This window comes from Pinus tabuliformis, chromosome 2_1, assembly GCF_031772625.1.
Source record: "Pinus tabuliformis cultivar Carrire ecotype Pingquan chromosome 2_1, CPIR1, whole genome shotgun sequence".
NCBI lineage: Eukaryota > Viridiplantae > Streptophyta > Pinopsida > Pinales > Pinaceae > Pinus > Pinus tabuliformis.
The window spans coordinates 244985839-245057927 of record NC_142299.1 but is presented as its reverse complement, the minus strand read 5'-3'; positions in this window follow the sequence as shown (position 1 = coordinate 245057927).

The window sequence follows — 72089 nt, the reverse complement described above, 5'->3', positions numbered from 1 at the left end:
CGATATGCTGATGGCTCGAGTGTGCCCACAGGCACGCAAAACACGGAGTGGGAAGGTGGCTATTCCGACAATGGAGGACATCGTCCTTCGAACCATACTCTTCATGGTGACCCGGGCAGCGAGCTGTTTGGCCAATCACGAGGCCTTGAAGACCCATCTACTATTAGCTCTCGAGTGTTTACAACCCACCATATTCAACTGGGCAGCAACAGTAACAACCAACATGAAAAGACAACTGAGCAACTGTCGACATGGCAAGTCGAAGCAGTTCGGTTATGGGTCGCTTTTACTACTGCTCATGCTGGAGCGGGTACCAGCCTTACAGCTACAGGACATGGTCGTGGATCCACCCAGAGGTCCCCGTGAGATGAGGGCTAGTCGATGGGGCCATGTCATGCCGCGAGGAGGTGGCGGCCGCCCAGTGGCATGGGGTGTATATTTTCGAGAGTGGCTGGATCGACAGGTTCTTTTTGTAGAGGACTGGCCATATGCTGGCATAGACTTCCGCGGTGATCCAGACATGCCACTGCCTGTAGGAGAGCATTGGGACGATGGAGGTAAGCCACTTGACCTTTGTTTAATTTTTTATTTTTTGTAATGTTTTTTAATTTTTCATGTACATGTCTTTATGATGAATGCTATGATATGCAGATGTGGGACCCACGAGACCCCTTGGTCTAGCCCCAGAGGCACGGAGAGAGGCACAAGGTGCTAGGGCCCTGGCCTTGACTCCTCCCGGAGTCGATACGATGGAGACTGTGACACATAACCTCGAGGGCTTACTGGCGGGGGTTCCAGATTACTAGGGGATAGAGGAGGTCCCCATAGCATCTCAGATCCACACAGTGGGGGTGGAACCCAGGATGCACCGCCTTTTGAGGCGGGTGGCCCGGGCAGCTGTATGCTACAGAGAGCATAACCCACCATAGTAGACATCTAGGTCTTATTTCCCACTGATGTTTTTTGAGAGACATGTGTCTCAGATGTACTGAGGACACCGACCTTATCTAGACATATACACTTATTTTTTGAGCGCCTTGGTGCGCCACGTGATATATATATATATATATATATATATATATATATATATATATATATATATATATATATATATACTGATTTTGGATGGATCTTTTACATGTGATGATGTTTTTATATGCTATGCAAATGTCTAACACAAATGTAATCTAATGTATCAGTTGCATAACACACGACCCACATATTTTAATTTTTTATGCAAGCTTAAAAGCACACATGACAACACACATGCAAACTATGCTTGGAAAAGGATTTATTTATATACATATGCTTATTCTATGGTCTTATTATGCTTTCTATGTTTTCTTGTATGATGTTTATCTGTTACGCAAATGTCTGTCTAATACATGGTTTGCCAATGCATCAGTTAATGTGTTTAATTGTCTCGGAATGTGTTGATATGTGATGTAATCAAAATTCCTTTCTAACAATCTTACACGTAGTTACAACCTTAGAATGCGTTGGTCTCTGACGGAATATCACCCGTTGAGTTGATGGACGACAAGTTGAGAGTCCAGGTTCACCACCAATGCACGAATGCCGAGATCAACTGCTTCGGCTAGTAACTCAATTACAACACTGTATTCGGAAACATTGTTAGTGGTACAACCTAAGTACACACCTTGAAGGTCTAGCAACTCTCCGTGAGGATCATAGATCGCCCACGCCGCAGAAGAAAAATTGCAAGTTCTGCGGTAGGCGCCATCAGCGAAACCAACATAAGGTGCACTAGACATCTGCACAAGAAGCAAAAAACACAATAAGAGGCAAACACGCCTTCACACCAAAGCAAAACGTGAAATCATGCACACATAACATACTTGCTAAAAACACATGTATGGTCAAACTAAGTGCACGAGATCATGCATAGTATTTTTTCAAATAAAGCCCATTACAGGGCTTATTGAGAGGATTTCCTTTGTAGTCGATCAGCTAATATGCGCCCTTCTGCAAAACTCTCTTCACGATATAGGGGCCTAGCCACATGGATTCGAGTTTTCCTGCCCCTAGCTTATCCTTATCTTGATCGTAGAGCAATACTAGATCTCCCTCAAAAAAGGAACGAGGTTGAATGGTATTGTCGAAGTGAGCCTTAACTCTCTTCTTCTGTGCTTCGATAGCTAGAGAAGCTAAGCGACGGGTCTCGTCTAGCCGTTCTAAATAAAGAAGCCATTCCTCCACTGGAGTGGTGTTGGGAAGCAACTCGACAGCTAACTTTAACGAAGGAATCTCACATTCAATAGGAAGGGTGGCCTCCAATCCATAAACTAGCTGAAAAGGGGTGAAACCGGTGGCGTCCTTCACAGAGGTCCGGTAGGCCCACAAGGCAGGAAATAGCATCAGATGCCAATTAGACTTGTGTGTTCCAATGGTACGTTGGAGCATTGTGATCAAAAATTTGTTCACAGCTTCAACTTGGCCATTGGATTGAGGGTAGTACGGCGTCGAACTATCTTGACGCAAGCCTAGTTGGGTCTTTAGTTCCGTCATCATGTGATTACAGAAATGCTTTCCGTGATCCGTGACGATAGCCTGAGGGACTCCAAACCGAGTAATGACATGATTAAACAAAAACTACGACGTTGTGTGACCGTCTTCATTCAATGTAGGCATCGCTTTGGCCCATTTGGTGAAATAATCCACGGCAATGATGATATACCCATGCCCTCCAGCCGAACGAGGGTTACAGGATGTAAAATCGATGCCCCATTTGGCAAAAGGACCTACGGTAACAACAGGGTGCAGTGGTGCAGGAGGTGCACGCATTTTTCGGTGGTAGATCTGGCATTCATGGCATGCACGGACGACAAGGATGCAATCCTTGAAGATAGAAGGCCAGAAATAACCAGCACGGAGGATTTTCTGGGCAGTGGCATATCCAGACATATGGCCGCCACAAACACCGGAGTGGCAGTCATTCAACACCTGCTCAGCCTCCTCGAGAGTCAAACATCGGTGGAGAACAAAATCAGCGCCAAAGCGGTACAAGGTATCGCCAATAATGAGATAGGGTTGAGATTGATGACGAATCCTTCATCGAGCGTCTTTCGATACATTGAGATGGAAGGAAGACGTCTGCAAATATACTATGATGTCCCCATACTAAGGGTCAAGGGTACTGATTAGAAATAACATTTCATTCGGGATATGCTCTTCCGAACGAGATGGTGCAGAAGGAGATGACAAAGAACAGAGCAATTCAGCAAAGACCAGAGACTTCTTAGACTTGGCAGCAGTAAATTCCAAGTCAAACTCTTGGAGGATTACGATCCATTTTGAGTATTTGCCCCCCAGCAGTTGACGCGACAAGATGTACGTCATCGGGTTGCAGTCAGAAATCACGGTCGTGGTGCGCAACAGGACATAGTGCCAGAAACGTTGGACGGCGCAAACAACAGCCAATGCCAACTTCTCGACATAAGCGTAATGAGTTTCTGTATACAAGAGGTTGTGACTAAGGTAATAGATAACATGCTCATTGCCGTCGTCATCATTCTACACCAGAACCATGCCGATCGTGGTATCGGCCGCAGCCAGATAGATAGTATAATCACGGTGGTAGTTCAGAGGTCTTAATAGTGGAGCCGAGACAAGGAGGTCCTTGAGTCGCTCGAAAGACTCCTGAGTGATAGCATCCCAACGAAAGGGTGTGTCTCGCTTAAATAACTGTGTGAAACCCTTAGCCACCTCGGCATAATTCGGAATGAATCGTCTAAGAAAATTTGCTTTGCCTTGCAAGCTCTGCAACTGTTGCAAAGAAGCAGGGGGAGGAAGATTCAGGATGGCCTCGACTTTGAGGGGATCCAAACGGATGCCTTCTCGGGAGACAATGAACCCGAGTAGTCGGCCTGATTCCACACATAAGACACACTTATGAGGATTGACCCTAATACGTAGTGTCGACAGCAGAGAAAAATTTCACGAAGATGAGAGGGATGGTCCTGACGCTTGACTGAATGAACCAGGAATTCATCCAGGTACGGCTGTACAATGTGATGAATATCATGAAAGGCATAAGACATTGCACATTGGAATGTAGCGCCGGCATTCTTGAGACTGAAAGGTAGCTTCTTATAGGCAAAAGTGCCCCAAGGACAGATAAAAGCCATCTTATGTTGATCCGCGGGTGCAATGTTGATCTGGTTATAGCCAGAGAAGCCGTCCATAAACTAGTAAATTTCGCTTCCTGCACACTCATCAATAAGCTGATCGATGAAGGGTGTAGGCAAGTTATCCTTCGGACAGGCACGATTGATATCACGGTAATCAACACAGACTCGGATAGTGCCCTGCTTTTTATTCACAGGGACTATATTAGAAACCCAATCCGTAAGTGGAATGGGATAAATGAATCTGGCTTTGAGAAGCTTTTCGACTTCGGCTTTGATGGCTGCGGCCTTTCGGGGCTGCACAGGGCGTAGGCGCTAACGGACATGCTTAGCCCCTGGGTACGTCGGTATTTCGTGCACCACGATACTGGGGTGGATGCTGGGCATTTCTTCGTAGGACCACGCAAATACATCACGGAATTCGCAAAATAGAGCAGTGTAGAGTTGAACCTCCTCTGGAGTACAAGTGACTCCTATGTAAATGTATTCAACAATCCCTGGTTTCACAGAGATTTCGATGGGTTGGGTTTGCGTGATGTTTCCCATATTGCCCTCAGAAGACACTTGGTAAAGATGAATAGGTGTTTGAAGGGGCGGGGATGGGATACAAGAAGCAAACCGCTCGAGACATGCAATCATTTCCGGATGGGGAGGGAGAAACGAAGAGCGGTGGTGATGATCTGACCAAGGGAGCTCTTCGAGAGACATGGTCTCTATGATGGCTTCATCAGAAGGAAATATTTCCTTCAATGGATCCGAAGTAGCCTCATCTCCTAGCCAAGGGAATGAACATATGAATCGGGAACACTGCTCAGAAGAGCAGGTTCAGCAGCGCGAGCCGATGCAGCGATGATTTCAACATAGTTGACCTCGGGAGGACTCAACGGCATCATATCACCCCAAGAGTCTTCCTGATTAGTGGGAGGAAGATCCCACGGATCAGAACGTACAGAGATCATGTTAATAGGGGCGAGATTCAGAGGTGGGAGGGGAAAGACTCCCATTAAAGCGAGATCTTTGAAAAGTCCGGCACCCACGCTCTCGAATGACTTAGAGGTATGCTCCACAAATGGCACATTACCTTCAGAAGAAGAGGCAAAGAAGGAGAGTTGGTCCACCGTGACAATTTTCCCCTAGTGAGGGAAATGAATGACACGGAATAGGGAGGAAGCCACGGCTTGCATGGCGTATGTCCAGCTACGTCCGAGGAGGAGGTTGTAGGTAAGATTGGCGTCAACAACCTCGACCTCCACTTCTATCATCTTGCCTTCCAAAGAGATGGGCAAGTGTTGGAGGATACCGTAAGGACGGGACTCTCTTCCATCGAAGGCTTCTAACATCGTAGGAGACTGACTCAAAGTAGGAGAACCAATAGCCTTCTAGCAAGCAATAGACATGATGCAAGTTGAGGCACCTTCATCAATGACCGTACGATGAATTGTCTTGCCATTGATGATGACATGTATAAGGAAAGCGACTTGGTGAGGCAGTCTCTGTGTAAAGCCCTCGAGATCAAAAGAAATCAAATCTGAATCAGCCGGGTCGATGCCACCAATAGCTAATAGCAAGGACTTCCTCTGGGAGGGGCAGCTCTGGAGGACTTCTAGAGCGGACATAGCAGACGGAGCCTGAGCTAAGTCCTCAACGATGCTATAATGCTGGGTAGCGCGAGCATTAGGGTTGTAAGACGACTTCCAGAGTACACCTTTTGGAGGGGGTCGGGAGATCGTCTCAGTGTTGGGCCTTTCGATGTAGAGAGGACCAAAACTAGACGGAGGAGCGCTGGAGGGGACCTCCGGCTCTTTCCCGACATGAGATGGATATTCTTTTGCTCGAGTAGAAACATGGATGGGAATCGTTCCAGCCATGAACACTTGAGAGCTGAACGAGGAATAGGGTTGAGATGGGTCTACCACCATTTGAGTCTGCTGGGAAGGGAAAGGCTCTTTAAGCACAGCAGGAGGCCCAGGAGCACCTTTCAATAATCGACTAACTTCAGACCGCCTTGGGCAGTCCTTAGTGTAGTGATCCTCATCACAGATGAGACAAGGATACTTAGGTTTTCGTTTAGCTCCTTCCTCGGGTGGAGGCTTAGGGGAATCCTGCTTGGGCTGTCCGGATTTATCTTTAGCTTTCCCTTTCTTTTTCCCTTTTGAGGATTTATCCGCTGCGGTGGACTGAACAGTGTTTACCTCGGAGGTACTCCCAGAATTAGATTGGCCCTGAGAAGTGTTTCCATTAGAAGCGTTCTGTTTTTGCTTCCCAGGGTTCGCGGCCAATTTCTTTGATGACGAGTTTACAGAGCCAATGACTCCGTCAACAGATGGTTTTGGCGGAGCCTTGGACTGTCCAGGCCTCGGGGTGTCTGACAAATAATCATATAAAGTACCCGACTGAGAGTATACTAAGTCGAGGTACTGCGCACGCGCGATAGCTTGCTCTTCAGTTACACAAGCTCCCATAGTGATGTCTCGCGCGATCGCAGGGACAAAGGAAGTCATGAACCAATCGGTCAGGAGTTGATTAGGAATCCAGAATTTGATCAAGCGACGACGCCTTCTCCATTCATGTATATGATCAGATATATGCGTAGCCATGTCCTGTTTGAGAGACGTGAGGAGATGTGTCCCTGTCTTATACCAAATGGGTAACTGAAAATGAGTTAGGAATGCCATAGCCAGCGAGTTGAAATCTTGAAACGTGCCGCGATTTAGCTCAATATACCACTTAGCGGCTGAGCTGGTGAGAGTTATTTGAAAGAGGCGGAGCCAGATAGAGTCATGAAGCCATGAGTTCGATGAACACTAAAGGTGATAGGTCATGACATGGGCTTGAGGGTCTTCACCAGCTTTGCCATCAAATTTTGGGCAATCACCGGGTATTTTAGTCGGAACTGGTGGCCAATACGGATTATGCAGAATGGGATCATTCGTTAACTTGGACACATCTGGAAGTTCCAACGTCACTAAGAAAGGAAACTGAGGGTTAAAGGACATTTGTGGCCGTGGAAGAGAGGCAGTACCAGGGTTCCAACCAGGTGGTGGTTGCCCCGATGGACTTTGCCCAGATGGGCCCGGCCCAAAGGGGCCTGGCCCATAGGGACTTTGCCCGTAGGGGTTCTGTCCATATGGATTATGTCCATACGCAGACAGTTGACCCTGGGTCTACCCCCCAGCACCCCATGGATTAGCAACTTGACTTGCAGGTGCAGCGTACTGATAATTTTGGTAAGGAGCGACCTGCATCTGTTGATAATTTTGATAAGGGATAAACTGGGTTTGCCCCTGGGGTTGCTGGTAGCCATACATTTGTTGAGCTCCATACTGAGCCTGATAAAAAGGCTGCGCTTGGTAAGAAGGTTGGGGCCGTGGCCCGCCTTGCATTTGATAACCCATTTGAGTTTGGGGCCCAGAAAAATGTCCTTGAACAGGTTGGGCTTGGACCATCTAGCCGGAAGGTTGGCCTAGTTGGGTTTGGGATAGACTTGTTTGCCTAGAAGGGCGTACTTGCTGGGTGCCAGGTTGTCCTTGAGCAACCAAGGGTTGTCCTTGCGGAATAGATGGTCGAGCAGGCTGGACGGTCGATTGACCTTGAGGTTGGCCAACCTGTCGAGAAGGATGATTAGGATGGACAGTGGGTTGGCCTTGCTGCGTAGAAAGCTGGCCCATTTGCCCGGAAGGATGCATAGGCTGAGCAGTGGGTTGGCCCTGCTGTACGTAGGGTTGCCCCCCTTGCCCAGAAGGATGACTAGACTGAGCAGTGGGTTGGCCCTGCTGTACGTAAGGTTGCCCCCCTTGCCCAGAAGGATACCCCTGTTGGACTGTCGGTTGACCTTGAGGAATATAAGTTTGCCCAGCTTGTCCAGAGGGATAACCCTACTGGAGACCAGGTTGGCCTTGTTGGATATAAGGTTGTCCTGGTTGTCCAGACGGGTAACCTTGCTGGGTACCAGGTTTCCCTAGATAACCAGAAGGTTGACTCTGATAGGTAAACGATGGACCGCCAGCGGCCGAAGGTTGTCCCTGATAGGGTTGTCCTTGTGGGCCCCCAGATTGTCCTGGGTAAGACTGACCATAAAGTGGCTGGCCTTGGGGGGCTTGCACATAAGGTGGCTGACCTTGATTAGGCAGTCCTTGAAACTGTGCAGGGATTGCTTGGCCCCCATGAAAAGAATGAGTACTAGAGCCCCAAGCAATGGATAACGGTACCGAAACTTCAACAAAAGGTTGAAGAGGCAAGGTTTGGGAGAATTGGAGGTATTGACCAGTAGAACCGTAATAAAAGAGTGGACCTTGCGCGTTCGGATCCTGAATAGCTTGCCCATAGGCATCATATGGCCCCCCTCCTGGAACAGGACCAGAAGAGGATGGAGCACTTTGTGTAGGGTCAACGACTCTAGGCGAGAGTTCCGGCTGGCCACTACTCACTTGACCGTGAGGGGGACCAACACCAGTGTTCGTAGATGAAGACGCTATCACGACACTAACGACCGGAGTCAAGTGTGCTACACAAACAGTTGGATTCATGGGAACCGAGGTAACAGGTGTAGTATGGGGTTGTGAAACAAAGGGTTTCATGGTGGGAATGACATGAGGATCCCACATGGTCGTAGCAGGAGTCCTGGCAGCTACTCTATCCTTCAACGACTGATAACGCGGGGGGAGTGGAGAAGTAGCTGGGATGGGAGTGTCAACATTCGACACCACAGGTGTTTCACTTGCACTGGGGGATGTCTCATCCATGTGGGAGGTAGACATTGGAGACGAAACACCAGGAGGGGTAACAGGAATATCGTCCTCGTCAGGCTCCCAGATAGGGTTCCAATCGTCTTCGTAATCTTCGTCGCCCGGGGCACGTGAGTTGATAGGTTGGATACTCGAGATAACAGGAAGAGTATCGCTTACAACTGGTACCTCAGGAGCAGCGGAAGATGGAGAGCCTTGATCACTTGGAACGGGAGTTGACGGGTCAGCCAGGATGACAAACCCCACACAAGACCTAAAGGAATTTAACGATAAAGGACCCTACTCAAACTAACGCACACTAGATCTAACCAGGTGATGTTAACGTGGCTGAATAAATTTTTAAGACACAGGAACTAAACTTGACCTTTTCATGTTTCAAGAGTCGAGAAAAGGACGAAAAGATGACTCTAGTCTCCTTCGAGTGTTTAATGAGCACGAAGTGACAAGACGCTCACTGGCACCTTTTCTTTTAAGGAGTCCGAAAAGGATCAAAAGTGACTACTCTTGAGATTCTAGGCAAAGGGTTTACCAAACGATCCGTAAAACTTCTTATACACCTTGGCAATCGTATGAGAAGCAAGGACTTTTCGTACTGCAGTCAATCTTCCCGAATGCTGTGTTCGGTGCGTTACGGTTCGCAAGGCGGCAGACTCGGCTTCCTATGGATCAAGGATAAAAACCTAGTGGGGTCTCCCTATATACGCGACGGTACGTGGGAGCACAATCCGTGTTAGACCACTATCGAGTCACAGAAGGAGGAATCACCCAACCGTAATGTGAAACAATAGTGACTATGTTTAAAGACACCAGAACACATCTCTAGCCTATACCTCTAGATGTTTGCGTTAAGTTCCAATGCGTTTTTAGGTTTATTCAAATTATTTTATGGTTGATCTTGAATTAAGTTTCGGTTTCAGGCCCTACCGTGTGATCTCTCACAATTGCCTAAATGAAAACTACATGCCAAAGAATAACATTTCGTTCGATGAAATCTAACTATGAGAGGGTTAAGAGTTTTCAATCAAACAAAATGAACTCAATCAATCAAACAATCTAATGCAGCTAATGGCAAAGAAATGAGACTTTTCTTTTGAGAACACAAACCATTGAAATGCTCTTTTTCCCATTAACTATTGAATGCAAAAGATATTAGTTCGATTTCTTTTTCCAATGGCACAATGCACTTAAAATTAATTTTGAGAGAAAACAACACCGAGTAAAGAGAAATAAAATCACTCAATGAAAAACACAACAAGTGTGAAAAGAACCGGTTGACCCTAGACAACTGTAATCCGTGTCTGGGTAGTGAGAAGTAATCGAAACAATCTGAGGACTGGTTCAATGACAATCACCTAAACAACCAAGGAAAGCAAGCAAAGAGGAAGGTTTTTGCAAAAGCAAAGGCAAGTAGTAACGAATCTTTGTGAACAAGTGATAAAACAAAGCCAATCCAATGAAAACGGGATGATAACACTAAGTCACAGGACACAAAAACAAGATCCGCCCAGCAATACTTCGCAAGAAAATGCTTCAAAGTTCAAACAATAGAAATTAAGTTATAAACCAGGTGGAAAGAGTAGGAGATAGTCAAACCAACAGGCTTAGGAGGAAAAATTGAAACAAATTCATTTCTACAAGATCAGCGCGGGTGGTACACAACAACAAAGCGCTGACCAGAAACCATGCGTAGCAACAAAGCGTTGTTAGCGTGGAAGTACACGGCTTAACCGTACTGGTTCATTTTTCAGAACCCTCGCGACTGTTAAATGTACAAGCGCGATGACCACAAAGTCAAAGAAACAACTATGTGATGTCAGCGCGACTGTTTTGATATAAACCGCACTGAGGCTAAAAAATAGGGACAATCAAGCCAAAGGCTCCCAAACCAAGGCAATAACTCTTTAAACAATCAAGGAACCTCCCATACTGAACCGGGAAGTCTAAAAGCAGAGGACTAATCCCCGATCTTTGAAAAGAGAGTAACAATCAAACTCAAAGCAAGAATGAACAAAAAGAGACAAAGGCCAGCTCCCCAGCGGAGTCGCCAAATTGTTGGAGAGTTAAATCCCCTCTACGGATAGAGGCGATCCCTACTAGCCCGGAATGGGTCTAGCAACAATCTGTCAATGCTACTATGCAAGTTCCTAATTGCAAACAAAAGGTAGGCAATGAACACCTACTCGGATTCCAACGCTGTTGTTTGATGAAGAGATGCCGCTCTCGCTCCTTTTCTTTGGCCGGTCACGATCCTCCACGATCCCCGTGAATAGATACCTGCACACACGAAGAGAAATACAAACACAAGCGTGAAATCTAATAAAGGAAATTATACATCAGTCAGAAAGGACATAACTCACATTAACCATTACAAAGACAAATGAGAGTGGAACCATAATAGTAGTCATCTATTATTAATCAATAACAGAGAAGAGTACAACCAAAGTTCTGACGTTGAATCCTTCTCAAGAGGGTTCAGCCAGCAAGTCTCTTAAGCATTCACCCTTGGAGGTAGATCTCCCTATATAAGAACTCTCTCTCACACAAGCAACACTTCAAAACCTTCCTTAAGCTCTCTAGCAATCCCACATTTATCACACCAACTACCTACTAGCAGCAGCACTCTAAGCACTATCAACTCCACACTATCAAAACTAACGGCTCATGGCCATGGTAGAGGTTTAAATAGGAGAAGGAGTCTCCATGAATGGTGGGAGGATGAGCTTATCTCCAAGGAAGGTGGCTCAAATGGCGAACAGACATGCCATAGAAGGGAGGGCAACATTTACAAGGCCAACAACCAGGTCTGGAGTCATCTGGAAGGCTGGCTGTTAGAACAAACTCGCCCAAACTGGATCAGCGCGGGTGTATAACTGCACTGGAGCACTGACATCGCACCCGAATAAAAGAGAAGGTTATGTCAGCGCGACTCGACATAAACATAGGATGCGCTGGTTTATGAAATTCGACCAGCGCGGAAAACACGTGTGCTTCCACGCTGGCAGCGCATTCGTTGCACTATGAGGCGCCAGTCAGCGCGGTTATTTTAATAACAGTCGCGATGATGGAAAAAACTTTGGCAAAGTGGGTCATTTGGCCAGATTAGAGAGCATGAGCATGATTAATTTGAATTCATGACACAGTAGGGAGACTGACAGGGAGACAGTGACAAATTACTGTGTAACAACCCTCTGTTCTTCATTCTGATCCTGGTCCAAGGATTCTTTAGTGCCCTTTCACCCTGGCTAGAATCATTTCAACATTTTCCCTAAATGTTTTCCTTTTGCTTTGCTAGCCTACCCTGTGAACACTCCCTTTAATGATCTGATCTATTTATGCTATCATTTTGTTGACTCCATAGCCCAATGGCTTAAAGACCTATCTCTATCCATCTGCTCTAAGGATTCCACCACCCAACCTTCGATTCAAAACAAAACCCCATGAACACTAAGAACTAGCCTAAAATCCCATAAAAACAAAGCTAAATTATAAAGAGAGATCCCTCTCTGGACTTAGGTTGGCTAGAGCCTAAGCCTAAAATATTTGTTTGTGGTTATGTCGAATGCTTCCTTCTTTTGATAACTTCTAGGGAAAACTTCTGAGTGATAGAACACCCTACAGGACCGCAAGCTAACCTAGTATATTAAGCACTCCAATGACAACCCAAATGTGGGAATCACAGATATCCAAACAGCTCTAGATAGAGAATTTAGCAGGTCGAAGAAAAAAGCACAATCGATCATTTGGTTAAAAGATATCATGATGCTACCAGGTGAGACTCCTTGTGAGCTGGATTAGAGGATGAAGTGCATGATTCACAAAGCTAACATGACTCTGATAGATGTATAAGACCGCGAATGGTTTGTAGCATCACTATCATCGCATTTGAGGAACGCGCTGTCGCAGCAAAGGTTAAAAACTCAAGTAGAGGCTTTAGAGATCGTGATGAGGCTAAATGAGAGCCTAATGTAGGATCCTAACTTGGGATTTCATCAGATCCATGCACAATTGAAGAAATTATTCCTCGAGATGCACAGTTTGAAATAGGACTAGACTGCATGACCAGAAGTGCGCGAAGAGGTGTGGTGCGTAAAATGCAAGGGTGAGGGCCATGATAAAGATCATTGCCCAGAGTTAGTGAGTTACCTCATGAGAGGAGGACCAATGCCATTAAGGTCGGAAGAACAAGAGGGACCGAGTGCGGTGCTTGCTTTGTGGTGCGTGATTTGTCAAATAGGAGGAAAGCATGCTATGGACAACTACCATTTGTTATAGAAGTACACATAAAATTCGTAGCAATTATTCGGTAACTTTCGTAGGTTAGTGGGACATGATGAGCACAATTATAGGAGTTATGAGTTGATGATGGATAGAACTCCCACTTACAGAGTTCAAGCCGAAATGTGGCCCCTAGGCCAAGGCATAGTGATGGCGCGAACCAGATTCTAGGGGCGTGGATGAGACTGATGTGGAGGAGGACCTAGAAGAGGTCACAAATAACTAATATGCTACAATTGCAGAGGACCAGGACATTATGTCCATGATTGTATGAACCTAATGCATCCATCATGTTTGTATTGTACCTTATTTGATCATGAGATGGAATATTTTCCTACACTGATAGCTAGGATATGCAACAAAGGAGGGCTAACGCCTCCCCCGACTCAAAACTTATAGATGATGAAGTATGATCCGCGCGAGGAATAAACACGATGGGAGACGATAAAGGAAAACAACAAGAAGAAAGTACTTAGGTTCGCAAATCTCCGGCAAGAGAAGTAGAGTTTGATTTGGAGCGTGCTAAGGAAACCTTCTTGGAAGCTAAGAAAAGCTTCGTTGATGCCTCCACTTCATGAGGAAGAAGATAGATAGGAGCCAAAGATGGACCCATCTATGCTTATGACGTTCCTGGAAACATGCATGAAGTTACTACGCGACAGTAAAGAGATTACAAGAACTCTTTAACAGATGCGTGGGGACCGTGCAAGGAGAACCGTGCGTAGTCTGAAAGATTGGAAAACACAAGACAAGAATAGGAAGAGAGATGAGATTAACCACGTAGATTGGAGAATATGAGATGGACCAACTAGTTTTGGATTTAGGATTGGAAGTGAACGTCCTTCCGAAGAAGACATGGGAGAGAATGGGAGGTCTATGCTGCAGTGGTCGCCTATTCAGCTACAAATGGTGAACCAACAAAAGATAATACCCACGAGGCGATTGCAGGGAATCAGTGTGGATGACGAGGGAGCAAGTGCGGTAGCATATTTTGAAGTGATAGAGATTGTTGATGATAGGAATCCCTAACCCATGCTCTTAGGAATTGATTGGGCCATTGACATGAATGGGGTGATTAATCTAAAGAAGCACAAGATGATTTTTGTAAAGAGGTCTCTGCCCGTAGTAATACCGTTGGACCCTGCTGAGGGATCATGCTACACAAAGCCAATGCACTGCATCTACAAGATAACTACATGGGAGAAAGACCAGCTCCTCAAATTGGAACGATAGAATATGGAAAGAACGAGCATGCAGAAGGTTATCCACATGGACGCCTTTAATAAAGTGTGTGAAGCACTAAACAAGGTATGTAATGCATAGTTAAGTGAATGGGACCTATGTGTACCAGCAGTCCTATGGGATTATAGGGTGAAGTGCAAGAAACTGACAAGAGAAATGCCATATAGGCTAGTTTATGAAGCAAACAGTGAAATACCGATCAAATATATCATGTCTAATCCACGCATAGTATTGCTTATGGAAATGATGGATCGTGAAGCCTTGAAAGAAGGGATTGCACAGTTGGAAGAAGAAGAACACTTGGGACCTGATGAAGAGATCTAGTGGGGTAATCTTAGGCTCCAAGAACTCTTGAATGCAAATGTTCGTTTGAGGGAGAAAAGTGCCATGGTGGAAGAAGAAGTCATGAAGCTAGAAGGAGGAATGAACAGGGATTTTCTTGATAAAAGGACTATGGTAATAAAAATTGATGCATAGGATTGCATTCATAAATTTGGAGACTACCACCGAGAGTTAATCAATTTGATGCCTTGGATTGGACCATGTATTACTAAAAGGACCACAAATGGCGGTGTGATGCTTATGGTAAAATGTGCAACACAAGTAGTAGGGTTAAAAGGTGAACTTTTTCAAGGAGAAGTAAATGATGATTGGGTAAAGATGTATACAGGTGGCATGACCACCTGACTAGCCATGGGAATCACAGTCTTAGCACCTTGGGCAGTTGAAAAGAGGCACGGGACTATAAATTACTCTGCCCAAGAGCTTCATGATGTCAGGGCTCCACGCAGAAGCGAAGTGTCACAGGGTCCGCGATGGCACAAGGGTAGCTGCGCTACCGCACGGGTTGGATGGAAAGTGAACATTATAGTCACTATTCATGATGTGATGCTTGATTTGAGACCAAATGGAGTAGGTGGTAGGTAATTAAGGTGGACTTTATGGAAAAGATTTGGGAAAATCTTCCACCAAGGGAGCATTAATGGAGTGAATTTAGGGGGAATAGTCAAATCCAAATTCCAAAGGTGCTATAAATTGCAAAGGGTTGCCCCGCAAACAACATTTGGCCATTCGAGAATTGAGCTATTGTGTGTTTAAATTATTTTGAATCGAGACTTGTTTGACCTATTGAGAGCACTTTTTGAGCACCTAGTTAAGCAATCGAGAGATGTCTGGACAAACAAAATGGGAGCGTATGAAGAAGCCAGGGAAATCAGAGAAATGACCACCGAAGAGGCTGTGCAGGCCATGACAATAGAAGATTCCCCTGAGAGCATCAGGATAGTTGTGGAAATCCCTAAATCACTGTGCACACTAAGACCTAAGAAAGATAAGCTGCCCATGTTTCTGGTTAGCATTTCCCCTCGAAACCTGCTATGAACTAAGTTAACAATAGCAGAAAAGGGGAAAGCATTAATTTTCAAATTGATGAGGAGGAGGAAGACCTTTAGGAAATCCTAACAGAAGAGGACAAGGACAAAGAAATGGAGAGAGAAATCGAGGGTGTGGACCTTCTAACCAGGCTACCTACGTATGTTCCCCGCAGAAGGGGAGGGTGAAGGTTCCCAAAGATATCGATGAGTAAAGGCTCTCTACAAACTCCAATGCTACCCGATGATATCAGTTTTTAAGGAACACACCTAGGACAGGTGCCGAGTTTGAAGTTGGAATATTGGGATCTCATTGACCGTGAGAAGTTCCCTCACTTGGAAACTGCGCAGCTCATGAAGCTAAAGAAAAAAGCATGGCAGGAGTCGTAGAGTTGGAGCCACACAATTGGTTGTGCAGCATCAAAAATGCGGGGTTGTTGAACCTGCTATGGGTGCCATATTATCATCGTTCCCCAGTGACTATATTCATCATCAGGCAGTTGCTCTGCCTGGTGCATGATGGGTGTTTATGGTTGGAGGAGCCCATCCCCATCACAGACCACCTGATCCATAGAATTACTTGACTCCCTTGTAAAGGGGTAGACCCAACAGACATTTTGGAGGGTAAAAGCAGTGATTTGGCCATCGCGGAGGCCATGAAAAAGAAATATAAGCTGGAGAAGAAAAAGAGGGGCTATGAAATCTCCAGTATCAATGACAAGGCATTCAAAGTCGTGACTCAGATACTGGTAGGCAAGGTCATGTGGAAGTGCGGCATGGATGAGGTGCCTGCGTCGATGTTTGCACTTGCTAAATAGTGCACAGAGGGGGTCCAGTTTAACAGGTACAAATACTTGTGCCAGGAGTTCTTGGAGAATTGCTGTGAGGCACAGGAAAATGGGAAAACCTTCCACTATGAATGGCTTCTACTGTCTGTAGTGCCGGTGACTAGGGAATTACCTGAGGACATGCGGTTCCCCCCAATTGTGAGAGATATCCTAGAGGTCGCCAAATACGCTTTGTTGTGGGTCACTAAAGATGCGTGTAGGATATGAGACAGTAAAATATTTTGGGTTTTCATGGACATGAACATCAGAATGGGAATTAACTACAAACTATAGTTATCGCTCACTGTCTATAACATATTACAAAGCTTAGAGGAATATAAGGCGGACTTCCATCACGTCTACATCAGGGTGCATAAGGACCCCACAAATAAGTGGAATGAACTACCATACATGGCCACAGATGATGTTATCTTCAATGTACTTGAGGAATGGTCGCTAGAGTGGTGCACTCCAACCATCTCCGTGGTGGAAGCAGGCAAGTCTGTTGCACAAGAAAATAAGGAGGAGGAAAAACTGCGGGTAGCACAGTTGGCAGAGAAGAGAAGAAAAGAGGCAGTAGCAATAGAAGCATAGAAGGAAACAGAGAAGGAGTGCGAGGGCCGGAAGTTAACTTCACTTGAGAAAGAACAAGAAATGGAGACAAAGAACCCAGAACCAACATTTACACAGTTGAAGTGCCAGTGCCCAAGAGAGAAGATGGAGCAAAGGAAGATGTCAAAAGCCTTCAAGACTTCTTTCAACCCAATCACCCTCACTGAGGGAGATCTACACGATATAGGGGAGATGGTGCGGGAAGTCACGGTGAAGGCCCACCAATAATTGGAGGAGGAGAATCAAATTGTGTTGGGGGCCCTCTGGGCATAGATTGAGGAGTTGCATGTGAAGACTCCTCAGGTTGATACTCTATTGACTAGCCTCGTAGTAGGAATGGCCACGGTGGAGGAAATGTTGCATGCCCACATGACCAACACATTAGTGCTTCCAGAGGGGGCACTGGTTACAGAAAACAAGGCAAATAGGCCTATGGTTAGTGCATTGAAGGGAGTAGGTATCAACATGGTTGTGTTCCCTTGGGAGACACTCTCTGTCCTGTAGGACGAAGTGACTGTAGAACTGCGAGCTAGGGAGGGCCACACATTACAGGTGTTAAGCGAACAAAGAATCAACATGGAGCAATTGAGTTTACAGCACGATGAGGTCATGTCCCATAATAGGAAGATAGTACAGGTACTTGAAGAAGCCTGCCAGATGGTCCCTGAGTTGGCCATCCCAGCAGAGGTGCACATTCAAAGGTTAGCAGCAGGGGTGCATGAGGCACGGGATGAGATGGCCAAGGTTCAGCTGGAGCTGAATCTCTAGATAGTATATTTTTGGTTAAAGGCGTAGCCTTTAACTCCTCCAGAGGTGAGGGAACAATGCACGAGTGCCATCATTACAGGCATAGAAGCGATCAACAGTGCAGTGAGGGACTGCACAAAAATGTTGGAAGAATCGTTTGTGGTTCTCACTGCTCTGTAGGAGGACCCAAACATACAATGCTTTGAGACAGAGGTGCATAAGCTACAACAACAATATGATGACATAAACGGGACTACACAGATGGTGGCCCTTACACAGAGGCTCGCGCGGATGCAACAGGCCAAGGCACTTAAGGAGTAGGTAGACACAGCTCGACACAAAGAATTGGTGTTAAAGGCGTGCATCCAACCATGGATTCATGAAGCCTTCATTATCACAGTATCAATAGAAGACAAGCTCGTGCAGATGCAGGGGACACAGGAGTAGATACAAGGAAGCTATTCAGATACTTCAGTCTTTGAACAATGCATCCAGGAAGCACAACAGATAGTTGCTCAGTGCGCTACTGACCTTGCAGTGGTCCGAGCAAAGTTGGGAGGTCTCCATGCGAAGATCTCCGCACCGACATAATGACTCGAGGGTGAGTCACGGTGTTTATGTTGGGGGCCTGTTGGGCATAGGATCCCCCAAAGAAAGTTTTGGGGCTTAAAACCCAAGTTTAGGCTATGTCTGATGTAAAGACTCTGCGAAGTATGGGCACCGAGTTCAAAGTTGTAATTGAGTCACAGAGTTGTCTACCCTTACTTTTGTAATGTAATGGCAGCTTGAGAGTTCTACCCATGGTCTATGGACCATGGAATTGTATGAATAGAGCGAGGCTCTAAGTTGTAAACAAAGAAGAATTAGATCTAAGAATATAAGTGAAAAGTCAGGTCTTTGGGTCGTAGAGTAGGACGAGACTATACAGCTGAGTGCAAAGGGTGAGTCGAATCTATAATCATTGAAGAAAATAATAAACAAAAGTGTCTTATCACTTTTTTGTATCTTTTTCTGTTTTATGCATTGAAGTATATTGGGTTCGAGTTGCAAGTTTACTGTTTATTTGTTACGTGAACTTATATGAATGTATTGAATAAGTGAATATAGGATACGTATCTATTTACGCGAAGTTAACTAACAGTTATAAGAATATAAGTAAGATCCATAATGTAACTTATGGAAAGAGCATAGATCGTTGCCTTAGTAGTACAAAATCACCTCAACCCCTAATTAGGGTTGCATGAAGGTGATTATAACAGAGAATGAAGGCCTCGCAAGATAGGAGAGTGCGTGAAGTAACCAGCGCGAAGTCATTCCTAGTTGGAGTAAGATGATCCCTCATACATCTCATGGGTGCAGAAACCTAGTTGCAGTGTCCCCCCATACTGCTTCGGGTGAGACCTCAATTCGTGCTCCACAGGCTATTGCTGAAAGGGCCAGTAGTACATGGATTTAATTGGCTAAGTAACTCTTAACTTGGGTCAGGTCCCATCAAGCCAACAACGCCTAACCTTGCTAGAGTCAAATGATTATAAATATTTGTATGGTCTAGTGATTTCAAGTCCAAGTTTTTCCATAACAGTCTTTGGCATAAGATTATGCGATGCACCTGAACCCAACATGGCATTAAGAAGAATTTTGTCATGAATATTAAGGCTAACATAAAATGGGGGAACACCTCCTTCAGGAGGCTTTCTATCAACTTTTGGTCCAAATAGAAGCTCAAACTAGTCATCATTCAAGTTCACCATATCAATGATTTCTCCTATGTTGAGTACCTTTAGGACCTAAGATCTATACACATTTTTGTTTATCAATTCAATGAGAGGAATAGAAATTTTGAGTTTAGAAAGTTCCTTCTCGATACTGAATGGTGTTTGAATTTTAAGAAGATTTGAGAAATCAACTCTTTCAGCCACTAATTTTGTGACAAGTTCACTTTGTTGACTTGTACTAGGAATATCAGTTTGGTCAGTCTTAGTAGAAACATTAATTGTTTTCCTAGTAACATTTTCCATGTTCTTCTTTTCTGAACTGATTACATTTTTATTAGAGCTTTCAGTTGTTTTCTTGAGATTAGGCCCATCATTATTCTTGGCAGGGTGATCAGAATTCTTTTTGTTTGAGTTGTCATCATTTTCCTTACTCCTCGGATTATATTGTCTATGAAACTCTAATATGACATTCTTAAATCCATACTTATAGTCATAAGATACTTCAGATTCCAACTCTGTTTGAGCTAACAAAAAGAGCTCATGTTCCTCTTGTGTAAGGAAAACAAAACTATCTTCATTCATCCCCATTAAATTAATTTGATTTTCGTCAACTTCTTCAACCACACCTACATCTTCATTAGTATAATTTTCTTGAAATGGAGGCCTAATTTGTTGATCTAGCCCTCTTTGTTCTCTTTGTCTGATTGGTGGAGTGTTTCTTCTAGGATTTGGATTTCGGTTCTGGGGAACAGGTTGGTTTTCCCTAGGGACACTTCTCTGATTCAAACGTATTCTCTTCGTCATTCTTTCCATGGTCCTCACTAAGGAATCAATCTTATCATCACGGAATTTGATGTTTCTTCTCTTATCGTGACTCTTCTTTCAGTTTTCATCCTAGCTCTTTTTGCTTGTAAATTAGCCTCTACACTCACGGAATCTCTTTGCATCCCTTCTAATGTTTGCAGATTCCTTTCCCTAACTTGGTAGGACATATCTGCATCGAAGCCATCTAGGAATTTTATCAAGGCTAAATACTATGGTGGTTTAAGATTTACAAGAATTGCGTTATAGGTATTGTTGAATCTAGCACAATAGTCCTGAACACTTTCACCTACTTCCCTCCTAATAGTTTCATATTCTGATAAAATCTGCAGAGGGTTCTTTTTTACTTCCCATCTATTAAGAAAGGTTTGGTGGAATGAAGGGAGATCATTTATACTATTTGTTGGAAAAGATTTAAAACATTTTCAAACTTCTCCTCCTAAAATTTGAGCAAACATTCTGAGCTTAACACTTTCTTCATCTACCTCTTGTAAGTCAAAACAATCGTTCATTTTATCCACGTGTTGTTGGCTGTTAAAGGACCAATCCTGTCGAATAGTGTGATTTTGGACTAATAGTCTTATGGCATATTGGCCAATGTGCTCGCAACACCAAGGGAGTATACATGGCTGCCATGATTGGTGGTGGTGGAAGACTACTGGAAGGAATCTGAACAGTGCATGAGGTTGGATTATCATTAGGTGGAGATGAGAGTAAAGGAATTTGAGTAAAACTATTGTTAGGACTCCATATTGTCTACTTTTGACCTTGTATCTTGTCATTATGTTACCCTATTTAGCCCATAAGTTGAAAGCCTTGATAACATTTTGACCTAATTATTCCAAAGGTATGAAGTAACTCTCCTCATTGCTATATGTTTAATTATTCAACACGTATTCATGTTATATTTATAATTAATCTTTGGAAGTTGACTAAGTTGCTGAAAATTGATGAAACTGTTTAAAGTCTGTAGAATTATAATTCACAGTTGCTGGAACACCAGAAACAGCAACTGTGCAGTTGTTGCAATACCAAAAAAAGAAACTGACTAAAGCGGGTAAAACCTCATTTTGCAATGGCTGTAACATTTGGAACAGAAATTGCCTAGCAGGAGCAGTAACCATCTGAAGTTACCAGAACTATACATTGCAGATGCTCACATAGCATGATCAGCCACTGTCCAAAATTGGCAAAACACAGTCACAGATATTGGAACACCAGGAGCAGCACGAGAACTTCAAGGGAACAGTTGAGATTTACAAAATCGGCAACAATGGTGGAACAGCCAAGGACAGTACGAGGATCTCAAAGAGATGGTTGAGGTTTACTAGCTTTTCAATAGCAAAAGGATCCGATTAACAAACGATGATAAAATTACACACTGTTGTAACAGCATGCTGTAACAGGAATTGATTTCCTATTTTTGTACAAAAGGGTCAACTAAATGAGTAATGAAAATATATTGTAATATATGTCTCCTCTATAAAGAGGAGACATCTACATTAGAAAGGGGGAGAGAACAAGTTGTAACAGGGGCATTGTAGTGCAGAACGAGTCTGAATCCTTATTGTAATTTGACATTTTGGCAGATGAATAAATCACTATTCTGAGCATTTTAACTTAGCATCTGTGTCCTGGGGAATCTTGTGAGAGGGACAGGGCCCACCTTCTTCACAAGATTCACCTATTTCTTTTCTGTTGAGTGTTTGTTTGATTTTTGAGTATTGCTTCTGATATTTTTCCTTTGCTGATACTCTGTTTTCTTAATCAATTGCCGCTGTAAAAGAGTGTGTCATCGGTGATTAGGATTTGCAGTGTGCATTGGCAGATTGGTCATAGGGGCATGTGCTGAACATCCTTACCCTGACGATAGGGTCTTGATCCTCTGTTACAAGACAACCATCATTTCTTTTTACAGATTTGTTACCTTTAGTTAACTGTTTTCATTTCATTTCTGCAATATATCATAACTACTGTAACACAGAGTAAGGTTTTTATAGAAAGTAGATTTGTTTATACTACAACCTTTAATGCTTTTAGAATTAAGTGCATACAATACGAGGTCACCTTTGAAACAAAAGGACTTTCCCGGGTTGACAATTTAATGTGGTACTCGATTGTTTAATTAATAAACAATTCGAGCAGCCAACAACTATGTCAAAGGATAAAAGAATGGGTGGTAATTTTGGAGGTAATAGGAATTTATGACTTAATATGTGTAGATTGAGATGTGATGGAAGAAACTGCTATGTTTAAGGCATTTAATTCTACTGGGTGTTGAAGGTAAGCATCATCAATTTCTGAGGTGAGATCTGTTACTAAATATTCAAGAGTGTCAAAATGTTGTAAGAGTTGAAGGTCTGATTTAGTTTGTGAAGAAAGTTCCCTCATTGGGCTCTTTGGTAAAACTGATGGATCATAGATAATATGATCTTTCCAATTCTCTGGTTTCCTTGTTCAAAGTGTAAATAAAACTAGATATCCTCAAAGGTAACAATGTTTTCAGGGAGAGAGTTCACTCTGTGAAGAAATCTGTTGCTTGTTTAACTCGCAGTTCTAGGAGTTTTTCTTAAGATCTTTTCAGGATTGTCAACTATGGTAGGAGGATTTGGATCTGGGTTGGATCTAGTAGATATTCTTTTGGGAGAGAGTGTTTAGATTTAAAACATAGACAAACTGAATATATATAAGAGTAGAAATGAAACCAATCTTAGGAAATATCTTATCATACAAATATTTTTACTGGGTACTTTGAATTCGAACGAAATGACAAATTTTCAGTAGTCCCCATTATGGTCACCACTATGTTATCGCTCTATGATTTTTAAGATTGGAAAGAAAAAGGATCATAAAGGATACATCAAACCACTTTGGAGTCTAGGATCTAGCCATATTAGGCTCGGAGAGGTCTCTCTCTGTATATTTTGAGATTTGATTTTTCTTTTCAGTGTTTTAATATTTTAGGCTAGCTATATAGATGAAAGATTGAATAATTGATTGATTGATTGATTGGTTGGGATAGATCTTTCTAATAACTTTTCCATTGGGCTATGGAGTCGAATGCTAGACTGTAGCATCAAATTTTTCAGAGCATTCACAAGGCTAGCTAAGTATATCTACTGGATATTAAAGAAAAATAAATAAAGAGATGGCCAAATATTGAACATCAGTAGTGGTTAAAAAGAAATTAAGTATTTCTTAACCAGAACTCAGAGGAAAACACTTATATAGTAAACACACATAGAAATAAGGTGCTCCAACAACATATCTTACTCTAAATTTTTTGTTTTACAATAATATTTGAATGATGCACAATGAAGGAAACAACGAAACATTTAATGCAGAAAGAAAAACATCACCAGATAAAAATAGCTCAGAGACAATGGATTTCGACAGAAAATTCCTAAATTTCTGCCAATCTCTGATATCAACGCGAATGTAATGGCCAAACTGGCACTGATAAGGGGATCGACATGGCTATTTCAAAGGAAAACATGCTAGCAGAATGACTGTAACAGTAAAAAACGGTTTGGCAATCACTCTAGACTCAGCACTCTAAGGTAGAAATCAGTGATTGTGCAGGCCTATATAGGCTCAAACTAATTAAGAACTTGATAGTTGGTCAAAATGATCAAGAGATCAGATGAAAAAAGAGGATGAAGAGGTTATAGCTTCCCCAATAGAGTCACCATTTCATTGTGAAGGTAAATCCCCTCTGTGGAAAAAGGTGATCTCTCTATCCCAATGAGTGGGTCTAGCAACAAACTAAAGAAACTAGCATAGACTTTCCTAGATTATGTTTAATGTAGAGAGAGAGTGGCCTACTGAGAGGGGGAGGGTGAATCAGTAGCGATGGCCTTTATACCAACTTTAAATATTTTTTCACAACCTAAAAAATAAATTCACATTCACAATATTATCTCATCAAAACATCGAAGAAACAATAAACTCAAAAGATAATAACCATGAGAAATATCCACACTAGCATGCACATGTAAGAACAAAAGTATTTCTAGTGGAAACCCTTTTGGGAGAAAATAACCTTAGTGTTGTTTCACTTCTCAATTCTTTTATTATTCTATTGAACATATTGTACATGGATTAGCTTACACCCATAAGTTTTAATACTTGGCTTCCTGTATAGTATGATGGCATGTATCAATTCAAAAATTTGTTTTTCTCACAGATCTATGGAAATCTATCCATTGTAAGCTCCCACGACAAACTATTCTCCCCTAACTACCATTAGACTATCCAACTCATATTGGATGGAGAAAAAATCTTCCTACTACTAAATTCACCAAATAATTGTGTATACTAAAACCTCCACGCCTTCACTTCTGCCATGCAAACCATGTTTCATATATTTTCAGACTGGGTTCTCAATTCACTCAACATGAGCAACTCAACATGAGAAACCCAACATCTCCATCATTTCTCACATAAAAACTAAATAAAAAATATGATCCAGAGGATGGAATTTATTTACTTCTACACACTCCAAGGGTTTCATCCCTATAAAACTAGCTAAGATGTAGATCAATGGAAAAATTCTAATGAGCAGAAAATAATAGTCTCATACAACACATGAAATTTAAGAATAATAATGTGAATCACTAGGCTTAGTAGATACTCTTAGATGAATAAAAGAATCAAATCCTAATGATCCTTTCAGTTGGGTTATTTATGAAAAAATGTAGTTGATGAAATATCCATTTAAAATAGGAATGATTCCCTCCAAGATCTCAAGAATTATGGATCTGGTTCTCCTTTATCTTCATATGGACTTGGAGTCCCTCAATGTCTAGTGAATTCGAGCCATGAGTGAGGATCATGTGATCCTAAGCCGAGTTAGAGAGGTAAGGAGGTGGACTAGCACCCTAGATTCTCTCTTGGTTGTTTCCATCAAGCCCCTACATAGTAAATGCCTCAAAAATGCATATTTTTCTACAATATAATCACATTAGGCCTCACATGTTGGAGTGTTTTCTTTTTGAATTTGTACAAAAAGAAACCACTTTAAACTATGGATGAAAAACAACCCTAACAATACAAATAATTGTTTAACATTGTGGATCTGCAGAAAATTATAGAAACAAAACATGCCAAAGCCCTGATCTATGCAACTGAAATAGTTAAACAACAAAATGGAATAAGAAAATATACACAAGTAACTCCAATAATCCAATGGAAACCAAATATATAAAGAATATATTTTATTAGATGATGCTTGTGAAGGGAAAAAATAATGTTACCAATCCCCCTCTATGGGATAGGTTCTTGGTTATCCTCAATGTATTCAACCTTTGTAGAGTCTCTCTCCACTATGATGTGTAAAACCCAGCAAAAAAAATATTTGGGTTCAATGAGAACCAAAATGGAAAAGAAAATTGTGTGTGAAAATGATAATAAGAAACGTTACATCAGTGAGTGCAACAATGAAAATGATCGAAAGTGAAGAACGAATGTAGAACCCTTCTTTTTATAACAAAATATTTGGTTTTTCTCGAATAATGGGAAATAATAAAATATTACTAACCAAATTATAGAATTAACCATTTGGAATATTTTACTATATTTGGTTGGAGGGAAAAAGTATTTAAATTGGTTAAATACTTTTATTTAGAAATAATAAATAAATAACTGATTTATTTATCATCTCAAGAATTGTGGTTAAGGAATAATAAACAAATAATGATCTATTTAAGTATTCATAGGGGATTTAGTCAAACATGACAAGGAATAATAACTAATTAGTGATTGATTAATTATTCCTAGAAAAAAATAAGATAATTAATTATTTATCTATTTATTTCTCATAAATGGGTCAAATATGACAAGGAATATTAGTTAAACAATAGTTTAATTAATTATTCCTAGAACATAATTAAATAAATAGTGATTTATGTAATTATTCTTCATGGGTTTTATGAGAAATTACTTAACAAATGTTGTTTATTAAGTAATTTCTTACAGTGAAAGCAATTTTACTATGGTAAAATTATCCCTACTATGGTAAAATTATCCCTACATGGTGTACTTCGATCGATCTAGTAAATTATGGCTATATGATCAATTTTTGGTGATAACAGATTGCGCTCGAATGTACAAGCGTTAGGAGAAAAACGTATGATCGAAGTACGTTGTAAGGACACAATCAATAGACACCGAAGGGGAGAGAGAGAGAGAGAGAGAGAGAGACAGAGAGAGAGAGAGAGAGAGAGATCAATGGAGCTAAATCGAAATACAATAGTGACGGAGGGGGCGAGACCAACTAGGTGATGTAAGTCTCCTATTATGATGTGGTACATGATCTCAGTGAGGTGGGGGAAGCATACCTATACTCGCCAAGATAACTCAGTACAAAAAATAATGATGCGCTGAGAAAAATGAGACTGTGCAATAAAGTACATGCTGAATGGTTCATGACATGCTAGAATAAATGAGCCATAAAATAATACAATGTGTCCCATATACATAATTCCACTGGGAATAACATGAGCCAGGACTAAATACAATAACATCTGAGTACATGATACATAATGGCCTTCCCTCAAAAAATGTGTGGGAGGGAGGGTATTACAACCAAACAAGCCCTGCTGAATAGGAAAGGGCTCTAAAAAACTGAATGGATTTTATGAAGGAGACATGCATGCTATGAGCACTGAAAGTTGTAGGAACCAAACCCATAAAAACTATGGAACTACATCTGAGGTTATTTCATAATATGAATTCATTCAGGCATGTGGGGGATACCTAAAGGGTCACCCGGTCATGAGGTCTGAAACATCTCACACACACACCTAGGAACCACTCGTACACTTTGTTGCATCATTGGATGATCAAGTGTATGAATCACAAGCATGAAACAATCAAGTCAAAGGGCAATGATGATTCCCTTTACTTGATTTTAGGCACCAAACAAGAGTGGAAGTTGGAACTAGGATACACTGCCCTCTAGGCCGTTCTTCTGGAATAGATGTGTTGGTGTTGATAGAATAGGGCCCGTCATAGGTGAGGCAATGAGGATCCTCAACTAAGGCCCAGGGGAAAATAGTAATGTGAATTATGGATTGACACCAGGGAAAATGTGGAAAAAGGGAGTGAGGGACAAAGAGACAACGTCCCTTGTCAGAGAATAACATGCATGGTTGACTTGGTAGCAACTGACTTGACTCCAGAGGGGACGGTGGATAGTATGACTAAAGGAAAAAATGGTCAACATGGGATGAATGGTATGCAAAGATGAATGAAATAATGTGACATGATACAATGGGGCACGAAATAGATTCCATGGATGCAAAGGAAAATCATCATGGATGCTCTGAACAAGGGTGACTTGATGATGATGCCCCACATAATAGGCCTGGTGGGGACCATGAAACATGAGCCAACAATGGTTTCTCATGAAAAAATAAAAAAATGTGACAACAAGAACCAAGGGATGATGGTCCCCAAAGTACAAGTGTCACATATGAATAAATTCGATTGATCCAGGTGGATATTGGTGGCCACCTGCCAAGTCCATTGGGACCCCCACCATTGTTTCTCTCAGCATTTTCAGTTTCCTTAATTGTAGCACAACTTACTATTTTTAGCAGTTTTTCGGGTCCTGAACTTCTGGAGCCGTTTTGAGGCCGTAAACGATGTTTTTTGGGAAATCTGGGGGCAACATGGGTCCATACACCAATGTTTCCCTTCCCAAAGTGGTAGTGCTTGGATAGATATTTCTAACGAGCTATTGTACCCGTCAAATGGAGATCATATGCCAAAGTTACGAACCCGGGAAGTTGATGTACCAATTTACCCAAACGGGGCCCATAGTTTGGCGTTTCATCTCCTAGGGTTAGGTTTTGGAATGTTAAGGGTTTTCTATTATTTCTCAACAATAAATAGGCCTTTGAGCCTCATTGTAACATAGTTCAGAGGCATGTAGCCACCACATCTCTTCTCAGAGATAAGCTACCATTGCCCTAGCTGGTTTATTTCCATTTCTGGTTGTAAGCATATTTCAGTATTTTCCATTAATGAAATAAAGTATTATTTCCGTTGCATCTTTGTGTATATGGTTATCTTCTCTGTAATTTGTTGCGTTCCTGTTTAAATCTGGATTAGTGGTATCAGAGTAGTATGCTTTTTCTCTGTTTTTCTTTGCATGTCCCCAACAAGGTCGGGATATAAGAAGTTAGGGCTTGAACTAGTCGAACCTTTGCAAGACCAGCCTCGCAAATCCCGACGGCCTCCCATGGTGGATGAGAAGAAAGATGAGGAGGTAGGAGATCCCATCAAAATCTTGCTCGAAGAAGCCCTCGAGTGACAAAAGAACGCGATGATGGACAGCTTTGCCCAGATCCTTCAGCGGCTACCCAGAAGCGACGCATCGGCTTCCAGCAGCTACTCTGGAAGTGCCACGCCCTTTAAGGTACAAGTTAATTTTGAAATCCCCATATTCGAGGGTCAGATAGACACAGATGACGTAGATAAATAGTTAAATCTGCTAGAGGGTTATTTTTCTATTCATGAATTTTCGAGTCAGGAAAAGATTGTTTTCGCTCTTGTCAAAGCAACCCCCCACGTCAAGGACTAGTGGGAAACCTACTGCGAGCAGAAGGATGAAAGTACTGGCTCTATTTTCAGCCGCACCCACCTAGAATTCATTCCGGGATGCCATCAAGGAGCAGTACTACCCTGTCGGAAGCTGTGAGGATGAATACATAAAGTGGACCACACTGCGGCAGGGAAGGGACCAAGACGTGCTGGAGTTCACCAATCTTTTCCATACCCTTCGCACAAAGTTGGGTATCAAGGAGTCAGAGCAAAATTTGATACTCAAATACCATGGATGCCTGTACAAGTACATCCAGGAAGAAATACAATTCCTGAACATCTCCTCGCTCGGCGCAGCATACCGATATGCCGTCAAGGTCAAGCAAAAGTTTAAACAAAATAAGCGAGACTTTGGATCTGCGAATCCAAAGAAGGGGAAAGGTGCCCCTAAACCACAGAACAAAGGACAAATCCAAGGTGGGACAGCCCAAGACAACCCGCCAAAGCTGCAAGCAAAGAACAGTGCCGCGAAGCCGAAAAAGGACACTGGAAAATGGTGTGAGTTCCATAAGAGCTCCACTCACAACAGAAGTGAGTGTCGGGGCAAGCAGTCACTGGCGGCTGAGCTAAAGGTTTCAGAATCAGATGCATGTTTCGACTTTGAGTCAGAACCCGGTAAGGGGAATGAAAAAGGGAAGCAGATCATTGATGCGGATCCCAACGCCACTGTTGCTACTGCCAAGATACAGAAAAATGAACCCGAAGATCCAGAGGAGGAGGAGCATCTCTTCCACTCCCAGATGTGGGTAAAGGGCTCCCCGATATAGTTCATTGTTGATAGCAGGAGTCAAAAGAACCTCATTTCGGTAGAGGTCGTGAAGCGGTTGGGCTTACCGACCATAGCACATCCACAACCATACACCATTGGGTGGCTTCACCAAGGACGAGATCTTCGCGTGAGCCAGGAGTGTCGCCTTCCGTACAACATCAAGCCCTTAACGGATAAGGTATTGTGTGACATTGCTCCCCTTGGAGTTTGTGATGTATTATTAGGATAGCCATACTTGTGGAAGCGACATGCTGTGTATGAATCAAGGCCCCGTGATGTTATTATTACATTGGGAAATAAGTTGTACAGGATACCAGAGGTAGCACCACCTACCGCCATCTCTTTGATTACTGCAAAACAATGCAGTAAGATCATTTCCAAAACCAGGAAATTTGTTTTCCTGATGATATGCCCTCAAGGAAAGAAGAAGATGGTGGCCACGGCCTCTAGACGGGGTCCCTTTGCACGACAACTTTAGATGGACAAGGTTGTGGAGGAGTATGAGGACATCTTCACCTCCCCTGTAGGGGTTCCTCTGCACTGTCAGGTTAAGCACTCCATCGATCTGAACCCAGGTGCACCACTACCCAATGGACCAATTTATCGGTGCTCCGTTCTAGAGAACAATGAAATCAAGAGGCAGATTCAGGAGCTCCTGCAGAAAGGTCACATATGTCCGAGTTCATCCCCTTGTGGGAGCCCGATCGTGTTGGTACAGAAGAAGGATGGGACGTGGAGACTCTGTGTTGACTATCGGGCACTAAACAAGATCACTGTCCATAATAGGTACCTGATCCCGTGGATTGATGACCTCCTGGACCAACTAAAGGTGGTGAAATATTTCAGCAAGATCGATCTGAGGTCAGGATATCACCAGGTACCAATCGAACCCTCTGATGTGTGGAAGACTGCCTTCAAATCCAAGGAGGGCCTTTTCGAATGGTTGGTTATGCCTTTCGGATTGACGAATGCTCCTGCAACCTTCATGAGGCTAATGGATGACATCTTGTGGCTATTCACCAACTCCTTTGTAGTAGTATACTTGGATGACATTCTGATCTTCAGCCAGACTTGGGAAGAGCACCTCCACCACATTCGACAGGTTCTCTAAACACTGTGGCAACACAAGCTATGTGCCAATTTGGAGAAATGCACTTTTGGCATGACCCAGGTTCAGTATCTGGGATACATCATTGATGAACAGGGGGTGCATGTCGATTTATCCAAGATCCAAGTCATTCGCGATTGGCCATCTCCAGCCACTCTAATAGAGCTCTGTAGCTTTCTAGGTCTTGCCAACTTCTACCGCAGGTTCGTGTTGGGGTTTTCTCATATTACTTAGCCCTTGAGTCAAGTCACCAAGGGAGGGGCGAAAGCAAAATTCTTTTGGTCTGAATCTCAACAGAAGGCATTCATGGAGTTGAAGGATCGCCTTTGCACGACACCAGTGCTCGCATTACCAGATTTACAACAACCATTTGAGGTCGAGACAGATGCCTCTGACTATGCTATTGGGGTAGTCCTTACTCAACATGGTCATCCAATGGCATATCACAGTGAAACACTTTCAGAAACAGTCCGGAAGTACCCCACTTATGATAAAGAGATGTATTCCATTGTATATGCCTGCCGACAATGGAAGCATTACATTTTGGGGAAGGAAACAGTCATCCACACAGACCACCGACCCCTGCAGTTCATACAGACCCAAGGGAAATTACAGAATGATCGCCATCAGAAGTGGTCTACATACGTGCAACAGTTCCACTTGAATATCAAGTATAAGAAGGGTAGCACCAACAATGTTGCAGATTTCCTCAGTCGACCACCGATCATGGCGTTAACCACCGTGCTCAACTCTTGTGGGCACGAGACTTCTGATTGGCCACTTCTCTACAAAAGCAACCCAGAATTCGGCCACACATACCAAACACTCTTGGAGGGTCGGCATGTTCCAGATTTTCACCTACAGGATGCCCTGTTATGCCACCTAGGTCACCTTTATGTTCCTTCAAGCGAGCGTGCCAAGATGATTTGGGAAGCACACTACAGTCGGGTTGCTGGGCATTTCGGGGTCAAGAAAACAGTGGCAGTACTGCAAAATTATTTCTATTGGCCGAATCTTCGACATGATGTTGGGAAGTATATCAGATCATGTATTGCCTGTGCCATTGCCAAACCGACCATTAAGAAGCACGGCCTCTATACCCCATTGCCTACCCCTAGTCGACCTTGGGAATCCATCTCCATGGATTACATGTCAGGCCTTCCTTCCACTAAGCATGGAAATGACTGTGTTTTTGTGGTCGTCCACAGGTTCTCGAAGATGGCCATTATGGCAGCCTGCAAGAAGAATATCACAGCAGAAGCCACTGTTAAACTCTTCTTTGAACGAGTGTGGGTACACTTTGGGATCCCACAGTCTATCATCTCAGATCGGGATAGTCGGTTTCTTAGCACATTTTGGTCCAGTCTCTGGTCAATGTTGGACACCAAACTCACGAAGTCCACAGCCTTCCATCCTCAAACTGATGGCCAGACAGAGGTTGTCAATAGATGATTGTGCACATTCTGCGCATGTATAACTCAAAGCATCCATGCACATGGGATGAGAGCCTCCCCTATGTTCAACACAGCTACAATCGAACTCTTCACAGCTCCACTAGCCATAGCCCTTTTCAGGTGGGTTTGGGATTCTAGCCACTATGCCCCATTGATGTGGCCATGCCACTTGCAACTACTCTTTGAGCACATCCAACATATTCGCCAGCAGGTCCATGACATTCTTGAGAAGTCAAATGCCAAGTACAAGTAGCAACATGATCAACATCGGGTGCCACACAAGTTTCAGGTGGGCGAAAAAGTCTGGTTACATTTGCAAAAGGAACGCCTTACTGGAGCCTATCAAAAATTGAGACCACTATGATATGGTCCTTACACCATTACTAAGGCTATGGGAGACAATTCATTTGAGCTCAACATTCCCCCATTCCTTGGCCTACACCCAGTGTTCAATGTGGACCGCCTTCGGCCATACTTTCCCCCATTGGTAGACACATCCGACGTTGCAGAACAGCTCAAACCCACATAATTAAATCCAGATTGCATGGAACAAGCTGCAACTAATCGGATCGTGGACACACAGATCAAGAACACTCGCCAACAGAATATCCAACTGTATCGAGTTGTCAAAGCAGGCCAACTCTGGCAAATGGCTCACCAGGGAACAAGTTCAGCAAAAGTTTCCTCATGGAGGAACTCAATGCAATGGGGACCATTGCTTCTTAAGTGGGGAGGAATGATCCAGGTAGATATTGGTGGCCACCTGCCAAGTCCACCTGGACCCCCACCATTGTTTCTCTCAGCATTTTTAGTTTCCTTAATTGTAGCACAACTTACTATTTTTAGCAGTTTTTCGGGTCCTGAACTTCTGGAGCCGTTTTGAGGCCCTAAACGACGTTTTTTGGGAAATCTGGTGGAAACATGGGTCCATGGACGGATGTTGCCCTTCCCAAAGTGGTAGTGTTTGGATAGATCTTTCTAACGAGCTATTGTACGCATCAAATGGAGATCGTATGCCAAAGTTACGACCCCGGGAAGTTGATGTACCAATTTACCCAAATGGGGCCCACAGTTTGGTGTTTCATCTCCTAGGGTTAGCTTTTGGAATGTTAAGGGTTTTCCATTGTTTCTCAACAATAAATAGGCCTTCGAGCCTCATTGTAACACAATTCAGAGGCATGTAGCCACCACATCTCTTCTCAGAGATAAGCTTACATCGCCCTAGTTGGTTTATTTCCATTTCTGGTTGTAAGCATATTTCAGTATTTTCCATTAATGAAATGAAGTATTATTTCCACTACATATTTGTGTATATGGTTATCTCTATAATTTGTTGCGTTCCTGTTTAAATCCGGATCATCGATTTTGAGACGCGTCGAAGTGGCCCTTCTTGGAAAAATGGCTTCCTGGTGAAGTGCCAAATCACCAAAAATGAAGAGACACCCATTATATTGCTCGATGAGAGATTTCCAACAATGCTAATGGTTTATCAAAATGAGCTATGGTTTGGTCACAATGGGAGATAGAAAAATTGTGGGTTTTTCTATAAATGGAATTTTCCCTCCAATTTGAATTCATTTTCTAAGTGAGCTTTGGTGAATTTGGAGAGGAGGAAAAGGCCCTAAATCTTGTGGAGATCATAGTAGACAAAATGACCATGAAAATAAAGATGTGCAACTTTTAGGTAGGTGGCCTTACTCATCTCTTCAGTTCAGTGGTTTGTCTTCTGATTTTGGTGCCTCACAGCTCCCTGGGAGACCCCTGCTCATCTTCGTGGCCAAATCACAACTTCTGGGCCCAGAACTACACTTTGGGTCATAGGAAAGAGGGGAAAACCTATGAGTTCACAGGTTTTGGGTAGAAACTATGATTTGGAGCTGAGAAGGAGAGTGGTCTGCTGGCCTGGTTAGGGCTATAGGTTGAATAGTCAAGGCCGGTGTTTTCTTCTCTAAACTACCAAGACATGTGTTGTTTTGTAGGTATGGAAAAGTTGAAAATAAAATGGTGTGAACAAGATTTGGACACCCTTCAATCCAAGATTCAGAGAGATAAGGGGGTTCGAGGGGTGCTAGCTCACTGCAATTTTCTCAAGTTGTTAGATAACCGATTGATGAAGGAAGGTGAGCCCTTGTTGTCAAGGATCATCAGCTATTGGGATCCTGAGTAGGAGGCCTTTGTGGTGCAGGGGCATAGGGTCGAGTTCACATTATAGGATATTTATTATTTGACCGTACTCCCCCCATTATGTGTGTTGGGGTATATATGCCTGGTATTGTCTCGTTGGAGGAACATTGCAAAGTTTCTGGATCACCATTGTCCATGGGGTATTCGTGTGAAGAGCACAATCATCCCGATCGATGATCTAGATAGGCTAGAGACATGGCCTATTGTTGCAGTAGTACTATAGATTCTGTTGGAATTATGGCTATGAACATATGTTAAACTCGATGGCAACCCTCTCTTAGATGGTCATTTCTCTTATATACACCATGATGGGGACAAGAAGAGCCAAGAGGAGAGAAGAAAAGCCATATATGCATGCATTATATCCCCTTTCGGCGGTTACATGAATACTATAATTGCGGCATCGAAGTTTCGGCATATCGCATATCAACTATATATATCTATATCTATCTATCTATATATATATATATATATATATATATATATATATATATATATATATATATATATATATATATATATATATATATATATATATGTTTCGGCATATTGGCGCAATGGTGTTTCGGCTGTGTGACCGGGAAGCATATCACAATGGATCCGATGAAAGAATTAAAAGCATTTCATATTAAATTGCATCCGCGATGTTCGCCCATAAGCCTCCCACTTCAAATCACCGATAGCGATGAAAGGAGCGGATCCGATATATTAATAAAGGCTGGTTAATGGGGCATATCGCATCCGATCCATCGGATCGGACGTCGGGCATGTATTGTTAGCAATGAGAGCAACCCGATATATTAATAAAGGCTGGTTAATGGGGCATATCGCATCCGATCCATCGGATCGGACGCGGGGCATGTATTGTTAGCGATGAGGAGCGGACCCGATATATAAATAAAGGTTGGTTAATGGGGCATGTCGCATCCGATCCACCGGATCAGACATGAGATGGGCAGGCGCCGATAGCAATAAGGATTGGACCCCAATATATTATTAGTTTGGATGCATTAAGTTAAAAGACCGCCTTTTGTGGTTTTGGAGCGCTATCATAGTTTTCGCACTTAAGCCTTCTCTTCAGAGAATTGGTCAAAACAGTTGCGCCTCAGGTTTCGGATCCTTTGGTTTCGATTCATGGTATTATCAAAAGCATGGCTATATAAAGAAAAAGAGGATCCGGTGGCAAGTATGGATAATGAATTGAAGTTCTTAAGGGAGAATAGATCGGCATTCTTATGATCTGTCTAGGAGCAATCTACTGAACCGAATTCAAGAAGAATGCATGCAGGATGGCAGATCCGCATCGCTTCGGGGGTATTGCAGTTCAGTTGAGAGCAGCCAACCGCAGGGAAGTAGCAGTCATTCCTTAACTCTGATATAGCGTCTTATGTTGATTCGCTAAAGGTCTCTGGGTCCGGATATTGGGTTTGTCTTGTGTCTAGCCTCTGGGTGCTCTATAACATGTATGACCTCTGCATTATGGTATGATTCAGGCATATACAACCTCTGATTAAAAAGGTGACCAGATCAAATATTTATGTATATCTAGTGCATGGGTTGGCGCGTGGGTGATCTGCTGTATAAAGAAAACATGTATTGATCTGAGGTTTGGGTATTTCTGGAGAATCATTTATACTTTATGATCATTTGATCTTCTTGGATCTAGTTTGAAAATTTATGAAAAGTGGTCCTTGAAAGAAGTAAGGGGGTTGTAGCTCCCTTCCAGGAGAGACTGGAAAACGAGAGAGAGTTGTAGCTCTCTGCAGGTTGCAGCCTGTGTGCTAGTAAAGGACTGCACCAGTACAAAATCATTGTAAAAGGAGTTTCTAATTGAAAGAAGATAAAGACTTGCAGCAGGTGGTTTTCTCCCACATTGGGTTTCCACCTTATATCATGGTGTTCATGTGTGTGACTTATGTGTGATGATTTGTTCTATTTTACTGCACCAATTTACTGTTAATATGGTTGATAATGTTCTAATGCACTCATTAAGGATCAACTAATTGAATCATAAGAAGTTGTGGAAGTAGCATATATGAATATGAATATTGAAATGAATTTTTTTTATTAATGTGATAATACTGATTCACCCCCCCCTCTCAGTATTATTTCCAACAATTGGTATTATAGCAAGTCCTTCAGTGAAGCTTGATCGCTTGAAGGAAGATCGTTCATTATGAGAAACTACGAGAGGGAAGCATCAATCAGGCCACCGATTTTTGATGGGACAAACTTCAATTATTGGAAGGTAAGAGTTACTGCCTATCTTCAATCTCTTGGTATGGAAGTTTGGGATATCATAGAGACAGGCTACACTTTTCCTTCAGCTACTCCTACAGACCCGGCTGAGAAAAAGAAATATGAAACAAATGCTAAAGAAGTCAATACTCTGTTGGGATGCTGATCTCAATCAGAATTCATAAAGGTTATGCAATATAAATCCGCAAAAGAAATATGGGACAAGATTGTCTTGAGCTACGAAGGAGATGAACAGGTAAAGCATGCTAAACTTCAAACCCTCAGGATTCAGTATGAGAATCTCAGAATGTATAATGATGAAAGTGTGGCTAACTATTTCCTTAGGGTAGATGAGATTGTTAACTGCATGAAAAACTTGGGTGAAGAAATAAAAGAGGCTATTGTGGTTGAAAAAGTTCTAAGATCCTTGTCCACCAAGTTTGAATCTAAAGTGTCCACCATAGAAGAAAAGGAGAATCTACGAACTCTCACCATGTCATAGCTACATGGTATTCTAACCGCTTATGAAATGAGAAAAGGAGGTCCTTCAGATAGGAGAGAAGCTGCCTTCAAGGCGTCAGGAAAAGGAGAGTACCTTGAATCAAGTCATGTGTCAGAAGAAGAAGAAGAATCAAATTTTGTCAGAAATCTTCAACGAGGTACTAGCAGATTCAGAGGTAAGTTACCCTTCAAATGTTTTTCTTGTGGAAGAGTAGGTCACTATGCTGCCAAATGTCCTCATAAGGATAAGATTGACAAGGGAAAGGAACCTGTTAGATGGAACAAGAAACATAATGCAAATAAGAAGAGCTATTACACCCATGAAGACAGTGATGGTCTATCAAACAGCAATGAAGATGAACGAGTTAATCCCTATAAACTTTTAATGTCTTTTGAAGATGATGATTACATGGATGCTCTAGATATAGATAGCTATTATGAGGAAATGTCTAGACTCAAGACATGCTTAGAAGAAAAGAATGTGATCATTGAGACTCTGAAAATCCAACTTGATGAAAAGAAACAATCTCTTGAAAATTTAGAATGTGAAATTGTTGGGCTTCGAAAAGAAATTGAGAAAACAAAGGCTCTCAATCTTAAATTTGTTAAAGGATTTGAAACTCCGGATGAGATCATCAATGTACAATGCTCTCCTCTAATTAAGACAGGTCTGGGGTATAATGGAGAAACATCTCAAGCATCCACCTCGAAGATTTATCTCGATGCTGCAAGAAGATATGAGCAAAAGCCAAACAGAGATCACCAGGTAAAACAGGGACAAATTTCATCAAGAACAAACAAAGACTACCAGACAAATCAGGGACAATTCACCTTAAGGACGAACAAAAGCTACAATTAGCCAAGATCCTCTCAATTTACCTCAAGAATGGATGAAAATAGAAATCACAATCATATGATTGGTAAATTTGATAATTGCAGAAGTTTCTTCAATGGCCAATGTTTCTCTTGCCATAACTTCAGTCACAAAGCAGCTCAATGTGTTGCCTACAAAATAATCATGACTAGAGAAGCCAAAAAGTAAAGAAGTATGATTGGGATTACAAAAAGGACCTATAACAACTTCTCGGCTCTTGAAAATGAAATTGAATGCTCTATCTGTAATAACTTTGGTCATGAAGACTCTGAATGCAGGAGTAGGTTTCGGCAAACAAAGGAACAAGATTCAAGCACAAGAACATGGAGAATAAAGGAACCTCGACCAGAAAGATGTGGGATAGCATTTTATGCAGAAGGACAGGAAAATCAATGGTACATCGACAACGGATGTTCGAAGCATATGATAGGTGATAAAGAAAAACTTGAATCATACACTGCTTTAAAAAAAGGAAAGAAAGTTTCATTTGGGAATGATACTCTTGTTGCCATAAAAGGAAAGGGTATTGCTCAATTGAAAGAAAAGGTCAAAGCAGGAAATGTTTTGTACGTTGATGGATTGAAACATAATCTTCTAAGTGTCAGTCAGATGTGCGATCAAGGAACTGAGGTAATATTTAGATCAAATGGATGTCGTGTTCGTGATCTTGATACAGGTGAAACAGTGATCAAAGGCAAAAGAACTCCAAACAATCTATACATATTTGAAGAAGGACAACAACAATGTTATATGAGCAACGATGATGAGCACTAGTTATGGCATCGGAGGTTGGGGCATCTAAGTTTTTCACAAATAAGGAAAGCATGCAAGTATCAGGCAGTTCGTGATCTTCCAGATATCAAAATTCTAGAGAATACAATATGAAAATCATGTCAGTTTGGTAAACAAACTAGGACTAACTTCCCTGAGAAGGAAGGATCAGCTAGAAAACCTCTCGAACTTATTCATACAGATGTATGTGGTCCATTTAGGACAAGGACACCTCGAGGAGAGCAATACCTTATATTATTCATTGACGACTTCTCCAGGTTTGTTTGGTTAGGACTTATGAAACACAAAGACGAAGCATTTGAAAAATTCAAATCCTTCAAAGCCTTGGTCGAAAATGAATCAGATCACAAAATTAAGTGTCTCAGGTCTGACAGAGGTGGGGAATTTACCTCAAATGAATTTTTCGATTTCTGTGAAGAGCATGGAATAAAAAGGGAATTCTCTACAGCAAGGACTCCTCAACAAAATGGAGTGGTGGAAAGGATGAACAGAACAGTCCAACAAATGGCCCGCGCCATGCTTGATGAATCTGGAACTCCTACAACCTTCTGGGGTGAAGCTGCATATGCCACGGTTGTTATTCTCAATAAAACAAATGTCTGAGTAAAAAACACTCAAACTCCTCATGAGCTCTGGTATGGTAAGACTCCTTCAGTAAAGCATTTTAAAATTTTTGGAAGCAAATGTTATATTAAGAATACTGATGAATAGGTTGGCAAACTTGATCTTAGAGCAGATGAAGGCATTCTCCTTGTTTATTCGCCTTATAGTAAAGCATATGTGTTACAATAAAAGACTTGGAAGAATTGTTGACAGCATTGATGTAGTGGTTGATGAAAAAGGATACATTCCTAGGCAAGTAAATCATGAAAATATCGAAGAAGATGAAGACTACCCTTCAAATCAAACTAATAATGAAGAAGAAGAACCTCAAGAGGCTCCAGAGGAACAGATAAGGATAGAAGAAAAGACTCCATCCAGGCATGTTCAAAAGAATCATCCAGAATCTCAGATTTTGGGGTAGAAAGAGGCAGGTGTACAAACAAGAAGAACAATAGCAGAAGCCTCAAGCTACTTGGCATTGCTCTCCTCCACTCAGCCACAAAATGTAAAAGAAGCATGCAGAGATGAATGTTGGGTCAAGGCTATGGATGAAGAACTTGAGCAGATCGAAAAGAATAACACTTGGGAATTAGTTCGTACACCAAAAGACAAGAATGTCATAGGGACAAAATGGATCTTCAAAAATAAGTTGAATGAAAATGGGGAAGTAGTTAGAAACAAGGCAAGACTGGTTTGTAAGGGATATGCTCAGCAAGAAGGAATAGACTTTGAAGAAACTTTTTCTCTTGTTGCTAGACTTGAAGCTATCCGAATGTTCCTTGCCCTCTCAAGCTTTCAAAAATTCAAAATATTTCAAATGGATGTGAAATTAGCTCTTCTGAATGGAGATTTAGAAGAAGAAGTATACATTGAGCAGCCAGATGGGTTCATTCTTGGGAATGATCCAAACCTTGTATGTAGACTGAAAAAGGCTCTCTATGGTCTTAAACAAGCTCCAAGGGCTTGGTACTATAGTTTGGACAAATATCTTCATCAACAAAGTTTTTCAAAAGGATCAACACATAGCAATCTTTATATAAAAATTGAAAATGACAAGTTGCTAATACTTGTTGTGTATGTAGATGATATTATTTTTTGCAGCAATGAAGAAACTATGAGTCAAAACTTTGCCTCGGTAATGCAGAAAGAATTTGAAATGTCCCTACTAGGTGAACTAACATACTTTCTTGGATTGCAAATCCAACAAAATGAAGACGGTATCTTCTTGTCTCAAACCAAGTACCTCAAGCAGATTTTGAAGAAGTATGGCATGGAAGATTCAAAACCAGTATGTACTCCCATGGTTACAGGATGCAGTCTTAGTGCGAATGATGAATCGACTGCAGTTCATCAACCAACATACAGATCTATGATTGGAAGTCTACTTTATTTGACAGGTACCCGACCAGACATCATGCATGCAGTTGGAATAGTTGGAAGATTTCAGGCAAACCCAAAGGAAACTCATCTTCAGGCAGTAAAGAGAATCTTCAAATATCTTCAAGGAACTCAAAACTTTGGCTTATGGTATCCTAGAGATACAGATCTCACGCTTCATGCTTACACAGATGCAGATTGGGCTGGAAGTGTGGATGACAGGAAAAGCACAAGTGGTGGTGCTTTCTTTATGGGTTCCAGATTAGTATCTTGGTTCAGCAAGAAACAAAGTTTGATTGCTTTATCTATAGCTGAAGTAGAATATGTGGCTGCTGCATCTTGTTGCACCCAACTTCTTTGGATGATGCAGACTTTACAGGATTTCCAAATCACTTGTACTCGACCTATCCCCATCTTATGTGATAATACAAGTGCAATCAGCATTTCAAAGAACCCAGTCATGCATTCAAAAACCAAGCACATACCGATCAAGTATCGTTTTCTCGGAGAACAAGTGCTTGAAAAAAAGGTCAAGTTGGAATACATTTCTTCTAAGGAACAAGTGGCTGATATATTTACCAAACCATTGCCCAGGGAGACTTTTGAATACCTCAGGCAGAAGTTGGGGATTGTCGACACATCATCATGCTGTTAATTCTCATATTGGTGCTTGTACGCAAGGTTCTGATGGGGTATACGCGTACAAGGTTCAGGGGGAGCATAATTCATTGTTGGCATTATCATATTACAGAAGGAGGAACATGTTGGGTAAATGAACTGTATCTATCCGTGGAAATAAAGATGCTGAATTATGTTATATGTAGGAAGTATAGCGCGGTTCCTATTTTATATATAGCCAGAATAGCTCGAATTTATGTCCTAAAGTCAGAGGGGTGAAATCAGGAGGAGCAAGCTCTCAAGGGGAGAAATAGTTAGGAGAAGCAGATATCCACCCTTTGCCCTTGATGTCAAAGGGGGAGAGTTCTTTTTGGATGGTGTTGTTGCCATCAAGTCCAAAGGGGGAGATTGTTGGCATTATGGCTATGAACATATGTTGAACTTGATGGCAACCCTCTCTTAGACAGTCATTTCTCTTATATACACCATGATGGGCACAAGAAGAGCCAAGAGGAGAGAAGAAAGGCCATATACTCATGTATTAGAGAAGAAAGGCCATATACGCATGTATTAATGTTATCGGAGGTGTTTGGGTGCTTAAAACCCATATATATGCATTATATCCCCTTTCGGCGGTTACATGAATAATATAATTGCGGCATCGAAGTTTCGGCATATCGCATATCAATTATATATATATATATATATATATATATATATATATATATATATATATATATATATATATATATATATATATATGTTTCAGCATATCGGCGCAATGGTGTTTCGGCTGTGTGACCCGAAAGCATATCGCAATGGACCCGATGGTGGCATTAACTTTGGTTTATATTAATATCGCATACATGCACGTCGGGGGTCCGGGTAAGTGACTTCGTTGAAACCTCCGATTGGGAGCGGAACCGATGAAGGCTTTAATCATGGTTTATAAAAATATCGCGTCCGTAGTATATCGGAATACATAAAGGGTCACCCACCCCAATCCTCCGATTGCGAGCGGACCCGATGGTGGCATCAAACATGGCTTATAATAATATCGCATCCGGCTATGTGACTTTAGTGAAATCCTCCGATTGCGATAAGAGGGGTCAGACCCGATGAAGGAATTAAAAGCATTTCATATTAAATCGCATCCACGGTGTTCGCCCATAAGCCTCCCACTTCAAATCTCCGATAGCGATGAAAGGAGCGGACCCGATATATTAATAAAGGCTGGTTAATGGGGCATATCGCATCCAATCCATCGGATCGGACGTCAGGCATGTATTTTTAGCGATGAGAGTGGACCCGATATATTAATAAAGGCTGGTTAATGGGGCATATCACATCCGATCCATCGGATCAGACGCCGGGCATGTATTGTTAGCGATGAGGAGCGGACCCGATATATAAATAAAGGCTGGTTAATGGGGCATGTCGCATCTGATCCATCGGATGGGACATGAGATGGGCAGGCGCCGATAGCAATAAGGATTGGACCCAATATATTATTAGTTTGGATGCATTAAGTTAAAAGCCTGCCTTTTGTGGTTTTGGATCGCTATCATAGTTTTCCCGCTTAAGCCTTCTCTTAAGAGAATTGGTCAAAACAGTTGTGCCTCAGGTTTCAGATCCTTTGGTTTCGATTCATGGTATTATCAAAAGCATGGCTATATAAAGAAAAAGGGGATCCGGTGGCAAGTATGGATAATGAATTGAAGATCTTAAGGGAGAATAGATCGGCATTCTTATGATCTGTCAAGGAGCAATCTACTGAACCGAATTCAAGAAGAATGTGCGCAGGACGGCAGATCCGCATCGCTTCGGGGGTATTGCAGTTCAGTTGAGAGCAGCCAACCACAGGGAAGTAGCAGTCATTCCTTAACTCTGATATAGCGTCTTTTGTTGATTCACTAAAGGTCTTTGGGTCCGGATATTGGGTTTGTCTTGTGTCTAGCCTCTGGGTGCTCTATAACATGTATGACCTCTGCATTATGGTATGATTCAGGCATATAGAACCTCTGATTAAAAAGGTGACCAGATCATATATTTATTTATAGCTAGTGCATGGGTTGGCGCGTGGGTGATCTGATGTATAAAGAAAACATGTATTGATCTGAGGTTTGGGTATTTCTGAAGAATCATTTATACTTTATGATCATTTGATCTTCTTGGATCCAGTTTGAAAATTTATGAAAAGTTAACCTTGAAATAAGTAAGGGGGTTGTAGCTCCCTTCCAGGAGAGACTGGAAAACGAGAGAGAGTTGTAGCTCTTTGCAGGTTGCAGCCTGCGTACTGGTAAAGGACTGCACCAGTACAAAATCATTGTAAAAGGAGTTTCTAATTGAAAGAAGATAGAGACTTGCAGCAGGTGGTTTTCTCCCACATTGGGTTTCCAACTTATATCATGGTGTTCATGTGTGTGACTTATGTGTGATGATATGTTCTATTTTATTGCACCAGTTTACTGTTAATATGGTTGATAATGTTCTAATGCACTCATTAAGGATCAACTAACTAAATCATAAGAAGTTGTGGAAGTAGCATATATGAATCTGAATATTGAAATGAAAAAGTTTTATTAATGTGATAATATTGATTCACCCCCCCCTCTCAGTATTATTTCCAACAGATTCTAGGCAACTAGGCATTCCACCACATCACTGGTGGTAAGATGATGATTGTGGAGAGTGTATTGGCGGGGACCTACTATGGGTGGGCCCAAATGATGTTGTTGTTGGTAAAATGACAACTGAGTCTATGCAAGAGACATTTGTACCATGACTATGCATTTCGTACAATGTTATGTTCTTTCGTATTTGATGAGATACCTACCATCCACCCTCATGTACAGATCTAGAATGGGGGTCCACAAGCGCCTAAGATGTGTCGTTGGGGGCAGCTACTACATAGAGGAGGAGGAGGGGGGTTGGGCATGTGTTTTGACCTAAGTTTTTCGCACACTGGGATTAGACGCCCCTATTAATAGATGATTATCCCTATAGTGGGATGAACTACTAGGGTGATCCTGAGCTACCACTTCCACGCAGACGAGCATGGGGACCAGACGGTAAGTGTTAAGTTGTTATTTTTATGGTGAATTTCATATTTTTATCACATGTATATGGTACTAAGTGTAACATGTGTTTTATGCATATATAACATCGATAAAACTAGCAGGATATGTAGCTCGAGCCACAACACCTGGGGTTGTAAATCAGGGAACATCATCATCACGACAGGGTCCAAACGACAATGCTCTACTCACTAACATATGTCATAGATGTGATGTGCTTGTGACCAAATTTTCTGAGTGCAGGTGGCATTATTTAGACAACTAGTACATAGATGAGTGTACAAGCCTTGCCTCAAAGTGGTGAGGGATCATGTGGTGCATGGCGATGGCTGGCCAAGTGGTACATGATCTACGGGCAGGTGGAGCAGAGCCTTTTGGCAAGGGATCCTCTAGACAGTGACTAGGGATGGGGACATGTGGGTCCCCTTTGTTTTTACTTTTGTAACATGTTATGGACATGTTGAATGTATTTAGAGCTATGGACTCTAAATACTTATATGTTTTATGTGATACATAATGTGATTATGCAGCTTTTATATGAAGATGGAAGTTTGCCATGTGTTTTGTTTATGGTTGCGTTCTATGGTATACATGTGATAAATGGCAATCTAGAATGTTATTTGCGATGGTATCTAGAAAGTTATTTTGGGCTCTAGGAACATGACTGAAAGTAATGGTTTCAAATTAACGTACCAACGACTTAACTCGTAGATATTTTCTGAATAAAACTTGGTTATGCTCACGATACACACCATTCAATTGCATGACAAGTAGCAAGGAATCTAAATGAACATGAACATCAAGGATGCGATGAGCAAGGGTATCGACTAACAAACCTATCATTGCATCATATTCAACCTATTTATTGGAGGAAAATCCAATGCACACGTTGTTAGTATTGTACCTTAAGAAACCAATTCCCTGGCTGTGGAGAAATTGTGCTTAAGACATTAATAATTATCATTTGTTGTCACTTATTTGTCACTTTATTGTTTATTGTATTCTTAAATGAAGGGCCTAGAAAACTTGGTCTCTATCCCTTAATACATGTATGACTAGAAAATCTCAGAATGCCATTTGTTGCTAGATATAAATGATGAATGAAGAAAGATTGAAGGAGAAGTTAAAGATAATATGCTACCTAACACAGAACCACTATTCGTCACTTAGAAGAATTATGAAAATGAGAATTGAATCATAAACAATACTGCTTGACACAGAAACTGTTATATGCAATTCTTGGTGAAGTTAAAGATAATATGCTACCTTACACAAAGACTATTATCTATAACGTAGAAAGGAAGGTGAAAAATTCAAGTATAGGAGCGCTCTTTTAAGGAATTTTAACTTTATCTACATAAGCAAATAAAGACCTGTAGCTTCACTACTATACTCAAAAGAAGAAAACATAAGATGGCACATGACAGAGAAAGTTACAAAATTATACCCAACAATTCATGGAAACTTTTGATTCTTTCATTAATCAACAATTATATCAGGAATACAGTGGCCTAGTCTTTCAGTTCTCCAAAATTTCAACAACCCCCTTCTCTGTAAATTTTACTCTTTTTATACATTGTGAAACAGTTCCTAATCTCTAAAAATTTCAAACAACTAAAATTGTTTCTCTAACTATCTGAAGTAAGAATTATTACAAAATATTACACCGAGGGTAAAGACATCTCAAAGAACATAAAATAACAAAAAATAACTGAACACGATAATGACTGTTGACTCTGTTAATCTGTTGCCGAGTTCCTCTATATATGCCTTAATAATAGTTAAACTGCTTTATTCATAATAAACTATCTTTGACTTCTGCATAACCTGGGCTTACGCATGTATCAGGCACATTTCAATTGGTCAAAACACCAAGAAACTCGACCAATTTCCTTTTCTTCAAATTCGGCTTTAACACTGATTTTTTCCTTTCTATGGAAAATTAATGCAAAGCACACAAAAGTGGAACTGAAAAAGAATTAACCAAGTTTAATAACTCCATCAGATCCGCCCATTAATCGTAGCATTAACTTCCCATCGAAAATCACAATTAGCACTTTCAATTGTTGTATTAACCCAATCCTTAACAAACTACAATATGACGGATGCGCCAGAGTATTAAACATAATGTATATACCATATCGAGTCCAACCATTGCATATCACAATCGGCGGAACCAAAATGTATGCATTCAGTGCTTTATGGACCTGCTAGCATTATAAAACACAATATATCATTTTTTGGATCTAGCCATTGCATATCACAATTGGTGGAACCATATATATAATATGTTATGCGATATGACAGACTGACCAAAATTATAAAACACAATATATATGCTTTTCAGGTCTATCATCACAAATTGAAAACGGCAGAGTCCATATACATCTATGATCTGAAAATGGGGCACTTAGGCTTCTTTTCTAACTTACAAGAACCTCTCCCGCTTCCAAAGCTTAAATATTCCCAAGTCTTTATGATTAACCATTGCAGAATTAAATATGTGCTTGAAAATAAGTGTATGCTTGTGTTTATTTTAAAACTGTTTATGTGCTGTAAAATGATTTTCTTAAAATGACATAAAACATATAACAATGGAACAATGCAGCAAATCAACATCACACATAAGACAACAAGTTTAATATGGAGTTCACCCAAAACTCTTGGGCTACATCTCCTTGAGCTCAAGTCAACTCAGCTAGGCTCTTTGGGATTATGGCGATAGTTATTTTACAAGCTCCATGCTCAATTCCAATGGTTTACACAGAAATTAGTGGGCTTAGAACCCATCTCATCCCTGGCTCTGGCTCTGGCCTTAGATCTTCGCTCTCTGCTCTAGCTTCTCTGAGCTCTCTCTCGGCCTCTGCGTGCATCAATGGTTCACTAGACCTCCTAGCAACCTTTTGCAGCTTTTTCGCTTGCTTTTGCTCGGCTCTCCCCTCAATCATGCTCTCTAGCTCCTTTGAGGTATTTTTCCATATTTTCGACTACCCCAACCATTTCTCTACAATTCATTATCCCTCTGTGGCTTTGCGGCTTCTCTGCTCCCTGTCAGTTAGCCCGACCATCTGGATCTATCATTCCGTGGCTTCAAAATGCATCATTACCTGTAAAAAGGCCTACTTGTAGCGTGGAATGATAATCAGGAGTGGTTACAGAGGTTTCGAGGCCTTCTCATAGGCAAAAACCCAAAAATTGAGAAAATCCCATTACACAGAGAATATTTAAAAAATACACTATCATGCATGATTTTCGGACTTGAAATCTCATTCAATCGCCCCTAAAATTTCTATTGGGTCCGACATTAGGCATTATATCACATCACATTTAACGTATTCAGTGAGATCCAAAATACACGAGAAAACATTAAAAAACTTGACAAAATCATTTTTATCGGACTTCAAATTATATCAAAATCACCCTAATATCACATCGGGTCCACCTTTGGTCACTATCTCACTCTCCACCATTGATCTACGGGATCCTCAATCCAACGGCTAATATGCAATTCTGGGTGGCTTAAGAGTATGGAGGTTACTGAACCAGAAAGGGCAGTTTTCCTCTCTCCTCTGCCAGCCACGTGTCCACCAATGTGTGGGATTGGGCAGAGCTATCCCAATACCACTTTCTGCCTAAGGCCCACCTAAAATCTTGCCTTTACGGAACTCAAATTTTATGAATTGCACCTATAATTTCCCTTCGGGTATCGCTTGATCGCTTTTAGGTGTCTTCCTTTGTATTTCAGTTTTATAGTGGAAATGCACTAATACACAGAAAATCTAAATTCTGAGATTTCAAATTTTATGCAATCAAGCTTATAATTCCATCAGGTCCAACAATCAAAAGTCACCTATTTAATCCTGGCCGTCCATTCCTTTCCCGATCCGATAGCTAATATTGCACATCACGATCACTATCACATATCACATCGCATACGACCTAGGGGTTCTGTACATCGCCGATGCTGATCTGCTGATCCGATCATCGGCAAATCGCATATCGCACAATCACAATCACCAAGTTTAGGGTCCTAATATTGCATACACGCCTACCTCTAACCCGATACATCGGATCGACCGATCGGGGTTTCTTCTACCTCCGCTTAAGTTCACTTCTTTTTCCTTTTTCTAATGAAATTTCCCATATAAGGCCTTTTAGGCCATTTTTAGGGGATTTTACCTCTTTTTCCAAAGAACAAAGGGCAACTTCTTTCTACGATAACTTCTACATCCTAAGTTCATTTTATCCCATTCAAGTTGCAGTAGATTCAGAAGGAAAAGATTTCTGCAATGGGGCTATTTCCAGGAACTTCCTTGTACTTTCATTTTCCTCTATGGGGAACACTTAGACTTAGGATTCCATCCAAAATCCATTTTGGATCATGCCTTCCCACTAAAAGAAATTTTGGTCTCCAAAAGATTGATATACTGATATGAATAGTAAATGAGAGTAACAACACCCTCTTCTTTCAGCCTCCACACACTTTCCTTACATAGTGCCTCTGGACCAAAGTCTCTGAGCACTTTCCTTCTTGGATGTGTTGGTTCTCCTGGGAAGAACTATCTTCCTTCTTGACCACATGCAGAACGTCTACTGAGATGGTCACAGAAGGTAGTTTGAACCTTTCTGCCTTGATCATTGGTCGAAGGTCACTCAAACTAATGTGAAGTCACATCTGCTTCAGAAAATTTTCATTTGTACCTGTTTGACAAGTTGTCAACAAAAACTGTTAACAACAATAGAAACACAAACAACAACTGGATGGTCTACACTCCTTCTTCAACAAAAGAAATAGATTTCACATCTTGTGAACACCTCCATGTCTTACATCTACATACAAATGATGGACTAGATACCAAGCCCACAAAAAAATGCCTTTAAACAAATGACCCTTGAAGTCAAGCATGTAGAAAAAGACCATTAGGACTCTGTTTCAAAAGATGAGACACTTCATGGTTAACTCCATCTTGGAGACAAAGTTAACTTATCCCAAGTCAACATTACCGCACATGCATATCAAAGCAATAAACCATACAAGTTAATTACACATACATGTTCAAATACAAGGAAATCATAAACATCCCTATGTTCATGCATCTCATGCTCATGCATGCATTTCATCCTTCAACTTTCACTTAATCACACTGTACTTTCGAAGCTAAAATGAAATATAATGTTGCAGCAACAAAGTGAGTCTCTTGCTCAACTTCTCCATTCACCTTCTTGGTAAAATCCTGCAACTTTCATTCCATTAACAAAGAAATGCAAATAGATGCATCAATAAACATGTAATCTTAATTGGATAAGAAATCTAACCATTTCTTACCAATCCCTTTCAAAGTTACTACCATTGTTTGCACATCAGCATCAACTTATGAATCTTCCTTTCCATTTCTACCATATTCTCTTTCCACTTTCTTCAGTTTTTGTGTAAGAATTGTTGGATTCAGATTCCAACACTTTACAACAATATACCCTTGCTTATGGAAGTAGGTGCAACACATATGCATCCTCTTGACAAGCATGATTTTCCTTGTCCAATGGACCTTTGGCTTCTTGCTTCCTTTCCTTCAAAATTTTCCTGTATGTGGCCATTCTCTTCCAACATCTAGAAACATTATGGTTATCCAAACCACAAAAGGAACATGCAATTATTTTCCCATATCTATGTGGAAATTTATCATGCTTTGAAAAATCAAAAGGAAAATGTTTAGAACCAAATTTATACCTACCTCTTTCACCTATATTGCCTTCATGAGGAGGTGAAGCAAATGAGGAAGTGGCTCCCTTTGGAACACCATGAATCTCTTCAGGTCTTTCAAAGTTTCCACAACTCTCTGGTTCAAGTGTGTGCTTCTGAACACCTTGCATCCTGCAAATGATGTTTCAAGCTATTACATTCCTCCTTAATACAATCTTCACACTCTGCAATGCATCTCCTTCTTGGAGTTGTTTCAATGGCCTTCTTGGCAGCCTTGGAACATTTTCCATAAGAATGTCTATAGCCAAGACCCAAATAGTTAGGCCTTTCGTCAACCATTATTGGTTCAATGATACCTTGTGCATGCTTACCCAAGCCTTTTCCTTCATAGCCCATCTTGGACATTAGCTTGGAACCTATGCCTCTAGTATGTTTTTCAAAAGAACCAATATAAACATTATTAGAGGAATTTGAAGACAAACTATAATGGTTTACCTCTTCTTCAAGCTGATACTTGACCAAGGCTACTTTGGCAACAAAGAGCTGTGACTCCAACTCGTGCATCCTTTTCAAGTTCATATTTGCAATATGAAGGTGCATCTCCATTTCCTTCAATTTGTCAGAAAGAAACTGCTTCTCTTCCTTCATGGAATTCAACTGCTCTCTAGGTATGTTTTTCTTCCTTGCATCCTCATGAATGTCTCTCACCATATCCATCATGGTGGACAAGTCTTACTTCATATATTCATCAAAGAGTTTTGTGATCAAGAAAGAAGAATTTGAGGACTCACTTGCAGAATTTGTGATTATGCCAATGAACAAAAGAACTTCAAACAAGATTAATAAAGAACTTATTCAGCAACCTTTTGCAACAAACCTCTTGTGCTTCAAATAGTGCCTTAGGTCCTTTGGGATAAAAATAATGCCTTTAGCCCTTCTTCCTTCTTGTCCTTCATGGACAGAGCTACCAATAGCTTTCTCTTCACCTCTAAAAACTCAAACAATAATTAGTTTGCAACCAAGCATACAATAAATCTCTGATTGTTTAAACACCTTTCAGACAAACAATCTTTGTTGTGTCAATCAAGCATTCTGATATAAACTTCTTTGAAGGTGGGTTTAATCAATCTCGGGCTTTGATACCACCTGATCTGAAAATGGGGCACTTAGGCTTCTTGTCTAATTTACAAGAACCTCGCCCACTTCCAAATCTTAAATATTCCCAAGTCTTTATGATTAACCAATTCGGAATTAAATATGTGCTTGAAAATAAGTGTATGCATGTGTTTATTTTAAAACTATTTATGTGTTGTAATATGATTTGCTTAAACTAATATAAAACACATAACAGTGGAACAATGCAGCAAATGAACATCACACATAATACATCAAGTTTAATATGGAGTTCACCCAAAACTCTTGGGCTACGTCTCCTTGAGCTCTAGTCAACTCAACTAGGCTCTCTCGGATTATGGCAATAGTTCTTTTATAAGCTCCATGCTCAACTCCACTAGTTTACATAGAACTCAGTGGGCTTAGAACCCATCTCATCCCTGGCTCTAAAGCTCTCATCTTTCTGGCTCTACCTCTCGCTCTGGCACTTGGCTCTGGCTTTGGCTCTAGCTTCGGCTCTAGCTCATGGCTCTGGCTCTAGCTCTGGGTCTGCCTCTCACTCTGGCTCTTGGTTCTCTGCTCTGGCGTCTCTGAGGTATCTCTCGGCCTCTGTATGCATTAATGGTTTGCTGGACCTCCCAGCGACCTTTTGCAACCTTCGAGTGATCTTTTGCAGCTTTGTTGCCTGCTTTTGCTCACCTCTCCCCTCAATCATGCTCTCTGGCTCCTTTGAGGTATTTCTCCAGATTTTCTGTTACCCCAGTCATTTCTCTGTGATTCATTCTCCCTCTGTGGCTTTGTGGCTTCTCTGCTCCCTATCAGTTAGACTAGCCATCTGGCTCTACGGGTCTGTGGCTTCAAAATGCATCATTGCCTGTAAAAATGCTTGCTTGTAGCATGGCATGATGATCAGGAGTGGTTACAGAGGTTTCGGGGCCTTCTCATAGGCAAAAACCCAAAAATTGAGAATATCTCATTACACAGAGAAAGTCTGCAAAATAAACTATTGGGCATGATTTTCAAACTTGCAATCCCATTCAATTTCCCCTAAAATCCGTATCAATTCTACCATTAGGCATTATATCGCATCACATTAACATATTGGGCGAGATCCAAAATACACGGGAAACATTAAAAAACTCGACAAAATCCTTTTTATCGAACTTCAAATTATATTAAAATTGCCCTAATATGGCATTGAGTTTGCCTTTGGCCACTATCACACTCTCCACCGTTGATCTACGAGATCCCCGATCTAATGGTCAAAATGCGATTTCGGGTGGCTTAAGGGTACAGAGGTTATCAGCCTGAAAAGGGTTTTTTTCCTCTCTCATCTGCCAGGTGTCGACTAGTGTGTGGGATTGGGCGGAGCTAGTCCAATACCGCTTTCCGCCTAAGGCCCGCTCAAAATCCCACCTTTACAAAAATCAAATTTTATGAATTGCACCTATAATTCCCCTTTAGGTCTAGCTTGATCATTTTCAGGCCTTTTCCTTTGTATTTCGATTTTATACCGGAAATGCACTAATGCACAGAAAAATACGAATTCCTGGATTTCAAATTTTATGCAATCAGGCTTATAATTCCATCGAGTCTGGCAATAACAAGTCATTGATTTAATCATGGCTATCCATTCCTTTCTTGATATAATGACTGAATTTCACGTCGCATATCGCATCACATATGGCCCAAGGGTTCTGTACATCGCCAATGCCGATCCACCTATCCAATTATCGACAAATCGCATATCACACAATCGCAATCACCAATTTTGGTGTCCCAATATCACATACACGCATGCCTTACATCGGATCGGCTAATTGAGGTTGCTTCCTCCTCCACTTAAGTCTGCTTCTTTTTCCTTTTTCCAATGTGATTTCCCATATAAGGCCTTTTAGGCCATTTTTAGGGGATTTTGCCTCTTTTTGCAAAGAACAAAGGGCAACTTCTTTCTGTGGTAACTTCTGCATCCTAAGTACATTTTATCCCATTCAAGTTGCAGTAGATTCAGAAGGAAAAGATCTCTACAATGGAGCTATTTCCAAGAACTTCCTTGGAATTTCATTTTCCTCTATGAGGAACACTTAGACTTAGGATTCTATCCAAAATCCATTTTGGATCAATGTAGCCCAGTCTTTCTTTTCTATCGAGACTTTATAACCTCTCTTCATTAATCCTTCGATTAACGTTTATTAGCCCTTTGATCATGCTTTATGCCACTTATATATATCCAAGCCCCATAACCTTATTACTTTGGACTTAACTCACATAAACCTCCTATCGGTGCTTATTTCTATTATAAACCCTTGAAAAGGGAAATACACATAATACAACTTTTTCTGCTTATTTCGTGTCTGTGCACATTTGTCAATGTAATCTTTATCGCTAATTACAATCGCATCCTTCGAGGGTCACATTCACGCATGCCCCTCCAACTCCTCCAATATGAAAATAAAAATAAACTTCCGGATTTCAAATATATCAAAGCCACGCTCAATAATTTATCTGGTCCACCATATCGCATGTCATAATTCTTTTCACTGATATAGTTCCCATGGATATTTGCAATGTGATCAAACTTTAAACAATGATTTAATTTTCCATTTCTTTTGATTTTTTTCTTTTTTTGTGATAAAACTGATAAAAAAAGCTTAAACACAATATAAGCTACAACATTTGGCTCCACCTCAGGATAGTTCTTTTTCCACAGAAGCACTAAGAACCATAGATTAGTGCCTTCTCCTTGGGCATGGAGTCGTACATTGCTTTGCCAAACTTAAATGTGTAACCTCTGCAAACTGGTTTCCAATTAGGAAAGTCACTCTTATTCATCAACTAATGATTAAACTGAAGAACTGCAACTGGAAACCAAATTCTCAACGCATGAGCTTATTTATGTACAGTTTCCTACATATGTACATGATTGATATCCATCAGGTGAAGTCAATCTTCCAGTGGTACCAAGTTAGCATTTGAGTGCTTAATCTAGAACCATTCTGCCAATGAATCTTGAAAAAACAATTCATTCTGAGTTTCTCTTGAGTTCCAATGTTGTGATCCTAAATTTGTTCATCTCGTGAAACCTTCCTTGAGTCAACAACCACATCATTGGAGTTAGAAAGCCCTTCAAGAGGAACAAGTTCCTTTGGAAAAATATTATCTTTCAATCGAAAGATCTTATGACTTGCTATTGAATCTTTTAAATCACTAACTTCTACAATTTTATTGTCTCTTCCTGATCCTGATCAAATTCTGTGCACTCAAACTCTTCAACCATAGTAAAAAATTCTTTAACCTGTTGACCATCTTTAAAAACTTGCCAATTTTTAACATTATCAGGAACAGAGGGTCTGCGTCTCATTTCTACCTCATATCTTAGTCTTCGATTAATAGGAGGCTTGAAAGTACTAGCAGCCACAGCCAATGAATCTGCTAATCTATTCTCATCTCTTGGAATGAATTGAATGTTAAAAGCTTCAAAAAAGTTCTCAATCAAATCCCATACCTCATTTCTCTATTCCTTAAGCCTAGGGTACTTTGTTTGGGAGTGATCTTTTATTTGCTTAATAATCAGCTCCAAATCTCCAAAAGAAGAAATTGACTTAACTCCAATCCATTTAGCTATTTTTAGAGCAATAATCAAGGACTCATATTCTACCACATTTTTTGTTTCCTCGAACTCTAATTTAAAGGAAAAAGGGAACATATTACCTCCAGGTGCAATTAGAAGAAAACTAGCACCTTTTCCTTCCTTCGAATAAGCTCCATCAAAGAAACATTTCCACACTCCTTTAGTTTGCAGCTCTATAATTACATTGGCTGAAGCAAGCTGCTTCTAATTATCTTCAGCCAGCTCTGCATTATCATGTAGTGTGAAACAAGCAAAACCATCCTTCTCCTAGCTATATGCAAGTGAATTAATTGCTCCATTTTTTGTGATTTTTTTTACAAATCTAGTTTCTATATACAATCTCCTTTCTTCCCCACCAAAAATTGGTATAACAGCATATGTAAAATATAGTTTCAAAACACCACCCAATTTAGTCCCCCAAGACCTAGATAGAAGCATTCCAAATCTAGCAGGGATATCTGCTACTACTACATCCATGACCAAGCTTCTAGCTGGAATTTGGGCTAGTGAGACTGCTAGATCCTTAATAACCCCAGACACTTAAATTTGTTTGAATCAAAAGAATACAAGTCCCTATAAGGTTTGGTAACTTGTAGATTTAGTTTCTTCATTATTGACAAAGGCATAATATTGTGTCAAGCTCCTTAATCAAGCATACAATTATATAGGAGGGAAACATGAACCAATAAGGAAATATAAAAAGGAGGTATTGAAGAGTCTACTTCCTCTACATGTGGACCAAAAGGTACTACTGGTTTATCTTCCTATAGATTTACAGTGTCATTTATACTCTCATTTTTTTTAAATTAATAAACTCAACAATCTCCTTTTGATAAATAGGTGTTTTTTCCAACTCTGTAAGGTGAACTTGTATTCTTACCTTTTCCAACTCCTTAGTAAGACTAAATAAGTGACCCTGTTTAGTAGTCCTTTCATTCTCATATTGACCTTTCTTAATGACTGGAATTACTTGACGAATTGAAACAAGTTTCCCCAAAGGAATTCTTCATGATTGGAATTACTTGAGGAATTGAAACAATTTTCTCCAAAGGAATTTTTTCAGTTTGATCTTGAGAAGACTCACCTTGAAGTATCTGTGCCTTTCCATTTGCATTCTATTGATGCTTTCCTTTATTTACTTGTTTTCAGGCTGAGATTCTTGTGGAGTCACCTTTGGTGAGGAAGTTGAAACTTGCTACTCACTTTCATTTTCTTGATTTCTTGATATTTTACTCAATCTCAAGTCATATTTCTTATGTAGTTCAGCCTACATAAAATTAGAGAATTGCTTCCAATATTCATCAATTTTATTTTCATCATGAATGGCATATGTTTCATCATATTCATAGTCTTCTTCTTCGTTACCAAGTTCATCTTCATCTACTGTATATAATGTAGAAATTTGATCTTCATGTTACTCTTGTTCTTCACTAGGATTTGCTCCTATATATGATGGTGCTTGAATCTAATTTTGATCTTTTCTTCCCTTCTGCAAGATTTGCAAGGTTGTCTTCTGTATTGGGGATTAAATTTCTTATTATACTGTATTTGATTTTGAAAATTCTTAGTTTCTAACTTTGATTTATTTAACTTATCTAACAAATTTTTAATTATGTTACACATATCCTCCAATGCTTGACTTTGAGAGGATTCCATCTTTGCCTTTCCCTTGTCTTGGATAGGTTGTGTCTCTGGTGCTTTTCCTGCAGCCACTAGATTTTCTTCTATCTCTAATGCATCTGTTTGGATCTAATCAAGGGTTGGAGATCTTCTTTCCCTTAATGTGAATCCAAAATTCGATTCAAAAGCCCCTACAAAATTTATTTTTTCACCAGCAAGAGGAGGCTTAAACTCCACTGGAAGACTATTGTACAATTTGATAAACCTTCTAACAAATTCGACCACAATTTCATCAGACTTGTTATTTATGGCATAAAACCTTGTTAATGAATACCCATGGTCTCTTCTTTCTCCCCATTTTTAGATTAATAAATGTTCCATCTCTTCCCAAGAAGGAATAGAATTATTGGCAAGTCCTTTAAACCATTTCCTTGCTTCTCCATCCAAGGACTGAACAAAAAGTCTTAGAACAACATCTACATGTTCAACGTTTTTTGTTTTCTGCAAAATTGCAATATACTGACACATGATTCTCTGCAGTTTGTTCATCTTCACCTGTAAAATGAGGAAGAATTTTGAGGTATTCTTGTGGCATTTGATTTTATGGTTGTGGCAATTGAAGAGGTGCATACCTATTCATCAAGAATGCAGGTACTGCCATGTTTAGTAAATTTTGATTACCAATAGAAGTGGAACCTGACTGAGAGGTAAATAGAATGTACAGAGGCGATAATGTTGATATTGGTTCAGGTTGAGTAATTATAGCAGGTAAATGAAAAGTAATCGACTCTAAAGATTTCTCTTGACAGTTAGGTTCCTGAAATGAAGATGATGAAAAAGATGACTCTTTATTAGATGAATGTTTAGATAAGTTGCTGCCTGATGCAGACAATGTAGGAATTGGTGTAATTGGCATCTTATACTTTCCAACCCTCCTAGAAAATAGATTTTTAGGATCTGAAAGAGCTTGAACCTTCTGTCATGAAGTTTCTGATCTTGTATGGGGTCTCCTTGAAGCCAAAGTTATTGCTTTGATTCAAAACAGTCAAATATTTCCTCCTCACTGAACAACCAGAGGAAAATATTGAAAACCCAGGGAAAATTATTCTTGTCTTCTCTCCCTGGCAACAACGCCAATTAATGTTGTACCTTAAGAAACAAATTTCCTGGTGTTAGGGCCTAAATCTACCTCAGGCTGAGAAAGGTAAGATCTAGGGTAACATCAAACCATGCTTAACATGGTAGCTAGCCCTACCAGGTCGAGAGAGGGCTCTCTCCTTGTCAATCTCAGAAAAGATGGCCAATGAAACTTGAGATGACTGATGTGATGACTGATTTTAGGCTAGGTATGTGTACAAAGGTGTTTGATTGAATTTAAGATGGGTTTGTTGGCTCAACTGTGAAAGGCAAATTTGGGTTTCTGGAATGGACACAGTCTTGCAGAGTTCTCTATGAGGTGAGGTAGGAAAATAGTTTAGCAATTCAAATTTAGTGAGATGGAGAGCTTTCAGACTGGTGAGGAGTTGGAGAGGGAATGAAAATCTTAGTGATCCTCTTCAAATAGCTGAAAACATAGATAACTAAACAAGCCCTAGGTAGAGCAGTGCAATTTTAATGTATTCTACCTTTATCCTTGTTTGATTTAGTTAAGATGAAGCAAAGAGAGATAATGGCATACATAAATCACATGTAAAACTTGCAATTACAGAAGAAAACACAATACCAAATCAAGATGCCACAAGAATCCCATAAAGTGTTGCAAACCTTGGTCAATTCCTCTGCCAAACTACCGAAAATGAATGTACAATAATGCTTAAAGCATTCATAAGAGTCCAACCATCTCAAATGACTGAAAAACTACTAGATATAGGCATCAAAAAACTCATGCTAGGCTTTAGGGGTCAAGTTCATGAGTTTAGGACCTATTTCCACAAGATCTAAACTAAGAACTGAAAAGTAGGCAGTGGAACAACATGCCTCTTGTTAGGACTCCATATTGTCCCTTTTTGTTTACACATTTTGTTATCTTCCATCCTCTTTCAAACTATAATTAAAGCCCATGTTATCACTTTGATCTATTTTCCAAGGTATATAGCATGTCTTCTCATTACTATATGTTTGATTTATTTTACATGTAATTTTACATTTCCTTCATGGTTAATCACTAATCGGATAGTGGCTGAAACAATTTTGAAGAATGTAGATATTATTGCGGATTACGTTGCTGAAACATTTTTGTCATTTTGAACCACGTTGCTGAAATAGTTAAGAGAAACACGCAAATCACGTTGTTGAAACAACGATGATTTTCATTTTTAGACTTAGCAGCAATAGAAGAGGATCATCAAAGGAGTTGTTACATGGGCCATAACAACTGTATTCCAAAGTTAGGCATCGTCATAACCATTGTAACAATATTTTGTTAATGGAAGACTCGGTTATCCTATTTTAGCATTGCAGGTCAAAAGAGGATTGACAATGTAATTAACTGTAATTGATGTCTCCTATTTAAAAGGAGGAGACATCAACATTAGAAGGATATAGAGAGATTATAGGAAGGTCTAGCTGGGAGGAAGGAACTTTAATCTTTTGTAATATGATACTTTGACAGATGAATAAAAGACCGTTTTGAGCATTTTCTCTTAAGTTCCATTGCTTGGGGAATCTTGTGAGAAGGACAGGGCCTACCTTAATCACAAGATTCACTCCTTAAATTTTGTAGTGTGTTAAGTATTATTTTTACATCCATGCCTTGTTAATTCCTGTTTGTTGAATTTACTTATGCGTTATTGAAACTTTGTGTTTTCTGCTGAAACTATGTTTCTGCTTGGTCATTGCATTGTTTCCATAAATTCGTTCATAGGTAAGCAATGATTATTTTAATTGGTTTCCTAGAGTGAATTTGTGAAGCATAGTAATCAAAAACAGGTGCTAAAGATTCCTACTTGAGGAATAGGGTCTTGTTCTCTGTTAGAGCACAGCTAGTCTTTTCCTTTGCAGATTGATTTCCTTTCCAGATTGTTCTTTTTAACTGTAATTCAGGATTTCTTTGATCATTGTCTGCAATAGAGATATTTATTTTGTTGTAACTCGAAGTAGAACTTTAGTTGTTTAAAGCAAGGTGTGATTAGAATAAATTATACTGCAACTCCTTACTGCTTTTGGAATTGAGCATATATAGTGTGTAATTGCCTTTGAAATAAATAGACTTCCCTGGGTTGACAATTCATGTAGCATTGGTTGTTTAGATTAATAAGCAATTAAAGTGACCAACATTTTGGCGTTGCTTCTGGGGAAGGCAATTGTAGATGTCAAAAGCATTAACTTTTTTCTTTTAGATATGCAGAATGCATGAGAGGATGCAAGAAAAATAGCCATGCAGGTGGAAAATGTAAAGGAGGAGGAAGAAAGACCTTTATTTATGATATGATATCAAAGGCTGAAACTTATCAGAGGCTGAGCTCTTGAAAGCCCAAGCCTCAGCTCTCCCTCCAAACAAACTAGGAAACAGAGGAAGTTGTGGGTCCTGAAAAAGTTGAGGAAACAATAGAAGAAATCAAAGAACCAGTTGAAGATTTTAAGAAGCCAATTGAGGACATTAAGGAACCAATTAAAAACGTTGAGGAACCAACAGAAAACATTGAAGACAAATCAAGTTCAGTAGGAGAACAACCAATGGAAGAGAATAATGAAGGATTCTATAATGGAAGATAGGTAGAACCTGAAGGAAGAGGTGAGAATTCTCTCTCTACCTTGGGATTTCATATTGGTGATTTTCCCAGAGGAGCAACTCCTATGAGGAATATCCCACTTACGACCTTACCTAAATTTCATGGGTTATCCTTTGAAGATCCCGATGAGTTTCTTTTTGAGTTTGATATATTATGCAGAAGCTATGATTATGTTACTAATGCTCAAAAATTGAAGTTGTTTCCAGCGACACTAAAAGGAAATGCATTAAGATGGTTCATGAGTCTGGGAGGACATGTAATCACAACATGGGAATAGATGAAACAGAAGTTTCTGACCAAATATCAGGACTACTGTCGGACGAGAGAAAAGAGGGAAGAATTATTTAAGATGGTGCACAAGGAGGACGAGAATCTAGAGGACTTTGTGGAAAGGCTGCAATATAACTTGCAAAGATCCAATCACCCCGATGTAAGTAAAGATATTCTTAAAACAATATTATTGAAAGGGGTGAGGGATGATTGTCTAGACATGTTAAACATGCTTGGTAAAGGGGACATATCTAAGGAATCATATGATGAAATTGTTAACCTCTGCAAAAGATGTTCAAGAGGAGCTGCAAGGAACAGATCAAATAGCAAGGATAATACATATTCAAGAGTTTAGAAATCATCTAGTGGAGGAGCAACAAGAGCTGAAATAGGTAATTTACTTGAGGAATTTAAAACTGAAATGTTAAGTTCTTTTGCTTCACAGATTGACACCTTGCAGGCTAAGAAGAAACAAGCAGAAGCAGAAGCTGCTTTGGCCATCTTTTGTTCTAAATGCAGAGAAAAACATCCACTAAGGGAATCACTGTTGGACAAAGTAACAATTTGTACCATTTGTGAGAGGGATCATGAAACACAACAATGCCCTTCTTTACCAGGAATAAAGGCAGCATTGCAACCAACCGAAGAAGAAGCTGAAGCAGTTTATCTACTGACACAGAGAAGGAAATGGAAACCACGAGGACAAGTTATGAACTCTAATATGTCATTTTCTAATCGTTGGGAATAATTACCCTTATTTTAATCAAGCAAATTACCGTCCCTTTAACCAAATGCAATACCCACCCTTCAATCAAATGAGTTACCCACCCATGCAACAACCAAACCCTCCCTTTGTAGATCCAACAATGTGGACTTTTTGGCCCCCACAACAGTAATCTTATTTCAATCAATGGAATCCAAACTGGAGGGGTCAGCAAATCCCATTTCCAAATCAATTTCATCAATTTTAGCAACCACTCCTGCCATCAGGAGCTCCACCTAATAATCAAACAATGAGACCCCAGCTATCGGTACAACCTAACCCTAACCTCAATAAGAAAGTCATACAAGTTATTTATATTAAAAACCAACCTATGCAGTGCAATGATATCCGCTTATGATCTAGGGAAATAGTTGAACCTCATTATTGATGACATTACCTCTTCTGATTTTGATAAATAAGAGACTGAGAAAAATGATTCTCGTAAGGAGGAACAACCACCCTCTAACAAGAGTGGTGAAACTACTGAACCGCCATTCCCTGAGCATTTAGCCTTGACTAAAACACTTGAGCCACCTGATTTTAACCTTTTGGGGGAATTATAGAATATTTATGTTAAAATTCCACTTTTACAAGCATTAAGAGATGTACCAATCTATGCCAGAACTATGAGAGATATTTGTATCAAGAAACCTGGTAGGAAAGCTAAAGATCCCCTTACAGTTCATGTTATGGGTGATCTATCAGCCTTAATGACCAGAAAGGCTCCCCCTATTAAATATGGTGACCCTAGACATCCCACTATTACAATTCAGATTGGAAAAACTATAATCGCACGAGTTCAGGTAGATTTAGTTGCTGTTATAAATATTATGACTCTGGAAACTGCACAACTATTACAGCTGAAAAATGTGATCAGAGAGACACCAACCATTCTAGAATTAGCTGACCATTCTAGAATCAAACCAGAAGGAGTCATTGAAGACCTAATCATTTCAATTGAGTCCTAGAATTACCCAATTGACTTTATGGTATTACAGACTAAAAAAAAAATTGGGGGACACCCTCTAATTCTGGGAAGGCCCTAGTTAGCCACAGTCGATGCCTTTATCAGCTGTAGATAAGGTTCAATGTTAATTTATAATGGGTATGAAACCAAGCATCTTACCCTCTACCATCATGCCACACCTATGATTAATAATGATAATTTTGTATGGTTGTGTTAGTGCCTCGATTTACGTCAGGCTGAAAAGGTAGGATCTAGGGCCAAGATCAAACCACGCTAAACCTGGTACCTATCTCTACCAGGTCAGGAGAGAGCTCTCTCCAGGTCAATCTCAACAAATTATGATCAATGAGGGCTTGAGATGACTAAAATATCTTTTGATATTAGGCTAGGTATGAGTGCAAGAGAGTTTGATTTGATAAAATGGAGTTTTGCTGCATCATATGGAAAGATAGATTTTGGGTGCGGGGATTGAGGCTCAGTCTTGTAGGGATCTCAATGGGGCAAGGTAGGTAATTGTTTTGGCACTTAAAATTAAATGATATGGAGGGATTAGATAGGTGAGGAGTTGAAGAGGGGAAAAGCAACCATGGATATTCTCCAAACAACTGAAAACATCAAATAACTAAAGCAAACTTCAAGTAGAGCACTGCAATTTCAATGGATTCTACTTACACTCTTGTTGTTTAGTTCAGAAGAGATAAGATAGATAATGGCATACATAAACAGATTCAAAATTACAAATAGAAGCACTGAACCAAGACAAATTGCCACATGAATCCCAAAGAGTGCTGCAAATCCTAGTCTCAATTCCTTAGCCAAATGAAAATATGAGTGTACAATGAAGTTCCTTTCTTTCTCAAGAGTCCAACCATGCTAATGACTGAAAAACAACATAATATAGAAAAAAATAGCTCATCCTTGCCTATAGGGGTCGAGCTCACAATTTTAGGAGCTGATCCAACTGATTCTAAACTGAGAACTAGAAAATAGGCAACATAACAGCATGCCTCTAGAAACAAGGGAACTGATTCATTCAGTTTCAAACAACCTCTAAACTGATGAGTCTACCTCTAGAAGTGAAAATAAAACATATTTACATCATAATCCATCAATATACATCAAATTACATCATAAATTTATCATTTGGAAAGTGAAAAAGTGAAACTAGGCAAAACTGGGCGAAAACCTGAGCAAAACTTGGTCAAACTGGCAATTTTTCCTCTATGCGTCGTGGTTGATTCTCTATGCATCACACCTATTTGGACTCACTTTTGGAGGCCTTCCCAATGTCCAAATGAGCTCTAGGTGTGCTTGCTGGAAAGTTTTACCTGTCTAATTTCCAACCCAAGTGGAACTTTTCAATTTGACCTCCATTTTCCCCTCCAAAAGTCCATTCTCCCAACACTGGTTCCTGTGTGTCAAAATAGGGGCAGTGAGGCCATTTTTTGAGTGTTTTTGACCTTTTTGAGGGCTCAAAACCTGCCCAAATTTCTTGGCCATAGGTAGGCAAGCATAACTTTTCATGCCAAATCCAAAAATGCTGAGTTTTTGTGATTTGGAGGCCCCTATCAAAAGCGAGCGCCACGTGGCGTGTTGCATAGGGCAGAACATCCTGTTTTTGTGCCAAAAAATTTCCAAAATGAAAAAACTACTCCAATTTTTTTGAAATTTGGGTTGAGACTTCTCTATCAAGAGCTATGTTGGGCCAAGGAATCCTCAGCCAATATCTGAAGTTGATCATGCTTCTTTTGCCTCTTGGATGCCTTCTTCAATTTTTCTTTCAAATTCTTGATTCTCGCCTTGCAAACTTTGTTCCTCGCCATGTAATGAAAAGCCATATGTCTCAATTTCTCTCCTTGTTAGCCTTCTCCAACAATCTCTCTAAGTGGATGTTGGCTTTCTCAAGCCAAGGCTCCCAATCGGCATTGATCTTTTGCTCAGGTGAAGTGAGCTCCACCCTCCTCCTTTGGGCAGCTTGGCGATTCTCCTGTATGTTTTGTAGCTCCATGATTTCTTGCTGATCTTTAAGCTGCTTATTTCTCTTCTCCAGGTATTTTATAATCCACTTAGCCCTCTCCAAGTTGAGGAACAAGGCATTGATGTCCACCTGCTGCTCTTGGATGGTTTCTTGATGAAAAGTAGGTGAGTTGTGATGTGTTTTTACTTTTGCCACCAAGGGAAAGAGTGATATGTGGGACTGTGGAGGGTGGAAACAATGAGGGATTTAGGGACTGTTGGGGTAGGGTTTAGTTAAGGGAACAGGGAATTAGAGAACAATTTTGGAACTTTTAGTATAGGACTAGGGTTTGGGAATTTGTATTTGGGACTTTTGGGAAATTGGAATTGGGATATGGGATTAGTGAATTTAGGGATACATGAGTTTAAGGAAGAGGGAAATGAGGGAAAATGCAGAAAGAGAGTAGAAAGGTAGACCTGATGGCTAAACAGTCAATACAAACCCTAGGCGGCAATTACCTTTGAGAAAAAATTGCAAGGAGGTAGGGTTTGAAAAATTTCTCACTAAATCACCATAAACACCAAGGTAATTTATTCATTGGTCATGGGAGAAATGTTAACTTACTTGAACAGAAGAAGATCGATCAAATTTTGCAATTTGGGAGAGTTTGTGAGTGAAATCAAGCTTCCAGCTCTACGTACCTGCCACAAACCCAATGCGCTGCGCCTTCTCTATGCACCGTGCCAGTTGCCCAATGCATAGTTCTTTTTTAGGAGACTTTTGGAGGCCTTCCTGGTGTCAAAATTGGGCACGGGATAGCTCTTTGGAAATAGCTTTGACTCTAGTTTCCAACCCAACTAGAATTTTTCAATTTGGAGTTCATTTTCTCTATCAAAAATAAAATCTCCCAAGACTGGTCAAAATGTGCCAAAAGAGGTTGCGTCAAGGAAGAGTTCCGTTGCAGTCAACTTTTGAAGGTCTTCCCCAATTCTAAATTGAGCTCATGATAGCTCATTGCAAATCTCTTTGTGTCTAGTTACAATTTGACTCATCAAGAAAGTCATTCGGCCAACCAAGCGAGAAGAAAAATTTATTTTCACAAGGTCACTTTAGAGGTGGATCAATTCTCCTAAGGCAACTGTATTTTTGACATTTCTCTAAAACCATGACACCTGTGTAAATATTGAAGGAGGTTTTTCTTCCTTGGCATATTATGGAAAAAATTGTCTCTCATTTTTTCAAAATTCATCTTTTATTTCTCAAAAACATCATTGGAGTAAAACCTATCCTGGTGTGTGGAACAGGGGATTTGTTGAAATGAAGTGAAATGAAGGGGATAAATGGCTTCTAAATTCTTGAGAAAATTTTGGGAAGTAGGGAGGGATGTTAGGAAGCAGGGGAAAGTGAAATTTCAAAGATTGAGTGAGGGGAAGGGGTCCAAAAGGGCTAAACACAGGCGCAACCTAGAAAATTGTCAAGTTGTAGTAAGAAACTAGGGTTTGTGGAAAATGAGGAATTTGGGGGATCTCAGTGATGGGAAGTGTTTAATAAGGTACATTAAGGATAGGAGAAGGTGTATGAACATTATGATACAAGTTTTTCTGATGATTTGACCATCCAAGAGAAATTACCTTCAAAACCCTAGGAGAGGGAAATGAACCTTACCTAGGCACAACTGAAGCATGAACAAGGTGTAAAATGACCCAGTGGAACCTGACATGATGATGAAAACCATCTAAATGATGGTACACTCAGCTGAATGGTGACTGTTACAGGGAAAAGTGTCTATTTAGAACTGCTCTATCCCACTAAGTTGTGACAACTGCCTTAGAAACACACAGAGAAAAACTAATTTTGTTTTTCCTTTATGAATTATAGATAGAGAGGAACAGAAAGACCAACCTCTGTCTTGCGCTAATCCTTCGATTCGATCCCTCTCTTCTTTGATAGTCCTCAGCTACCTGCTCCCTTGCATGCCCAACTTTACAAAGTACCTGTAAGATCACAGAAGCATAGCACTATACAAAGACATGGATCTATAATCATAAACAATATAGGATCAGATTTAAATTGACCATACAAATGTAACAAGCATCAATGATACAAAAGCATGGAGGAAAACTCAAATAGTTTTTATTGATAAACAAGAAAACATCCAAGAGGAGTTACAACCACTGGTTCCGACCCAGCATCAACCTCCCCGCAAAGAAGCCCCTCTTCACCTCAAACAAAGCTTAGATCACCCAACAATCTGATGTTTGTCTCTAGAAACCAACAACAATTCCTTACAATATGCAAAATTTCAGCCTCTGGATCTCTGGGATGAGGGATCCATATATAGATATCTATAAGGGGGATGAGTCAGCTTGTGATTTTATTAGTGTCTTCTCTCTAACAGTTCTTGCTTTCACTTGGAGGCTGAGGGCCTCTTACTCATCCTTGGTCGAATTCAGTGAGGCAAGTGTCATAGGAGAAGATTCTGGAAGCTTCCATTGCCTCTCCACCTCGCGGAATGACACTGCCATTTGTCATTTCTCGCCCATCGCACCCCACAAAAGGGACTTTTGAAATGCAATGCACCCTCACAGTGTATTTAGGTGAGATGCAATGCACTTAGCCAATGGAGCAGCTGCAATGATCCTGTTTTGACCAATTCTGAGTAGTTTCTCATGGAGAAATTCTGGGAGAAGCTGTAATCTATTGACCTTGTTCCTTTAGGGGTTAGAACAACACTTTTAGGGACTTAGGAGCCCTTGGTTTATGGACATTTCATGCTTGGAGTTGTAGGGCACAAAAATGTCTATAACAATTGCCCCCTAAAGTATGAGGCTGTTAACCTTTTGGTTTCGGGTGAAATGCTATATTATGATGATCCGAAATTCTCTCAATGCTGGGAGGAGACTTGTAATAAGATACAATACAATACATGGAAAGACATGTTCTGAAGTCGAACATGGAAATACATCGCTTGATTACCAGTGAATGATGTAAACTGTTAACAAGCGCGAGAGGAATCACCGATAATGATAATGAACCTCAAGGTACTGCAGTACAACTCACGTGGTGTGAATAAAGGACTTGGCGTCGAACACCATGCAAAATCTTTCAGTCAAAGGCCATTGATGTAAACCTGTCGCCAGAAGTGGGAAACTTGCCATTGAGGCATGCAAGTTTCAAAGTACTGAATGGGGTGTGCGTAGATCAACTTCTTGGATAATGAGCTGATGTCGACAAGAAGTGATCCGTCATAGGAGGGCCTTAATGAATCCCACATCAATGACACGGAACGGAGAAAATGATTTTAATGGAGGTGAAAACGATCTGGTGATATAAGGTTCAGGGTGGCGGTCATGAAAGAAAGGAGTATAATGTGTGGTAGTGGGTGAGACACAGGTGAATTCACTGAATGACTTCTCTTGAACATATCGGCGACACTGATGTGATGGATTGGTAGCATTAACCCCAAATGTGGATGGTATGGCGTGATGATCTGAAAATGGAATGTACTTGTTTAAGGGTGCAAGGTATCCATTTCCAATAATTTCAACTATGAGCTAGACACTCCAAATGACCTCTAAAAATGTATAAACTTCTTATTTCTTATACAAAGATAGACTGTAGGGGCATTTACCGGACATGTCACCTCTAAAAAAAGGATGAGTTCCAGAGGCTACCTGGCCCTCTACAGGCTCTTCCTAAAGAAATAACAAAGTAAACACTTAGAAGTCTTTGACATACACATACTTCAAGATTAAGGTCTTGCGGAATAAGACAAGTAACTTTCTGTAGCTGAATAAGTGATTATGTGTGTATGCAAGTTATATTTATCTGTTGTTTAATACTTTATATCAGTTTTGTTTTGCATATCATCTTCAGCAAATAAAGACATCAAAATGATAAAGCAGTTCACTCCCCCCTCTGGGCTACATCTGCTGGACCAAGCCTCTCCAACTAGGCTTGTCCTCTTGTATTAAAATTGCTACAAAGGCTAATACAAGAATATGGGTGTCTCAAAGGACAGATCTGACTGTAAATACAAAATCTGAATATAGGAATTAGCCAAACATGCTCTTTCCCAAACACTAAACAATGAATTTTGTACCTTATACAGTACTTTCCCCAATTGGCCCTAGTGGCTCTTTAAACTTGCATGGAGAATTTCGAGGTGAATATGACCTCAATTGGTTCTCAAACTTCTTCCATTAGACTCAGAAGGTCGAAAATAGCATACATAGGCTTTTGAATCACCAAAAACAGATGAACAGAGCCCCCAAACAGCTCAATCCCTGAAATGGCCCTAGTGGCCCTGAAAGATTCCCTGAAGCTAAACAGTGAGAAGAATGCCTCAGAAGGAAAAACAAGCTGTAGAAATGGATTCAGAAGGCTGGAAAACTTCAGGAATGGCCTTCGTTCCACATTCACTGGCTGCACAATTCCCAATGCAGCTCCCAAACTGATTTGGCCTTAGTGGCTCCTGGAACTTCCTCGAAGCAAGAACACCTGAAAATGACCTCAGATGGATGTGAAACCTATTCCAATGGCTTCCAAAGGTCAAAAATACCCAAAATCAAAAAACAATTCGTCCAAAACCGACTTTCCTAGCCAGAGTTATGGCCAATTAAAGTTTTCCTCCAGTGATGCCTAGAAACACTCCAGCTAACTTTAGTTGGAGTCCAGTTAACTCCGCCAATTATGGCGGGTCCGCCAAATTTGGCGGTCCACCAAGAATCCCGCCAACTTAACTGCAGTGATAAATGTGCATGTGAGCAGAATTTTCGGTTGGCGGTTAGTATTGGATTTCGTGCCCGATGGTTAGGGGCTTAAGCCCATGGTTCTAGGCTAGCGGTCATATGCAATGGGGCGGGCTGGCCCTTAGGGGCTGGCCCACTTTGATTTCCACCCACATAAATTTAAACCTTAAAATGCGTTTATGCCGCCAACCTGTCACATGTGCTGGCATTGCTGTAACGGGAAGATTGTTTGCTTGTAATATGGAGGTCGTGGGTTCGAACCCCCATCCGACCAAAAACATTTTGATTATATCCGCCCAGCCATTAGCTTGCTGACGTCATCTGGGGGCCACGTGGCGCCCTCTGGGCCTGCCACGTGGCGCCCTCAGATTGGTGGTTGAAAAGGGAATATACCCTGGAATATTCCTTGGAATATTCTGCGGAATATTCCTTTTTAATTTTTTTTTCAAAAATTAAAATTTCCAATGTTATTAACAAATTCTTCTTTTTGCAATAACTTCCTCATACGGCGACCGTTTTTCGAACCGTTTGAGGCGCCGGAATCAGGAGGACGAGCACTTTCCATTCATTCAGCTTTGAACTAGTTCTAAGCACTTTAAATTTTGAGCATTTTACGATACTTGGTACGGAGCTCCTGATCACGTGACCATGGTGATGTGACCGGTGAATGAAACAACCCAACCCGACTCTGACACGGAGTGGAAGTGTCATGTTCAAGAGAAACTTGCTACCAACAAAGTTTCTTTGAGTTTTCTTCCCAATTTTTCCCCAGTCATTGCTGACCAGTACCTCTTTATTTTTGTCAAGCTTGAGGAGGATAACATATGCTTGTTCTATAATTTTCTCTTCGGGCAAACCCATCGCTATGTTTTAATGAGCCTAGCGATAGTGAAACTCGTTCTAGTCTATAGAAAAGTTTGTCACTATTAATATTTTTAACGAGTTTAACGACAAAGATAACTCGGTCCTTTTCAATTTTACAGAGTCTGAAAAGGAACATAAAGGTAACTCCAAAATTCCTTTTTCGTCATCTAATCCCTTAAGTCCGAAAAAGTATAAAACAATATAGAAGGGATGAATTTTCGATACTTTTAAAGAGCCGAACAAAACAAGCGCTCGATCTTTTTGTGTAATAATCCCTCAAGTCCAAAAAGATTAAAATCTAGAGGAGGAATAGCACTTCCTGTCCCTTTAACGAGCTGGAGAGGCCAATGGCTCGGCAATATTTTCATATTTTACGAGTCAGTTGAAAAGAGCTTAAAGGAGACTCATCTTTTGAGGAACGAGTGATAAAACAGGTAGCAGCTGATTCCAGGTAAGGTTTGGAATTTTCCAATCACGGCAGTGTCACAAGGATGGCTAGTGAAATCACTCTTCGCAGCTGTTCCTCAAAATGGGTAAACAATCAAATGGAGGTGAATGATTGGCCAATGAAAAAGTGGAGGTGACGGTGCAAACACGACCAAGGCTTTAACGACTGAAATACTACATTCACGATGGTTATTTACCGAGGAATAGTTCATTTTTTTAACGAGCTTAAACGCGGGGGGAAACATTTGCTCATGTCTTATGTTTATCTTTTAACGAGCTTGAACTATGTGCTAAAACAACTCAATGCAGGTTTATTTTTTAACGAGCTTGAACCTTGCGGTAGCACTGCTCGATTAATCCAGTCGTGTGATAAGAATGTCTCATATAAAACGGCAACTTTTATAGTTTTGCCCCACATCCTTTCTTTATGAAAGTTAGGAAACAACCAATCCAAAAAACAGATAAATGACTGCTCTTTTCTTGCACTCCAAAAGGTTTGCATGCCCCCAGATATAAAACAGAGTTTCAAGGTTACCCCTACTTCTTTCCGTTAAAAAATTTGTTTTAGCGAGAGAGGCCTACCTCTTATAGGTTACCCAAAGATTGTTCTATTCACAGCGCAAACAAAACACTTCTCCGGTGATGTCTACCGAGATAAACAAAGGTGAGCGGCAATGCCTGCCAACTCACATAACTTTGACAAGAGAATCTTTTTCTAGTCCAACTCCCCCTTCCAATCACGGACGGGAGTACGGAGGTCATATTCTCTCACGGAAACCTACCCTATACCTGAAGTTTTACTTCTGAAGCAGATCAGGTTGCATGCCCCCTGGGCTTCAGTCATATCCCCCGAATCAATCTCGCTCATCGGGTGGACGGACTGGGGATTGAGAAATTTCTTGCATGAAAAGACCATTCAGGGATGGTATATGACTATTTTCTATGCGTGATCCGGGAAATGAAAGCTGGTCCACGAGCTTGACCACTCTTCCTTCGTGCGGAAAACACATTACTCTAAAGAGTGAGGAGACAATTGCTCCCATGCAATAAATATAGTCTCGTCCAAGGAGTAGATTGTAATCCAGGGGTCCTCGAACTATCATTACGTTCATGTGAACAATTTTCCCTCTCAATGTTATGGGCACATCGGGAAGGATCCCTAACGTTCAACTGGTTCCTTTATCAAAGCCTGTTAGATTTCTCATCTCAGGAAAAAGCGATGGCGAACCAAGCGCTTCCCAAGAAATTCAGGAAAGGATACCCACAGAAGCCCATTCATCTATGATGGTACCAGCCATAACCATTCTATATATTTGAACAATAATTCGGAATGGTATACTAGCTGGTAAACGGGGTTTGCCTAGTTGATTCCAATCGAAGGAGACAACAAGGTTGCTTGGAGGTGGGACCGAATAAATGGCCAGGTACAACTCTAACGAACTTCCTTCCTGCATTAAAGGAACAGGTAAATTTCCCCCATGTTTGTTGGAGTCTGTGCTTATGAAAAGAATTTGGACGGTGTCATCCTTGTTCTCTTCCGTGACTGTATCATCTGAAGATGGAACCTTT